This window comes from Myotis lucifugus, unplaced genomic scaffold (genome assembly GCF_000147115.1).
Source record: "Myotis lucifugus unplaced genomic scaffold, Myoluc2.0 scaffold_44, whole genome shotgun sequence".
Classification (NCBI taxonomy): domain Eukaryota; kingdom Metazoa; phylum Chordata; class Mammalia; order Chiroptera; family Vespertilionidae; genus Myotis; species Myotis lucifugus.
Window position 1 is genome coordinate 2,922,874 of NW_005871092.1, and position 72,089 is coordinate 2,994,962.

At 40.4% G+C, this 72,089-nt stretch overlaps 1 protein-coding gene across 3 annotated transcripts; it reads left to right on the forward strand.

The window, feature by feature from the left end:
- Positions 1-21,763: 21,763 nt before the first annotated feature.
- SMC3 (structural maintenance of chromosomes 3) lies at positions 21,764-50,515 on the forward strand. Of its 3 annotated transcripts, XM_006088119.3 has the most exons (29): positions 21,764-21,935; positions 22,886-22,961; positions 25,124-25,162; positions 27,160-27,227; positions 28,949-29,020; positions 29,383-29,462; positions 29,721-29,799; positions 31,720-31,837; positions 32,767-32,942; positions 33,446-33,526; positions 34,125-34,289; positions 34,808-34,929; positions 35,918-36,131; positions 36,379-36,482; positions 36,668-36,767; positions 37,121-37,281; positions 37,671-37,812; positions 39,003-39,153; positions 41,460-41,612; positions 42,994-43,145; positions 43,857-44,015; positions 44,983-45,090; positions 45,563-45,671; positions 46,220-46,467; positions 46,554-46,766; positions 47,801-47,992; positions 48,146-48,323; positions 49,388-49,494; positions 50,102-50,515. In XM_006088119.3, exons 1-29 carry the CDS (start codon positions 21,921-21,923, stop codon positions 50,171-50,173), a joined length of 3,654 nt encoding a protein of 1,217 aa, XP_006088181.1. In that variant the 5' UTR covers positions 21,764-21,920; the 3' UTR covers positions 50,174-50,515. The 3 variants fall into 3 exon arrangements, 2 of the variants coding, with proteins under 2 accessions (XP_006088181.1, XP_014310744.1); XR_002829085.1 differs by lacking the exon at positions 50,102-50,515 and having other exon boundaries at positions 48,159-48,323; XM_014455258.2 differs by lacking the exon at positions 28,949-29,020.
- Positions 50,516-72,089: the final 21,574 nt, after the last annotated feature.

Genomic DNA, 72,089 nt, shown 5'->3' on the forward strand with positions numbered 1-72,089 from the left:
GACAATGCCAGGTGATGGCATGCCTAGATGGAGACTGTTTCCCAGGACTTCTCTGCTTAGAAGGCTCCAGAGACTCCTAACTGACCTCCTTCCCCCACCCCTACCCTTTCCCAGAGGATGACTAAGAGTGAACCAGGCAGGAGTGGGAGCTTTTCCGGCCCCCACAGGCAGGCTGGGGCCAAACAACTAGTTAGTTGACTCAGCAGGAACCACATGGCTCCAAAAATACAAGTGCCTCTGCCCAATTCCACCTCGCACTCCCTTGGCCCTTTGGACACAGTCACCTGCTCCTTCTCCCCCCTCCCCATACCCCAGGGGAAGCCACTTGAAGCGATGTTTGCCTTATTTCTGATTATAGAAGAGCTACAAGCTTAGTATAAAACACTTTTAAAATATAGAAAAATAGAAAACAGAATTATTTTGTTAATCCCATAATTCCTCCACTCCCCAAATAACCACTGTTGAAATCTTATTGTATTTAATTTCTATTTGTTCTGCTTTTTGGGTTTTATTTAAAAATTAATACATGATCATGGCAAAAATTATATCTTATAATATTATATATCACATATTATAATATTATATATTGTTTATTATTTTATATACCTAAAATAGGAGAGTTTGTAAAGTGAAAAGTCAAAGTGCATCCCAACTTTCTATTCCTACCCAAGAGGAAAACATTGTTAGGAGTTTCTTGTGTATCTTCTCAGAATTGCCAATTACACATACAAGCTTGCGTATGCACACTCATTTTACATGGCTGAGGTCATGCTGTATGAATAATTTAGCCCCCCCCTTTTTTTTTTGCTTCACATGAATACATGAGTATTTTCCATTCAGTTAAAAATTACTAGTTAAACAACATTTTTATTGACTGCCTAATGCTTTGTCTTATTGATATGCCACAGTTCATTTAATCTTTCCCCTATTGTTTATATTTACTCAAGTGAGGGGCAGGGAGAAGGAAGTGAGTAAGAATGAAGTGTGGGGAGGAAGAGGCAAGCTAGAATGCGGTGAGGGCCTACTGTGTGCCACCATTGTTGCTATCTTTCCAATTGCCCAGGGTCCCCACACTGCAGATGTGGAAACTGAGATTCAGAGAGGTAAAGAAAGAATTTGCTTGTGAGTCAGGGAGCCAGGGTTTGAAGCAAGGTTTGTCAACTGCAGAGCCCATAGTTGTTCTATTTTGCCAGGATGCGTTAGAAAAGTCCCAGGGTTTAAGACTTTCCATTGCTTTGCATGGGGATGAGGAGAGCCCTTCATTCATTTATCCTCTCATTCATTCCAATAATCTCGATGTACCAGGCATGAGGAATTCAGGGGGAAATGACCAGCTCTGTCCTAGAAGTTCAGTTGCATGGGGGTGAATACGTCAACAAGGGACCATAACCTGGTGTGGGAGAGGGGAGTACAAGGTACCATGGGGGTCAAAGCAGGGGCTCTTCTCCCAGACGCCAAAGGTTAAAATAGGCTTCCAGGGGTGGAGACCCTGCTGAGTCAGTCTTCTGGCACCAGGCAGGAAGTGCCAGCAAGGCCTGAGCCGCCTCTGCTTCCTGTCCTCCCCAGATCCCATTGCACCGAAGTCACCGGAGGCGGGGGTTGGCTCCTCCCTGACCTGGCTCCTGCCCTTCACAAAATGGCTTGCCCGGCTCCCACGGTGGTAAGGTGGGTGGGGGATACCTAATTACTGAGAGAATTTTCAAGATACTGTTTCCTGTTATTTTCTAGAAGTTCAGGAAATGCTTCTCATTCTCTGGGGAAGAGTGGGTCGCACAGAGGATTGGCTCAATGCTTGGGCTCCGATGGACACATCTGGGTTGCAGTCCTGCTTCCCGTTTGCTCTGGGACTGCTGGAGAATCACCGATAGCAGTCAGAGCTCTGGGTGACAGTCCCGGCTGTCTTGAACCAAGAAGGGAATACAATGCAATAGGATTGGTAGAGGTTCAAGAGGGAACAGGCTTAGGAACAGGCTTAGGAAAGGAGCAGGTATGAAGGCAGCAGTCCTCAAGGCCAAGAGCAGCAGGAGGCACCAAACCGTCCCTTAGCTGGGAGGTGTCTAGTGAGGACACTGATGCTGTTGTGGCCAATAGCACAGCAAGTGGGGTTCTAACCTTCCCTGTGGGCGCCAACTGTCTGGGCCTTTATCATGTATCCACATCCGCCAGGGAGCTTGGACCGGGAGGATTTGCCCTTGGACCTCAGTGGTGGGAGGTCAGCAGCTCCCTTTCTCTAAGCCAGTGGTTCTCAACCTTCCTAATGCCACGACCCTTTAATACAGTTCCTCATGTTGTGGTGACCCCCAATTTCATTGTCACAAATTGAACATAATTAAAGCATAGTGATTAATCACAAAACAATATGTAATTACATATGTGTTTTCCGATGATCTCAGGCGACCCTTGTGAAAGGGTCGTTCGACCCCAAAGGGGTCGCAACCCACAGGTTGAGAACCGCTGCTCTAAGCAGACACACCAGGGCAAGTCCTGCACACTATTCAGGGAGCTTTGGATCCTGGACAGACAAAACCTCAATGTGCAGGACATGCCCTAACATCTCAGAGCCATTGTGAAATAGACATGTTAGTAATGTCCACCTCACAGGATTGCTATGAGGATTTAAAAAATAAAATAAAATAAAGCAAGCAAGATACTTAGCATAGTGCCAGACACCCAGTAAATGCTCATAGTTTACCATTCTTGTTGTTGTTATAATTATTATTACTGTTATTAGCCACTTTCTTCTAAAGTAAGCTACAAATAGTATTTTAAATATAAAACATTTTTATATATCGGCCATGTATGGCATATGAAGGAACATATGCCATAGAAAGAAAAATACTGAAAACTTGGAAGAAAAAGAAATCACCTACCACCCACTGAAAACCGCATCGACGTTTTGGTGCTTCCTGCCGATCTGTTTACTATACATTGGCTTGGGTTCTTTCGTTCTTCCTCTTTTTCCTTCCAAACAGCTATGACCATCCTGTGTGCCCAGTTGTGTATCCTACCGCACAGCATTTGCACTTCCTTGTGCTATTAAAGACTCTTTGTAGTTGTCATTCCTAAGAGCTGCAAAATGTCCTGTGGCCGGGAGAGAATCATCCCCCAAGTGTTGTTTCCACTGTCTGGGAGGGGGCAGGGGCGAGGGAGTGGTATGCATTGATAAAGTATGAGCGTTTTTCAAAAAACGCTTCTGATTCTGGAATGCTTCTTCAGAATCCCAACTGATGCTAAATCCACATCAATTAAGCACTTTGTTCCAAGGAACCGTGTTCAAGAGGCTGTTTCCTAAAATTCCCACAGGTCTGATGCAGGTTAGGGGCATAGCCCTCCAGATGCACACCACCTCACCGTGTTCTGTGGGACAATTTCACTGCCACCAAGAGTCTGAGAGTCCCGTGGTCCCACCATCACCTGACATGCTGGCCTGGCACGGCCTTCTCACCTGCCCAACATGCTCAGCCGCGGATCAGACTGGGTGGTTTATCCTGCCTGTGAAATCTCCTGCCATTAGTGTCGTGGAGAATGCCCCCCGGCCCTGCCTCGCTCCAGCTTGGGACTTGGGTGATTTTCTTATGCCTCTCAACCTCTTCTAGAAAATAAAAAGAATCACGTAAAAATTCTCTTAGACAGTAAGGTTTTCTTCTTCTTTTTTAAAAATATTTTTTTATTGATTTCCGAGAGGAAGGGAGAGGGAGAGAGAGATAGAAACATCAACGATGAAAGAGAATCATTGATGGGCTGCCTCCTGCACACCCCCTACTGGGGATCAAGCCTGCAACCTGAGCATGTGCCCTTGACTGGAATAGAACCGGGGACCCTTCAGTCCACAGGCTGACGCCCTATCCACTGAGTCAAACCAGCCAGGGCTTCTTTCTTTCTTCTTGGAGAGTTTCCTGTTCTCTCCCTCTCCCTTACTCTCCCCACCCTGGCTACCCCTGCCACTCAGGCACCCCCTCCACCCCCACCACCCCACTCCAGCCCCCACCAGCCTCTGGCACTTGCAGGTCCCAGGCTGGGTTCCAGGATGTGGCTCACGTGACCAAGCTCCCCACTGGGGTGACTAAAATGCCAGGGATGCTGATCATTTGGACTTCCTGGGCAGGCCAGGCACCTCCGGTGGTGGGGCTTTTGGAAGCAACAATAATTAATATTTTGCCGAGTGTGATTCTGATTGCCCAGCCAAGGAGAGGGTCCCACCCTGAGCTGGGAGCCCCGTGGGAACTGCCCTGGCTGCATTCCCCCGGCAGGGCAGCAGCAGTGATTGTGCAATGGGTACCCACGTGCTCCCAGGGAGGAGCGGGCGCGCAGAGGATGTGCCCCAGCCTGACCAGCTTGCATAGGCTGGAGGGGCGGGGTGCAACCTTTACCCTGCAGTGTCCGGGACGGGGATACCCACGTGCTCCTGAATCCATCGTGGGCCTGTCCAGGGTCCCCACTGGGTGGCCAGGCTCTGCCCCAGCCACAGTGTGCTAGTGAAGTAACCAGAGTATCTGAGGAGGGCAAAGGACAATGAAATCGTCCTTTCCCCTGTCCCCTACCCCCAACACCCCGTCCTTCCAAATCACCGTTAGACCCTGAAAGAAGCAGAGGGTTCAGAGGTCTTCTGGTCCCACTCTCTCCTTTCATGCAGGAGGAAACTGAGGCCCAAAGAAAAGTGAATTGCTCTACGTCAAGTTTCTGTAAGAAATGACCAAGTGAGGAGAGTGGCCGGAGCTTGTGAATCCATGATATTGCTTATTAGAGCCTCATTATAGCCCCAGGTAAATATCACCCCATTTTCCAGAGGAAAGGCCTAAGGCTCAGCGATTTACTTGATCCATTGAACGGTGAGCACCTCCAGGGCAAGGAACTGAGTCACGTCCATCTTTTCACGGTTGATTCATAACTTTATCTGTGAACGTTTGTTGAGTGTTTGCAGAAAGAATCCTGTGAGATTGTCCAATGTGCCCTGTGCCTTTCACAGATGAGGAAACGGAGGTCTGCAGGGTTAAGGAACATGCCTGGATCACATCGTGGCAGAGTCTGGCCCTCAGAGCTCTCCATGCCCAGTCTGGTGTCCTTTCCACTTCATTCATTCCTCCATTCACTTATTCAACTGTGAGAACTGAGCCCACACACCTCCAGGAAGTATGCTGGGCTCTGGAAATACAAACAAACAGGAAATAGTGTGAAAAGAGTGGGGCGCTTACTTTGAGTACAAAAACCTAAGGAGGGGGTGCCAGAAAACTCAGTGACCAAGATAAATAATATTTCAATGCAATATTTTTTTTAAAAAAAAAATCAAATCAGCAAATGATGGCCCATAGGTCTGCAGCCTGTTTTAGTAAATAAAGTTTTATTAAGACTAAATCCCAGTCCCTGTTTTGAGGAGCCCACAGTCTTATCGGAGCAGATAGTCCCCAATGGAGTATTTTTAAAATTCTCCATGAATGTCCTTAGTCAGCAAACAAGGGGTGAGGGGGCGTGTTGGAGACAGGGAAGGAAATGCACAGAAATCCAGCTGAACGACACCGCCAGTTTATTGGGGGAAATGGCAGCAAAGTTCATTGATGTAGGCAACTCAGGGGAAGGAGCCAGGTCTCAGAGATCGTGGTAGTAGGGGGTGGGGGTTGGGGAGAGGATGCAGAATCCACCAGCCTGAGAATGTCCCCTAAAGATTTTGGACTTTACACCAAGGACCTGGTAACCTACGCTCAGGCTGCCACTGAACTGAGGGAATCAGACACAAACCAGAGGGGACAGGTCTTCCCTCAGAAATATGTTTAAAATCACAATGAATGTGTTTGGCTGGTTGTCCCCAGATGTCCCTCAGGCCTTTGCCCGCCTCCAGTCCTTGACCACCTCCTGGTGCTCTGTGGCCTCATCTGTGACTGAAGCTGTCCACAGCTGCTCCTGCATTGGGTAGGCTGCTGGGAACCAGAGAAGAGTGAAAGCTACTGAGGAGCCCTAGCCGGTTTGGCTCAGTGGATAGAACGTCAGCCTACAAACTGAAGGGTCCCAGGTTTTTGGTTTTTAAAAAAAATATTTTTATTGATTTCAGAGAGGAAGGAATAGGGAGAGAATGAAACATCAATGATAAGAGAGAATCATTGATTGGCTGCCTCTTGCACGCCCCCTACTGGGGATCAAGCCCACAATCTGGGCATGTGCCCTTAACTGGAATTGAACCTAGGACCCTTCAGTCTGCAGGCTGACGCTCTATCCACTGAGCCAAACCAGCTAGGGCAAGGGTCCCAGGTTTGATTCCGATCAAGGGCACATGCCTGGGTTGCAGGCTTGATCCCCAGTAGGGGGCATGCAGGAGGCAGCCAACCAATAATTCCCTCTCATCATTGATATTACTACCTCTCTTTTTCTCTCTCCCTTCCTCTTGAAAATCAATAAAAATATATTTTTAAAAATTTGTGGCAAATAACACAAATGTCAACATTTTTAAAAAAGCTACTGAGGAATTCTAACTTGCTGAGGATATTATAAATGCATATTTAAAAATATTCCAGCTAAACAATTCAGAAGAGAACCTGGCATAAAATAAATGCTCAGATAAAGAGGACTGTTACTACTTTAAAAAAAAAATATTTTTAGTATTTTTTTTACAAGTTTAATGATTTGAAGATCCATGTTTGAAGGACATTGCCCCCTTCCCCATATGTTTGTGTTAGTTGCTGACAGTTGCTAGATCAGGATGTTGGCTAATAGCTGAGAGGGAGGGATTAGAGTCCTGGGGGAGGTTTAATCCAGGGGGACTTCCTGGAGTGGGAGAGGTTGAGGGCAGAATTTTAAAGGAATTAATGAGAAGATGGATGGAAGCATTCTGAATGACATGGCTTCTGAAAGATGGAACAGTTTTGCCAATGTTCTATGAGAATTAACTGCAATCACATGCATAAAATGGTTGTCACTTAACAAGGCCCCAGTGAAAAGTGGATGAAGAAGGAGGAGGGGACAGGAAAAGAAAGAGGGAAACGGACTGAAAAGCAGATCTTGGTTCTAGGCACAGCTGTGGCTCTGGTTAGTTATGTGAGACTTTGAGAACATCACTGCCTTTCTTGGCACTTTATAGATGATTCAGGCTAAGATTTCCACCTCTGAGAATCCCTGATCATAAAAAAAATACAGAATATTAATTAGTTGTTTATTTTTACCTTATAGCAATCTCCTACGTGATAAACATATGACATCTCATTTGATTTTCACAACTTTGTTAGTAGACTCTGTTATCATTCCCATTATATTGATAAGGAAATAGAGGCTCAGAGAAGTAGCCTGTAAGTAGTAAAGTAACTCCAGTAAGCATTTTCCCACATGGCCGGAAACGCTGCAGGAGGCTGCTCTCCTTCCCGGTTTCACTGCCCAGTTTCTGTGGTGACACTAGCCTGTAACTTGAACATCCCCCTGCCCACCCACGCCCTCACCTCAGCACAGTGACTTTCCCCCAAAGCTGTGTCACTCTTAACAGATGACACTCAGGGAAAAGCTCTGTGGTTGAATCACAGTGACCACTTCCTGTTCCATTCAAGGTCCCCTGTTCTCTGGGGCCCTCACTCTGCCATGCCCTGTTTAGCAATTAGAGCCATGATATCTATGACCCCCGGGCTGCTAGGAAGGCTTAGTCACCCCCTCCTGTGCCCTCATCTACCAGGCTGAGGGGCTCCAGCTCTGAGCTTCAGCCCCATCCCATAGCCCTGCTATGGAGAGCCTGGGGAAGATCTTGGATGTCCCAGGGTTGTGAAAGGAGACAAAGGGATAATCCCCATCCCTGGAGGCTGGTGATGTAAGGCTGATGGGGACAAGTAGGTGGATGTTCAAACATCAGCCATGAAGTCAAGGAGTAGTCACTGACCTTCTGGGCGCCTCGTGGGCACCCAGGCAGGCGGTATTGTGGGCTCCATGTACATGGGTCAGCACACCAAGTGGAAAGACAAACAAATACAGACAGGGCTCTGTGTCTTGGGGGAAACCCCCATTCTCTCCCAGGTGCTCAGAAAGGGCTTCCTGGAAGTTGACAAACTGAAACGAATGTTGAGTGTGAGAATGGAGGAAGTCATCAGATATTTGAGGGGCTGTCTGGAGGAGGAGACTTCCTCTGGGTAAATGCAGAGAGCAGAATCTGGGACCGTCTGGACCGCTTAAGGTCTTTAGAGGTCTTAAGCCTCTAAAGCAGCAGTTCTCAACCTGTAGGTCTCGACCCCTTTGGGGGTGGAGTGACCCTTTCACAGGGGTCACCTAAGACCATCGGAAAAAACGTATATAATTACATATTGTTTTTGTGATTAATCACTATGGTTTAATTATGTTCAATTTGTAACAATGAAATTGGGGGTCACCACGACATGAACTGTATTAAAGGGTCGCGGCATTAGGAAGGTTGAGAACCACTGCTCTAAAGATTATGGCATTTCTTGCCCACCCCCACCCCCATAGGTAATACAAAATAAAGCGATCTAAATCCTAAGAACAAGTATAAGAAGATCCAACATATTTCGGGTATTTTTTTCCCCACATTAACCACTTCAGTGCTTTCATTTATTTTTTTAGACTATCAGTTATCAGTGTCCTTTGAAAAACATTGTTATGCTTTCAAGTGCCTCCCCTTTGCTGATCCTACCAGCTCTGTTAGGTCAGCCTGTTGGGTAATCCTGCGCTGGGAACAGTGGATGGTGTCATCATAGGGAGGATCTTTCTGACCATTTGTGTTGTGTGGCCACTGAGTAGGCTGCCCCAGGGAGGGAGTTTCTGGTCACTGGTGTGTTCGCACCCCACCCTCCCCAAGGCCAGAAGTCCCTATGATGGGGATGTGATGTGTGGGAGGGGGAATCTGAAAAGGGGGTGGGCCACTCTCTAAAGGCCTTTCCAGTCCAGTGATGCTAGGGTGGGAATTTCAAGCAGTTTGGGAGGAAAGGGTTCATGAGGCATGCTCGAGGCTAGGGGTTCACCCGCTGTGAAGATGGCCTCTGGGGTCCTGTTAGAGACTTGTAGGAGAGAAATCTCCTTTTCCACCAGGAAGGCAAGCTTAGCCCTGCCGTGGAGGCCTTGGACCAGCCAGCAGCTACATCTAGAAAACCAGCCACTGTCACCAGATGGCGCCCGTGGTGGATGGGTCAGGACCAAATGGGTGGAAACCAGTGGCATGGGGCCACCAATCCCAGCATCCTATGTTCAGTCCTCTTTATTTTATTTTTTAATACTCTTTTAATTATTATTATTTTTTAATCCTCACCCAAGGATATTTTTCCATTGATTTTAGAGAGAAGGGAAAGACAGAGAGAAATATTGGTGTGAAAGAAACACATCAATTGGTTGCTTCCTGCACGTGTCCCAACCAGGGTCGGGGCCAGGAGGAGCCTGCAACCGAGGTACATGCCCTTGACCGGAATCGATCTGGGACCCTCTGGTCTGCAGGCCGACGCTCTATCCACTGAGCCAAACCGGCTAGGGCTCAGTCCTGTTTACATGTACTCCCTCCCTCTGCTCTAGTAGAAGCTCCTTGAAAGCCACAGCTACCTTATTGGTCCTTGTATCCCTGGTGCTGGCTCCCAGCTGAATTAATTGAATGGAGTCAGGGGAAATGCAATGGCATATTTCTTTTAGGCAGTGTATAATAAATGCACATTCTATAGACAATAAATAAATGCCTTCTGATTGTGACTTTCTGAAAGGGAACATGGGACCCGACCATGGTGTTTGCCTCTGAAAAGGGAGACTAAGGGACTCAGGTCTGGGGATGGAGGGAGAATTTTGGTCACTTGATGTCATTTTTATCATGTGCATTTATTAGTTATATCAACTAAAATGAAAAGGCTGTGTTAAAAAGGTTCCAAAGTGCTTTCAACCCCCACAGAAGGTGACTTAACAGGTGTAATTAAGTCCTGGTTGTTTGAGTGTGTGACACTCCTTTGAAGAGGCTCTTGACCTTTTATTCAACTTTATTGACTTCCAGTTTACAATTTTCACAATGCTGAAGTATTTATTTTCCAGTATAGAGCTGTAGGTTTTCCATTAAACATATCAGGTTAAACATGGGCTTGTGTCCTAGCGGGTTTGGCTCAGTGGATAGAGCATCAGCCTGCGGACCAAGGGTCCCAGGTTCAATTCTGGTCAAGGGCATGTACCTCAGTTGTGGCATATGCCCTGTTTGGGGCTCATGCAGGAGGCAACCAACCAATGTGTCTCTCTCACATTGATATTTCTCTCTGTCTTTCCCTCTCTCTTCCACTCTCTCTAAAAATTAATGGAAAAATATCCTCTGGTGAGTACTAAAACAAACAAAAAACAAAACAAAAGTGGGCTTGTGATAGGGCAGCAAACACACTTTCCCCAAGAGAGGAGTCAGAAAAACAAGTGTTTCATTTTGGGTTCTCACTTACAATCACCAAGGTGACCAGGAGTCACTGGCAAAAGATTACCTTGTATTCACATTTTTTTTAAAAAAAAGAAAGTGAGTCAAAATACTTCTTAGGTAAAACTGGTTATTCCAGACAAGCCTTACACCTAGAGAATAAACCGCTGGACCCAGCTGAATTCTAAATTCCCAGCAGGCTTTCTGAAGATCTACAGAGTAGCCATCACTGACACCAAGAAGTCTGCAATCATTCACAAAAGAGAGGGGATTTCCACTTCAAGGACCAATGTTGGGCCACAGAGCCTCTCCCTGACTCCACGGCAAACCCACATTTCCTCTGTCATCTGTGTTCACCTCAGGGGCATCGCTGAAGCTCGCTGGACCTCAGTTTCCTCAAGTCAATAGAAATTGAAATTCTACATTTTGTTCTGTATTCTGATTGTGATGCTAGTTATAGGAACCTATACATGTTAAAGTGCAAAGAGGAAAAAAGTCCATTTTACTGTATAATAATTTAAAAACAAATTTTATTTTAAATCCTATACTTTTTGGACATTTCTTTTTTTTTAAAAAAATATACATTTTTATTGATTTCAGAGAGGGAGAGGGGGAGAGAGATAGAAACATCAATGATGAGAATTATTGATTGGCTGCCTCCTGCACGCCCCCTACGGGGGATCCAGCTCACAACCCCGGCATGTGCCTTGACTGGAATCGAACTCGTGACCTTTCAGTCCACAGGTTGATGCTCTATCCACTGAGCCAAACCAGCTAGGGCTTGAACATTTCTGGTTGCAATATTTTTTCTGATATATCTTCTTGGGCAAGGGAAAAACAAACAAATATGACTACATCAAACTAAAAAGTTTTTGCACAGCAAAGGAAACCATCAACAAAATGAAAAGACAACCTAATGAATTAGAGAACATATTCGCCAATGATGCATCTGATAAGGGGTTAATATCCAATATTTATAGAGAATTTATAAAGCTCAACATCAGGACAAACAATCAAATTAAAAAATGGGCAAAAGACCTAAATAGACACTTCTCCAAAGAGAACATACAGATGGCCTAAAGCAGCGGTTCTCAACCTGTGGGTTGCGACCCCTTTGGGGGTTGAACAACCCTTTCTCAGGGGTCGCCTAAGACCATCAGAAAACACATATATAATTACATATTGTTTTTGTGATTAATCACTATGCTTTAATTATGTTCAATTTGTAACAATGAAAATACATCCTGCATATCAGAAACTTACATTATGATTCATAACAGTAGCAAAATTACAGTTATGAAGTAGCAATGAAAATAATTTTATGATTGGGGGTCACCACAACATGAGGAACTGTAGTAAAGGGTCTCAGCATTAGGAAGGTTGAGAATCACTGGCCTAAAGACATATGAAAAGATGCTCAACGTCACTAATCATCAGAGAAATGCAAATTGAAACCACAATGAGATATTACTTCACACCTGTCAGAATGGCTATCACCAATAAATCAACAGACAAGTGTTGGCAAGGATATGGAGAAAGGGAACCCTTGTGCACTGTTATTGGAATGCAGGTTGGTGCAGCCACTTTGGAAAGCAGTATGACTCTCGCTGGTTTGACTCGGTGGATAGAGCATGGGCCTGTGGACTGAAGGGTCCCAGGTTCGATTCCAGTCAAGGGCACATGCCCGGGTTGTGGGCTTGATCCCCGGTAGGGGGCATGCAGAAGGCAGCTGATCAATGATTCTCTCATCATTGATGTTTCTATCTCTTCCTCTCCCTTCCTCTCTGAAATCAATAAAAATATATATTAAAAAAAAAAGAAAAAGCAGTATGGAGTTTCCTCAAAAAATGATGCAGCGATTCCTCTTCTGGGAATGTATCAAAAGAAACCCAAAACACTGATTCAAAAGAATATATGTGCCCCTATGTTCATTGCAGCGTTATTTATAATAGCCAAGATTTGGAAGCAGTTCAAATGCCCATCAGTACATGAGTGAATTTAAAAAAAGCTGTGGTACATTTACACAATGGAATACTATTTGGTCGTAAAAAAGAAGGAAATCTTACCTTTTGTGTCAGCATGGATGGCCCTAGAGAATATTATGCTAAGAGAAATAAGCCAGTCAGAGACAGACAAGTACGGTACCATATGATTTCACTCATATGTGGAATCTAATGAACAAAATAAACTAACAAACAAAATAGAAACAGAGAACAGACTGAAAACTGTTAGGGGGTGGGTATAAAAGGTGAAGGGATTAAGGGGAGAAAAAATTTAATAGACACAGAAAAAAACCCCTATGTTTTCTTTTCATGGCATTCTTTTTACCTGTTTATTCTCTTCGGCATCCAATACAAGATTTAGCTCACAGCAGACATTCAACAAGTTGTATATTGGTTGAATGAATGAGTGAATGAATGAATGAATGAATATCAGAATGAGCAGAATACTGATCCCAGGGAGGCACTCAGTAGTTGTTCTTTCTGTCACCTTCCCGTTAGTCATTTCAGACAACAGGACATAGTGCAGGTCTTCAGAAAATACTAACAGTTTGCTCAGTTCTCTGCCACTCGGGCAATGTTTGAGCTAAGATGAGAGAAAAGGCAGCTGCTGGCAGTGAGAGTGACCTGGCTGATTTCCTGTAACCATGGATACATTCTATATGGACTGAATGTCTTCTCCAGTCATGCACCATGCTAACGAAGTGGTATGGAAACCAAGTCCATTTAGACACGTTCCTCTCCTTTCAACTTGCATGATGGAAACAGCATTTATCTCAGTGCCCTGCCTGGGTTAACACGTGCTGGAGGATCACCCAGCTTCTGGTATTTACAGAAGCCACAGCTTAATTTAAATGACCCACTGGGAGCTAGAGTGAAGGAGGCTGGGCAGGAAACCAGACAGGGTAGCCAGAGCGTGCCAGCATGGATCTTGGGCTTGATCCTCCAGTTCCCCCAGTCCTAATCATGTCTGGAGGGACCAATTTATTCTAAGTAATTAACAGGAGTGGGAATAATAAAACAGGAAATGAATGTATTGGTTTATAAGGCAATCCTTGAGTCCAGCAGCAGCAGCAGCAGTACTGTTCCCTCCTGAGGCTAAGACAAGCCAAGGCTACTACATAAGCAGAAGGTTGCTCAGAACATAGAAGGAGCACAGAGGGACCGGGGAATTCTTTAAAGGGAGATCAGTGATGTTGTAGAAAGAGGGTGACCTTAGAAACAGAAGGCTCTGTGGCTTGAAATTGTGATTCCAGCATTTATTAACCGTGTGACCTTGGGCAAGTTACTTAAACTCTGTCAGTTTCCCTGTAAGTGTAAGGGGCACATCACCTAACTCATACTGTTTTAAAATACAAATGAGATAATATATGGGAAGATCCAGGCACAAACTAGATATCACCAAGTACTCACTTCTTTTGAACAATTTTTTAAAAAATATATTTTTATTGATTTCAGAGAGGAAGGGAGAGGAAGAGAGAGATAGAAACATCAATGATGAGAGAGAATCACTGATCAGCTGCCTCTTGCATGCCCCACACTGGGGATTGAGCCTGCAATCCGGGCACATGCCCTGACTGAGAATCGAACTGTGACCTCCAGGTTCATAGGTCGATGTTCAACCACTGTGCCACTCCGGCCGGGCTGAACTATTTTTTTTACAGATAATTTCCATTTGCAAAGATAATGCATGTCAATTAGTGACTATGGAAAATATAAATACACCAAAAGGAAAAAATTAAAACCGCCTCTAATTCTATCATCCAAAGGGAATTGTTGGTAGTACTATAATTGTCCTGTCAGGTTTTTTATGTATTATTGTTATTATTAAAATATATTTTTATTGATTTTCAGAGAGGAAGGGAGTGGGAGAGAGAGAGAAAAACATCAAGATGAGAGAGAATCATTGATCGACTGCCTCCTGCACACCCCACACTGGGGATCAAGCCTGCAACCTGAGCATGTGCCCTTGACCGGAATGGAACCCGGGACCCTTCTATCTGCAGGCTGAGGTTCTTTCTATTGAGCCAAACCAGCTAGGGCATATGTATTATTATTTTTAAAGCAAAAATGGAATCCTACTACCATGTGGTCTTACACCTACTCTTTTCACTTATGAGTATTCATATCATCTCATGTCTTTAAATGGTCTTCTACAGCATCATTTTTTTAAAAATGTGTGGCATAGTGCCCTACCATATGGCCGTACCATCATTTATTTAACAAATCTCATATTGTTGGGCATTTTCACTGTTATAAACCATGCTGAAGCGAATGTCCTTTATTACTCCCCTATGTTGAATTTCCTGAAGGAGAATTGTTGGTCTGTACTGACAACCTTCCCAAACCTTCCTTACAGTTTATGTGCCCACCTGCCAAGTCCAACAATGCCGGTGATCTTAATGGCAGGTCAACCCTAGGTTTCGTCACTTCTTTTTCTCTCCAGCAGTTGTAACCTGATCGCTTTCTCTCCTCCACTCTAGAAATATTTCTGTCCAAATACATAAATTTGGCCTCCCAAGGCCTTTTCTTCCGTCTTGTTCTGGAAACACAAGCTCTATTATCTCCTGCCGATTTTTCATCCCAGCCACCGAATCTTGTCTCCCAGAGGAACCATGATAATTAGTTAGATGGCTGTTTATCTGCTATTGGTTACATGTCCCAAATCTCATCAGCCTTGTCCACAAATCTCATCTAGGGTTCTTTCCTGAGAAGATTGCCACAGGGAATGCCATTCATTTGCTGTTGACACTCCTGGCTTCCACTTCCGAGAGTGAGACTCCGGCTTTGTCTCTAAAGGCAGGGGTGGGGAGGAGGACATTTTATCAAAGCTGAAAGTAGCAAATTGGGTTCCAGGGACAAATAGCAGGAAATGCAGGTTCAGATCAAAGGAAGGGCACCCTTGCGGGGAGGGGGATGGAGAAAGCAGAGGCCCCTGTTCACATGTGCATTCCCTGGCTCTGGCCCCACATCACTCCCACCTCTGCTTCTATCATCAAATCTGCCTCTCTGCCTCCTTTGCCTTGCAAGGATCCCTGTGATTACATTAGGCCCACCCAAATAATTCAGGATAATCTCCCATCTCAAAATGCTTAGTTTAACCAAGCTGGCACCTTTTGCCAGGTAGGGTCACGTAATCATAGGTTCTGCGGATTAGGACTTGGACAGATTTGGGGTCATTATTCTGTCCACTTCACCTGGGCAAGCCACTTTCCCTCTCTGGCCTCATTTTCTCACCTGCAAATTGTGAGTCTTTGGCAAAACACTCTCCAGGGTCCCTTTGTGGTTTGGCTGGTGGAACCATTTTAAAATGTGAAAGGACTGAGGTGTAGGAACCGCACTGAAATTCTCCTGCGTTTCCCTCATTCTTCCTCTGGGACTCTGCCCTCTGCCCCAAGTGCTACTGATGTCATGTGTACTTATGTTTCTATTGTTTGGACAAGTCTACAGAGTGCTCACTGCGTGGAGGGGTAACCTCTACTTTATAGAGGCACAGAGAGGTTGAGTAACTTACACAAGGTCACAGAGCAGCAGGGCTGAGGTCAAACCTCGGCTGTCTGACTGTAAAGGTTGCACACTCTTAACCACTGGTAGCCCAGCCTCTCTTCAAAACCCTTTACCCAGTCATACAGCCATTGCTTAAATCTCCTCTAGACTGTGAGCAATTCTAGCGCAGGAGCCTTGTCTAATTCTATGAATCTTGGCTTTGATATCAGCCTGACACACAAATAAATGAAAAAATGAATGAATGGATGAATGAATCAGAGCCATGGTTGCAGGACATAATAATAAACATTTATGGGACACTTCAAACCAGTGTGAGCACTGTAAGGCAGGTACTATTACTCTCATTTTACAGACAAGTAAACTGCAGCAGAAAAAGGATTAGTGACTTGCCCAAGGTCAAGAACTGGATTTGAGCTGAGATCTGCTTGACTTTCACGTTTGTATCATGAAGGTCAGCATGAACTCCCTGAGGCCCGGGTGTTTGCAATTGGAACCGCCCTAGCTGGGTATCTCAGTTGGTTAGAGCACCGTTCCGGTGCGCCAGGGTTTCGGGTTCGATCCCTGTCAGGGCACATACAAGAATCAATAAATGAATGTATGAATAAGTGGAACAACAATTGATGTTTCTCTCTCTATCTCCCTTCCTCTCTCTCTAAAATCAATAAATAAAATTAAAAAATAGCAAATAAAGTTGGGACCATGTATGACTCTAGACAACCAAAGAGAAGGAAAAAAAAAACCAAAGAAACATTTTACTGAGCAACTACTACATGCCAGGGCCTTGGTGCCAGGTCCTCAGAACAACCTTAATGTCCTATTTCACAAATGAGGAAACTAAGGTTAAGAGAGATTACTGGTAGATCCAGGATGCACAACTAGGTCTGTCTAACTCCAAAATTCATGATCTTTCCACTATCGCTAGGCTGCTGGGCCTCAGTTCTGTCACCGTAGAATGAAGGAGTTAGGTGATCTCTGAGCTCCAATTCTGCTTAGTTTTTAAAAGCCAGCATTAACTGTGTGCTTATTGCATGCCAGGCACTGAGCTAACTTCACATACATTATGTAATTTCATCCTCACAGCACTCTCTGAGGTGCTCCTATTATTATTTCCACTTTAGAAATGGGGAAACTGGGGCTCAGGCATACAGATTTTGTCCAAGGTTATATATAGCTACCATGAGGCCCAGCCTGAGTTTTAACTGAGGCTTGTTTGATTCTTAAGCCAAACCCTTACCCAGACCCTACAGCGGTCTTGGACAGCCTTTGGAGTGAGAACATCCTGTGTTCCTACAGGATTAGAACAAGGCTGGAGTAGACGTGGGATGAGTTCCTCAGTGCGTGGGCCCCTCTTCCTTGGGATTTCAAAGACTCACTTCAGTGAAGTTCTGTTGGAGTCAAAAGGTGACATCCTTCCGTGGACCATTGGCCAAGGCTCAGAGTCCAGCCCTGGCACCTCCAGGGCTTGGCTGTTTTCTCTGATCTTGTTGTCAAGGCAACCCTGGCTGGCTCTATGGCTCTGTAGTGATTCTCCCTCTTGCTTCCTTGTCTTCCCCACTTTCCAAGACAACACATGAGAGATGGTAGGTCCAAGTGGCCCACTTGTCAATGTTCGAAGACAATGCTGACCTGAATTAAAAAGTTTCCAGGATCTTCAGGGCCTCAAACAGAAAGAATTATATTCTCTAACACTCTAGAGCAGAAGCTGTCTCATTCACAGCTGCGCCCTACGTATAGCCTTCCAAGGTGCCTGGAACAAAGCAGGTGCTCAGTAAATGTTGAATGGAGGAACGAATTATGAAAAGGGACTCCCTAACGTAATCAGCCGGAAAACGGGGGTAGAGTGATGGGCTCAGATTTGTAGTAGCCCGCAGAAAAAAGTACATGTGTGTGTATACGTGTGTGTGTCATGTGCCCCAAAGTAAAGGCTCAACAACCCTTGTGATGTGCTATCCATCTCCACTTCTTTCTACATCTGTGATCTGGAGCTGTCAATGTATACCATTCCTGCACAGCCCACCTGGGAGTTTTGGCCTGAAGAATTTCTTCTTTCCCTCCCCATCTCATTCTCTCTCTCTCTCTCTCTCTCTCTCTCTCTCTCTCTCTCATAATACAGAATTCACCATCTTAATCATTTTAAAATGTACAGTTCAGTAATGTTATGTATATTCACCCTGTCACGCAACCAATCTCCAGAACTCTTTTCATCTTGCAAAATTGACTCTGGCTTGTGTTGTCCCATTTTCATGGACTATCTTGGATTTTAGCTACAAATATATAGACAGTGGGTTTCAAACTCTTTAGTGAGTCTCAGTGTGGTCAGGACAGTATTGGTGCTCAGTAAATGTCCACTGGTTAGTTGATTTTGCTCTGTTTTATTTTTTTCCTACGTGCTACAATTTCTTGGTTTAAGGGCAAGTTTAGTTTTATGATGCACCTGACAATTATAAGTACTTCTCGACTGCCCTCTCATGGAAAGATGAAGAAGTGAAACTCGGAACAATGTTCATCATTTATGCTGGAATGAAGTGGCCCTTTTTTTCCTAACTCCCTGGACTTAACACCATGCAAAATTGTGATCGATCCAAAGTTGTCAATTTATCTTCACCTTATAGATGAAGTTGACATATAGAACAGTGGTGAATGACCAGTTTCAAACATTTTTTAATCTGTTGCAAACCAATCCATTTGTAAAATATAATAAAAATGAATCCATAGATATATTACATTTTAAAACAAAGACATACAAAACAGAAATCTAATTTTTATTATCAGATTCAACAGGCAAAATTACATTCCAATAAATATAATCAGAAAAAACATAATGGGGAAAAATAACATAATTGCAAAATCTGTATGTGTTGTTCATTGAATGTGCATATTATAGGTGGTTAATAGAGAATTGCTTCTATGCTAATAACTTTTGTTGTTCTGCAATCATAACTAAACAACAAATTCTAAGTAAAAGGTCGTGTTTCTTGACTTTGAATGAATACCATATTTATTAACATGAAGGCTTTTTTAATAGACAAATGCACATTTATGGCTTGTTAGCCTATCTAATCCAGACAGAATGAAATAGAATACTACTCAGAAGATACAATGTAATTTCATCTTTAAAGCCTGTAGAAACTGTTTCGATGTCTTGTTTTAATAAGAACTTACAGAGGCTTGTTGATGGAATAGAAGAAGAAATTTTATTTACTGTTTTAATAGAAATGGTTTTCTTTTCTTTTAAAATATATTTTTATTGATTTCAGAGAGGAAGGGAGAGGGGGAGAAACATCAGTGATGAGAGAAATTAATTAGCTGCCTCCTGCACGCCCCCTACTGGGGATCCTGAGCATGTGCCCTTGACTGAATCCTTCAGTCCACAGGCCACGCTCTGTCCACTGAGCCAAAATGGCTAGGGCGGAAGAAGAAATTTTAAAGCAATTTCAGGAAGCTCAGGATTTTCATGCTTTACTTGAATCCAAAATGAAGCAAATGATTCTAATTTTCAAAATTCATCTTCAGTTCTCTATCAATTTTGCCTGTTCCACCAACTTATCCTATTAGGGTATATAAATCAAATTATCTTTCAATTAAAACAATGATTTCTGGATCTGTGAATTTCCCATGCATAGATCCTCTTTTGATGGAAATAAATGTAAACAGTTCGGTCAAATCTGTAAGGCATTTGGCCATAACGTTTAACAGATGTGCAATATCAAGATGGTCAAGTACTTTATTGATAATTGTTGTTAAATTATGAAACATTATCACAATCTATGAAAACTCTGGTCTTCTAAGCTTCTAACTCCATTTTTGCTCTGCAATCTTACCTGCATTGAAAATCATGTTGCATTCTTTCCTTGCTTAAAAGTAGAAAGAACATAAAAAATGCCAAAAAAATGCCTGGCCAGTGTGGCTCAGTGGTTGAGCGTCGACCCATGAACTAAGAGGTCAGTCACTGGTTTGATTCCCGGTTAGGGCACATGCCCAGGTGGCAGGCTTGATCCCCAGTACGGGGTGTGCAGGAGGCCACAGATAGATGTTTCTATCTCTCTATCTATCTGTCCCTCTCCCTTCCTTTCTCTACAAAAATCTATAAAAACATATTTTAAAAAACCCCAGCCAACAAAATCCTGGACCTGATGGCTTCACAAGGGAGTTTACAAGAATTTTTTTAAATGCCAAAAATATCACACAAATAAACAAGTCCTTTGTCCAAACCACATCCTTAAAAGGTTGGGATCTTGAAAAGGTGGGTGCTTTTTCTGTCTTTGTTTTTACTTTCTAGGAACGCTAAAAATTCCTTTCAGATTCAAACATTCCTAATAGAACTGTGTCCTGCATTAAGCATCTTATCTCAGTGTGCAACAACAGTTACCATCAGCTTTCATGCTATCACATAATAAAGAGAATCTTCTCAAATTTAATACATTACCGCTTGCATAATTCACCATTTTTTACTATGTAACTAGACACTGTTTCGTTCAGCTAAAGTCATTTGTTTTTTCATTTGTTTTCTTAAAAAGGAAGCAGTGTGTTGATTTACATTCTCATGCAACATCTTTAGATGGGAACTAACTTCGGAATGGTTTTCTGTCCGCGCAGCTGCCCCATTAGAGCACGTTGCTACACCAAACTTAAACTCAAACCATAGTCCTTGGCAGCGTGATCTCTCATAGTTTTACACAGTTCAGAGCTAGTTGTGCTTTCATCAATGAAACTGAAAAATTTCCTCTTATCTCCAGCATGTTCAAATTGCATATTGTACCGAAGTAATTGTCATGTGAGCAGTATGTGTGCGTTCAACAAACCCCCGAGGCTGCGATGAAATTGCAGCCTGGCCTTCACTTACCTCTCTAACTACAACTCTACATTTATTTATGTTCTTTCTTTTGATGTAAAATCCACATATGACATGTAAAAATCTTAAGCGAATAGTCACAGATTTTTGATAAATGCATAAACCTTGGAACTCAAATCCCTATAAAGATAAAGAACATTACCATCAGCTCCCAGAAAATTCCTTTGTGTTCCTTCCCAGTTCCCTCCTAACCTCCCCGAAGCAATCACTTTTCTGATTTTTTCCCATCATAAATCTGTTTCACTTGTCCTAGAACTTCATATACATAGAAATATGTATTCATTTGGAATATATATATGAGTATGTCTCTAAGATTCATCAGTATATCTTTGAGCTTCACTCAGTATATCTTTGAGATTCATCTATGTCATGGCATCTATCAGTAGTTCATTTCTTTTTATTGTCAATAAAAAGATATACCTCAATTTACTGATTGAGTCATCAGTTGATAGATATTTGGGTTGTTTCCAGTTTGGGACCATTGTAAATAAAAATCATTGAGGACAAGTATGTCCTCATATGTTTATCTTAGGCTTAGATCATAGGATAGATGTATATTTAGTTTTATAAGAAAGTAAAGTGGTTGTATCACATTACATTTCTATCCTAAATGTGAAAGAGTTTCAGTTCGCTGAGAGAGAGAGAGAGAGAGAAAGCAAAGATTCCGCAGGCTGTACCAGAGACCAGCCGCATTCTGTGGATCCAGGGACGACGCAGCCCGCTCCGGTCCGCATTTTTAAACAGCCCGAGACCACGTGACCACCGGCCCGCACAGCTATTGGCTCTCCGACTCCCATACTCGGCTTTGGCGCCCAAGGTTCCCCCTTCTGGACGCAACCATTGGCTCCACGCTCGGAGGGAATACGAGCCAACCTCACGTTCAAGACTTTACTGAATGAAGCTTCCGACTAACCCTCAGCAAAGTTGCAGCTACAGATAGAAATTTAATAATCAAATCCACCTAAGGACGCCGGAGAAGCCTCCTTTTCTACGACAGATAAAGCAGACCTGGCCCGGACTCCCCCTACGCTTTGTTGGGAAAACGAGGGTGGTTCCGTCCGAGGCGCGGACTCCGCCTCCCGGGGCGACGCCATTTTGTTTGGCTGGCAGGACGGACTGGCGCTTAGGGGGAGGGGTCCCGTAGGTGCCTCACCTGACCCCGCGGCCGCGCTCTGTTTCTTCACGGGCGGCCCTTCTCCCCGGTTGGGGTCCCGGAACCATGTACATAAAGCAGGTAAGGCCTGTGCGTCCCTCACACCCCTCACGGGCCCGTGAGGACCGCTCCTGGAGGCGGGGATGTCGCGGCACGACCTGCGGCCTCACCTCTCCCTGCTGAGGGGGACCTGGGTTGGACGGGGTCTGGGGGGCGGAGAGAGGCCCCGCCCCCGGAGCGCGGGGGCCGCTGAGAATCGGGGCGTCCCTGTGCAGCCCGGGCCTCTGTGCGGGGCGCTTGTTGGAAGGAGAAAGGACTTGGGGGAGGCGTGGAGGGGCCGGCGGGGCGGGCCTTGTGGAGAGATCGGGCCTTCCCGGGGGTTGGGGGGTGCGGGAGCGGAGACGGCCGGGGAGCTGCGGGGAGAACTGCGCGCGGGTCATTCGCTGGCGTGTGTGGACATGTGTCTCCCGTCCCGGGGGCGCCCCTGGGGGCACGGGCTGGGTGGGGTGTCAGCTTACCCAGGGGCCTTGCTCCTCCGGGTCTGACAGGAGGAGTCGGAGGGACCTCGTTCTGGCGGGAGGTGTGGCGCCGCCTCATTGTTGACTCCTGTCAAAACGCCTTCCCGCGCCGGAGCCCGCGCGGAGCAGAGCCCGTCCGCGGTCCATGGAGAGCGTCCCTGTTGGCGGCGCTGGGCTCTCAGCACCCCCTTCCCGCGACGTCCCCCTTTGGGGGGCTGTCCCGTGTTCCCCGCGGACTCAGGAGAGCGGGGGCCAGCCTGCCTCCTTGACGCATATTTACCTGAGTGAGCCCTTCAGGTTGGGGCTCCGGCGCCCGTTTACGGGGTGCGTGGTGTCCAGACGCCCCGAGGCGGTTACGAATGAAACCTGAACTCTTCTGAGGAGAAACCGACAGTTTCCTGTCTTAGAGGAGACACCAGAGAGGGCAAGAAGTGCAAAAGAAAACGTTTTTAGAAGTTTGCATTTCTTTGTGTGTGTGTTCTGAAAAAAAAATCCCTTTTATTTATTTACTAGGTTATCATCCAGGGTTTTCGAAGTTACAGAGATCAGACAATTGTAGATCCCTTCAGTTCAAAACATAATGTGATTGGTAAGTGTTCGTGTTTAAATTCTGCCTGTGCCTGGGCTGACGGAGACGAAATTCTCTCTGCGTATACATAACTATGTATTTTTTTTTCCGTGTGAAATAACTTATTTGTCTTCTGTCTGCACCGATGAATTGTTTATTTTACACATTTAAAGAGTTTGAATAAGGCAGTCATACATTATTTGGGTATACTCCCGTGTGTATGTTTGCATAGCTTTAAGTTTATAGTGAACGGCACTAACTTTAGCGTCATTTTGCAGTTAAAATGCTCACTATGGCTTCTTTCAAAGATGACCATGCTTTATTCACAAATGACATTGTTCTCAGATTTCTTGCCTCCCTGTCATAACGTCTGAGGATAGACCACAGAGCTTGGTGGGAAGGTCGTAACTTTGGAGCAAAATTGAATGGGATTCGAATCCCAGTTCTGGCGCGTGTTCTCGGTCGCTCTTGACTCCCCAGGGGCTTGGGTTTTCTCGTTTGTAAAGTGGAGGTAATGACCGATTCATGGGCTGTTGGGGGGATTGAATGAAAGAGCAGCTCTGCAGGAGGATGGAGGGCCATTGGTGATGGCCCTGCAGTCGTCAGTCTCCAGGGCCTTCTGGTGGTGATGCTCATGTGCTCAGAGCCAGCACAAGTGACTTTTGATGTTCTGAGTTTTTAGATGTAAGTTACGTATATCATGGAACTTTACCTCAGACTTCAATGCAAACTTCCTAAGAAAAGGGATATTCTCTTGCATAATCATAGTATACTTAATCCACTCAGTAAACGTAACATCAGTGCAGTCATTTGCTGTTCATTTTCCAGTTAATTGATTGACCCAGAAATGCTCTTTTTGGCATCCCCCCCCCCCCACCACCACCCCCGCCACCCCAGTAAAGGATCTATTTAGGATCAGGCATTGCTTTTAGTTTTCATGTCTCTTTAGGTTCCTTTAAGGTGGATCCTTTCCACAGTGTTTCTTTGTCTTTTATAACATTGTTTTATTAAAATATTGTGTCATCTTCCTTTTACTGATGTTACTTTTGATCACTCAGTCAAGGTAGTGTCTAATTTTTCTACTGTATAGTTAATGTTTTTCCCTTGCAACTAATAAATACTATGGGACTGGGGAGATGCTTTTGTAACATGCAAAGATGGTGATCTTTATAAAAATTTTCCTCTGCATTTTGTGTCCGTTAATAATTCTTTATTCTGATGGTTTCAAATGATTTTTTTCCATTTCCAGCATTCCTTTCACATTTACCATGATCAACTAAGAGTCATTCCTTCTTGGTTGCTTATCTTTTTATTGTCAGTATGAACTCATGGATTATTCCCCCCAGCACTAATGTCTAGTTCTTCTAATTATTATGGTACTCATGTTGTCCTAGATTTAGCTGGTGGAAGCCGCTTCAAGCTGGCCTCTGTGTCTATTATATGCCTCTTTTTAAAAACACTTCATTACTTTCTGGCATAAATGATCCCTTTAGGATTTACTTTGTAGTAAAGTGATAACTTTGAGGCTAAATTGTTCAGCATATTTTGGTCAAGATTAAGAATCTTAATGAAAATGTTTCAAAACAAAACACTCAAATGCATTCATTAAACTTGAAACATTTGATACCCTTTTATGTATAGGATTGCTTATTTCTGAATTCAGATAGAAAAAACAATGCCTTACAGTTGTCTATACTTTTATGAGTATAAAACTACATTAATATATAGGGCTGATATAAATTGTTTAACATGTGAGTAGTTGGAGAATTTGAAATGATTCAAGTATTTTTTAAAATGTAGTAATATGTGAATCTTTACATTATTAAAAAATACTTTATATACAATTAAAATAGAATTACTGTGCATTGTAATGATTATAAATTATAAAAGCCAGGCAGTGTATTTAATTATTTTTATTCTAAACTATTGGGAAAGAGCAAAAATATCAATGATGAAATTATTTTCTTTAAAGAAAAAGATATCTGAAGTCTATATAAAAATTGTACTCATTTGGTGATTAAAGCTGTTTTGTTTATTGATTTCTTTTGTTCACTGTTCTGTTGTATTTAATATATATTAAGATGTTATGCTAGAAACTTGGATTTATAAATTTTCTAGTACCGTAAAGTTTTAATTTTATAGTTTCTTATATAAAATAACATACACTTTTTGAAATTTTATAGTGGGCAGAAATGGATCTGGAAAAAGTAACTTTTTTTATGGTAGGTATTGTTTTTTGCATTCTAAATATATTAAGACCTAGGTATCTTAAGGTAGTTCATTTTGAGATTATGTCTGCATGAAATCCTGGAAATACTTCTTCATACAGGGTTGTAGTTTAGAGAGTTAAGAGTGTAAGGACCTGAGTTCTACTCTATACCTAGTGATTAATGAGCTCTGTGAGACTGGGCAAAACACTTAGCCTCTCAAATTACTCCTTTCACTTTAGGAACAGAGATGTTCACCCTGTCTGCCTTGCATGAGTTGTGTGAATTACAAACTTGCAACCGAGATACCTGCCCTTGACCAGAAATCGAACCTGAGGTTCGACGCTCTAACCACTGAGCAAACCAGCCGGGGCTCTAAACCAATTATTATTATAAAGGATGGAGGGGTGTAAAAACTTTGTTAAATCAACAGATTATTATCAATTTGCAGATAGTAAATAGGACTTTGAAAATTATCTTTAAAGATAAAATGCATTTAAGTATACTAATGCCTCTGTCAGCAAATCCTCTGGGCAGAAAAAATCATGTTAACAGAATTAGACTATATAAGGAGTGGGAAAATTTTTGAACCTCTTAGTTGGGTAGTATTTGAGGAAAAGGGCAGTTTAGAAAAGCAAAAGTTCTGTCCTGTCTGCTTGTAAAGCTAAAAGGTATTACTCTATATCCTATCAGTGTAGTAATTTGGGGATGGTAAGAGAGTGGCTTGGAGTGGAAATGAGTATTTCATAATCTCCTCGGGAATGAGGGCAATTTAAATTCATTTTCCTTCCACCCCCCAACCCCCAAGGTGATTATAAAAGACAGCCAGTCCTCACCTTCACCCCCATTCATGCATACACACACACTGTCAAAGGTTTTTTGGGTGGACTTGGAACAGAACAACTGGGTAAAGAGTTCCATTTCTAGATCAGGGTGGTCCATTTAAGTGCTCTACATGGAAGTAGGAGTGACTCCTAGTCGAAGCAGTTGAGTAGAAGGTGGGAATCTGAAACATTTCCCTATATATATTTTTAAATTTTTATCTTATTTTTTTAAAATATTTTTTTATTGCTTTCAGAGAGGACGGGAGAAGAGAGAGAAATAGAAATGTCAGTGATGAGAGAGCATTATTGATGGGCTGCCTCCTACACGCCCCCTTCTAGGGATTGAGCCCACAACCCAGGCATGTGCTCTGACCGGGAATTGAACCGTGACCTCCTGGTTCATAGGTTCACCACGTTCAACCACTGAGCACACCAGCTAGGCAACCTTTTGGTGCACTGGACCACACCCAGCTAACTGAGCCACACCATCCAGGGCATTTCCCTATATTTTTACTTAGATCTATTTCTTTTGACAAAGTATCCAATTAAGGATATTGTAGGAATGTATTCTAATTTGTTAATAAATAATATGTAACATTTATATCTAGTGGCTAAAAGCAAATATAATGTTAACCTAACAAGTCAGTGAGTACTTTAAGAAGAAGTAGACCTTAGTTCTGCTTGTCTCTTCCGTTACCTTTGTATTTTCTTTTTACTTTATTGCCTTAAATGTTTCAGTGAACACTTTAAAAAATATATTTTATTGATGTCAGAGAAGGGAGAAGGAGAGAGAGATAGAAACATCAGTGATGAGAGAGAGAGTCATTGGTCGACTGCCTCCTGCACACCCCACACTGGGGTTTGAGTCCACAACCCTGGGCTTGTGTCCTGACCAGGAATCGAACTGTGACCCCCTGGTTCATAGGTCAACGCTCAACCACTGAGCCATGCCAACCAGGCTCAGTGAAAACTTAATAGTTTTCTTATATCATCATCTTCTAGCTATTAGTCTGAAATACAGGCAAATTATCTGCATTTTTTTTTGTTTTGTTTATATGAAGTAGGTAATCTACTTTATCTGCATTATTCATTACCTGCTACACTATATTCTATGAAGATAGGGGAAATTATTTGTAAGGCATAAATTCATTTTAGACTGTACTAATTGTTATGTTTTTGTTTTTCTAGCAATTCAATTTGTTCTCAGTGATGAGTTTAGTCATCTTCGTCCGGAACAGCGATTGGCTTTATTGCATGTGAGTGAGGCTGCTTTAAGACATTATTGATATTACAGTTAACCCTTGAACAACTCAAGGGGTAGTAACATCTACTGCCTTTAGTAGAAAATCTGCATGTAACTACAGCCAGCTCTCCAAATATGCAGAGTTCCAATCACAGAGTTCCAATCACCAGTGGATCCTTGAACAACATGTGCAGATCAGTTTAAAAAACCTGCATAGGTCAACAGTTCAAACCCACATTATTTAAGGGTCAGCTGTACATATATATTTTTTTATTTATTTACTTTAATTCTCCCCTGAGGATATGTTTCTACTGATTTTAGAGAGAGAGAAACATAGATTAGCTGCCTCTCAAATGAATATGCCCTGTCTAGGGATCGAACCTGCAACCTTTTGGTGCATGGGATGACGCTCCAACCAACTGAGCCCCAACAGCCAAGGCAACAGTATATATATTTTAAAATACATTGTCAATCCTGATAAATTACTTGTTCAAGTTTCAGATCCTTTGTGAATATGATATAGCCTCTTATTCTGCTGTAAAATTTAATCTGTTATGTTAATGTAGGATAAAGCTTTAATTTTTATCTAATGATAAGAAAATTGTAGGATTTGTCTATAGATGGATATGTCTTCCATATAAATATAAATTCTTTATTAAGGATGTTGTCTGGTAAAGCTGGAGAAGGTTTGCCGAGGAGAAAGAAGAGTTTGATATTGGGGATTAGGAACTTTGAGACTCAGAACCAAAAGTTAAATGGGAACATATAGAAGCAACCATTGCAAAATAAGCAGCATAAAGTTGCTACTGTTTTTAGCCATATAAATGTTAACATTTTCCAACATGAAAGAAGTATGTGTAAAGAAAATTATTAAAATTTTTCATTAGAGTTTTATGAATAATGAACTAAAGTAGTTTTAGGATAAAAATTATAAAAGACTATTATAAAATAATATAATTTATATTTCTAGTTTGAATAAGGCTTATAATTAATTTAAGGACCAGAAAGCAAGATTCCTCCATATATCTCAATAATGTCTGTCCCACCTAGGAAGTGTTTTTTTGTTTGTTTTTTGTTTTAAATATCTCTCTACCCTACTCCCCAAATTTGAATTTTTGGCTCAGTAATCAGGACTAATTCCTTATAGAAAAATCTCTGTTTAAGTTTCTCAGATTGGCATTAAAAGAATCATCTTTTTAGATATTCTCCATTGTGTTGAATCACTACATGATACCAGTGTCCAGAATCTGGAAATTACCTGGACTTGGTTATGTAAGTGGTTGGACCATAAATTGGTTTAAATGTGACACATGTTAAATGCGTTTTCTTAGCAGATTTAAAACATAGACTATCTCAAATGTTTAAAAAACAGAGTTTCAATAGTTCTATGATTTGTTAGGGTTCATTTCCAGCATTAAGATGAGTCTGTAAAAGAAAAGCCTCAGAAGTGTTTTAGATATTATCATGTAGGTAGAACTTAGTGTCTATGGGGTCTTGTGCTCTAATGAGGACCTAACTTTAACATCTTTTGTATTCTCATTCAGAATCAAAAGCCTTTGGTTAAAAAATATTACTATCCTAATCCAGTATCTTTGCTATTTTGGCAAGAGAGATATTTACTAGTCTGGTAGAAATTTTTCTCCATTGAATCAGGCTTGTTACCATGCACTAAACTTGAAATGTGTTTAAAGTATTTGAAAATACCACAAATTTAAAATTTATCTCATATTTTAGGAGGGTACAGGTCCTCGTGTTATTTCTGCTTTTGTGGAGATTATTTTTGACAATTCAGACAACCGGTTGCCAGTGAGTAACTGCTTTTTCTTTTTATTAATGTTGAGAATTTTATTGTTGCAGCTGATTTTTTAATGCTTTAAAACATTTATTTATAGCTTTATGTAAGCTATTATAATTTAGTTTATGCCGGAGTTACTATTCAGTTTACATACTAACTTTGTTTTAAAATTATAATGAACATTCTTGTAAATAAGTGGGAATGTTCAAGCTGTTATAAAAAAATGTCTTTATCGTAAGAATTGAGTATTCATAGCATACCTGTAGTGAGATTGAAATGTCAAAATAATTGTTAGGTTTAGGGACACTAAAATGACCTTTAAAATTTTTTACTTTTACTATTTAACTCTGGGCTTTCACTTTTTTCTTCTTAGATTGATAAAGAGGAAGTTTCACTTCGAAGAGTTATTGGTGCCAAAAAGGATCAATATTTCTTAGACAAGAAAATGGTCACGTAAGCATTTTTCTTCACATTTGTAATTTCTTTACAACAGAGTGAAAGTATTTTTTTACTTGTCTAATATAAGAGGTATATTTATTTATGTTCAACAAATCAGTATTTAGAGCATGAACATAAGAGTCTGAAGATGCTCTGAGGCTAATACAACAGATGGTTTAATAACTGTTCTGTACTCCCTCATGCCCCTTAACCTAAAAGTTAGTGTACTTATTTTTTGGTCATTTATCTGAAATTTTCAATCTTTATCAACAGGAAAAATGATGTGATGAATCTCCTTGAAAGTGCTGGTTTTTCTCGAAGTAATCCTTATTATATTGTTAAACAAGGAAAGGTAAAAAAATTGTATGTCCTTTTTAAATAGAACTTGGTTTTTGAGTATATTCAATGAATGATGATTTGGTTTATTGTAGTGGTTAAGTTGAAGCGAAAATATACCTTATGTCTTGTTTACATTGATTTATTTTGTATTGAAGTTAGTATTACCTTTTATGTGGCTATAAAATACAAAGTAGATCCATTGCATAATGGGATGGGAAGTATTTCAGTAGAGGTTAAATGGATCATCTTTCCTTAGTGACCTGTATTACTTTCTAAGGTACATTACACTGGAAGACATGTAGGTTTTTGGAAATCTTTTAAAATCATAAATTATGAATATTGTGGAAATTCTGTAAAAATCACATTTGAAAATATTACTTTCTAAAAGTATATCACAAAATTAAAATGCTAAAAAGCTTACATTGCTAGAATTCACCATAATGATACATATTATTTTCCTTATAGAGATTATATTCATTATAGTTTTTAGTTTCTATATACTTGAGCTGATTGTTCTATGATTTCCTAATATACTTTAAACTATATCTAAGATAATTAATTTTTCTTAGGACGTACCTGCAATGTCCTGAAGTTTTCTGTAATGTTTGCTTGGACTAGGGGGAAGTTCTTAACAAATGTCCACTGCTCGTATATTGAAGGCTTTTTTAGATTTGTGTTGGAAAGTTAGCATTCAGAAGTGATTAGGAAGGGTATGGTGTTTCCCTTTTGGGAAATGTGATACCAGAAGAACAGGTTTTTTAAAAGATGGTTTATAAGAAATTTTTTAAAAAGGAGGCTGGTTTGAAATAGCAATTATCTGAGTCTTCCCTTCACACATACAACATGGGTCTCTTTACATTATTTTAATTTCTGCTCATGTGTGATTTCATATGACCCATCTGTGACTACTTCATCTACAAAAGCATTGCCTTCACTCCTACTCTATATGCTTTATTTCTTTATTCTGTTTTGTTTTTCTTCATAGCAGTTGTGTTATACTGTGACGGTATGCTTATTTCCTCTTTTTCCACTAGAGTAAGTTTCATGAGGGCAAGACCTTTTCTGTTATGTTCACTGTTTTCTTTCCCAGTGCCCAGCAGAGTGGCATGTATGTTGTAATGATTCATTAAATATGTTTTAAGTGAGTAAATTTAGTGAATGAACAAGCTTAATTGGGGTACCTAAAGAGAAGGACTTGAAGGGTGATTTTTTTGTTGCATATACTTTTGTTGTGTATACTTTTGACAGACCATTTTTTCTTATCTCAGAGCTGATTCTCTTTTATGTAATAGTGTTAAAGTAACTGTCATTTGAATTTTTAATGCAGTGATAGCATTTTTTACCTTTAGCACTTAATTTTATTTTAAAGAATATGTGAAACTCATGCTTGTTATATAAAGTTTCATGGTAATTAGGTTTTATCACTCTTTGTCATGTATTTTCTTTGACATATATTTGTGAGATACTAAAGATGTTTTTACTTACTTTATTTAATACACCCTACCCCTGTGAGACAGTTATTTTAATCTATATTTTAAGAATACCATTTTTGTTATACTTTTAATAGTATCATTATAGCTTTAAAAAAATGCATAGTAAGTTATGGTTTCCCCTCTTAAAAATACTTTGTTCCTTTAGAATGAGTCTCATCTTTTATACCTTATCAAATTGACTAAGAAAAAGAGATGGTGGGATATTCCTCTGTCATTTGTAATTTGGAGGGTTTTATCATAAATTAGACTTATGAATATATATATCTTGGATTTTTTTTGGGTAAATTTCACTTAAGTAAAAGGAAATACAGGTATATAGGTATACTTATGTACTGTACAGATTATATTAGTGAACTCAACTTATGTGAATACCCATTCAACGTAGAGTTCTTAAAGAGCAGTCTGTAGTGCTGTAATAATTATTTTTCCAAAATTTTTAGATCAACCAAATGGCAACAGCACCAGATTCTCAGAGACTAAAACTATTAAGAGAAGTAGCTGGTACTAGAGTATATGATGAACGAAAAGAAGAAAGTATTTCTTTAATGAAAGAAACAGGTAAAAGAAATGTGATTGTACCTTATTTCTATTTGTTGTGAATTACTTTTCATTGTATTGTAATGGAAAGGAGTTCTGTCTAGCTCAGGAGTATATTGTATGTTACTTTGCCTATATGTTGAATGGAGAGAATATTAGTTTTAAGCAATTTAAGGTTTGAGATTTCCAATTGATTTCTTTGAATAAAGAATTGTTACTGTGAAATAGTAATGCCCTTTTAGATCAACTACTTTGTGCCTCTAATGTCCTCATCATTCTGTGTGAGATAACAAATTTGGATGTATTCCTTTAAAAAAAAAAAAGGGTTCAGGAGCAAGTAAATGTAAAACTTCGAATTTAGACTCATCATTAGTGCATTTATTGTGGAAACCCACTTTGCTCTTCAAGTGCTCTGTCCTGTCATAGCTTAGAGTCAGACAGTCCTGGATTCAAAATCTAACTAATAATTAACTGACACTGTAACTTTAGACTTGATCTCTCTAGTTCAAAGCTTCCCTATCTGTAAAATCCTTTTTCATGTTTTATAGTGGTGACTAGAGGAACAAAGTAGCACAGTTGGAATATAATAGGCATACAGTATGTAGCAGTTAATAGGTAATGCTATAATTGTAAAATTGGGAATCAGTGACACCAATGATATTAGTAGGGTTTTGTGTTTTTTAATGTTAAGCTTTTAAAGGAAGCTTAAACTGAGATCCTTACCACATGTATATGAGAATCAGTGTCACCATGTGGAAGTTTGTTCTCTGTTGCTTTTCATAATAAAGCATCATAATTGCCATTTTATTATCTTAGATTTGGTTATCCCATAATAGCAAAGAAATAATGCTGTAGTTCTTAAGATTAAGTTTAACTCATGGTATATTTGAGAAGAGATATTACATAAAAATGTATTGAACTCCTTCATCCCCCCCCCTTTTTTTTTGAAGAGGGCAAGCGGGAGAAAATCAATGAGTTGTTAAAATACATTGAAGAGAGATTACATACCTTAGAGGAAGAAAAGGAAGAACTAGCTCAGTATCAGAAGTGGGATAAAATGAGACGAGCCCTGGAATATACCATTTACAATCAGGAACTTAATGAGACTCGTGCTAAACTTGATGAGGTAAAATATTTACCTTTGCCACTTAAATTCAGATTAATTTTTATTACTATGAATGTGTTAAACTCATGCTATATTTATACTTTTCAATGATTTTTAAATAGAAAATTAAATTTGAAAACCCCTTAATTTATTAGTTAGCAAATTTGTTCTTTCGGTCTATTCTAAGAAAAATGTGTAGGCCCATGTTGGCCTTGCTGTATATCTGAAATATAATCAGGTGGGGTCTCAGACTAAGATGAGAGGGAGCCACCTTTTAAAGTTTTATGAATTTTTTTTCTTAGCTTTTAAAAATGTATTTTGTAATTACTATTGCTGACATTTTGTACAAAAATTTGTTTTAGGGAATTTTCTATTTAAAGAAAACCACTAAGTTTTCTGATAAAATTTTTTTAATGTAAATGATAATTTTAGCAGGTATCTAAAAATTTAACTAGGTATTTTAAAAAATTAAACAAATACAAGATGAGTTAGAAATAATAGCTTGGTTTTGTTGTTGTTTTTAGCTTTCTGCTAAGCGAGAAACTAGTGGAGAAAAATCCAGACAATTAAGAGATGCCCAGCAGGATGCAAGAGATAAAATGGAGGTAAGATTACAAACTACACCTAGGCTATTTTTTTTTTTTTTTTTTACCACAGTAGGACCTTTGTACCAGAATTGGGAATGATAACTTTAAGTGGGGTGTCACTGGGATTGAGTATTGGAAACACAGAGTACTGGAAGGGTAAATGAAAGGGAAAAAAAACGGACAAAACTAATCGTATTAATAAAAGGCTAATATGCAAATTGACCGAATGGTGGAACCACCAGTCGCTATGATGCGCACTGACCACCAGGGGGCAGGTGCTCAACAAAGGAGCTGCCCCCTGGTGGTCAGTGCACTCCACAGGGGGAGCACCGCTGAGCCCAGCTCACGGCTGGTGAGCACAGTGGCAGTGGCGGGAGCCTCTCCCACCTCTGTGGTAGCGCTGAGGATGTCCGACTGATGGCTTAGGCCTGCTCTCCTTGGGCCAAAGCCGTCAGTTGGACATCCCCCCTAGGGCTCCTAGACTGCGAGGGGGTGCAGGCGGAGCTGAGAGACACCCCCCCCCCCCATGTATGTCGTGCACCAGGCCTCTAGTGGTGTAATTCTGCTGTTGTACTTTTAATTGCCTGACTCATTTCTATTTGAAACTTTTGAATAGGACATTGAACGCCAAGTTAGAGAACTGAAAACAAAAATTTCAGCTATGAAAGAAGAAAAGGAGCAGCTCAGTGCTGAAAGACAAGAACAAATTAAGCAGAGGACTAAGTTGGAGCTTAAAGCAAAGGATTTACAAGATGAATTGGCAGGCAATAGTGAACAAAGGGTAAGTCAAAATGCTAAAAATGAAAGACATAAATATTCAGATGAGGAGGACTAAGAGTCCTTTCTGTGATGGGTGCATGCTTGAAATTTTGTAAAAGATTTGGCACATTAAAATAATTTGCACTCAACATAGCAACTCATTACTATTTCTTTGTTTCTTACATTTAAAAATTAGTTTTGTGCCCTAGCTGGTTTGGCTCAGCGGATAGAGCGTCGGCCTGCGGACTCAAGGGTCCGAGGTTCGATTCCGGCCAAGGGCATGTACCTGGGTTGCGGGCACATCCCCAGTAGGGGGCGTGCAGGAGGCAGCTGAATCAATGTTTCTCTCTCATCGATGTTTCTAACTCTCTATTCTTCTCCCTCTCTCTTCCTCTCTGTAAAAAATCAATAAAATACATTAAAAAAAATTAGTTTTGTGTTGCAGGATCAGTTTTCTCATGAGAAAACATTTTATGTTAGACATATAAGTTAAAGATTTTTAAGCAGATTGCATTTTTACTTATCTTACTTTATTTACAGAAACGCTTGTTAAAGGAGAGGCAAAAGCTGCTTGAAAAAATAGAAGAAAAACAGAAAGAACTGGCAGAAACAGAACCCAAATTCAACAGTGTAAAAGAAAAAGAAGAGCGAGGAATTGCTAGGTTTGGGATTTTTTTCACCACCACTTTTAACTTTCTGCATAGGTTTTCTATAGAACCTAAATAGTCATGGGTTTAGAAGGCACAGAATTAAAGGCAAAAGTTAAATGCCCATTACAGAGTAATAGCCAATGTTAAACAAATACTGTGGGCCAAGCATTATTGTGCATATATTGTCTACATTCTTTCTACTCAAAGGCCCTAAGAGAACCACATTATCCCCACTTCATATGAGACAAACTTGAATCTCGAGTAGGTTAAGTAACATGTCTAAAATAACATAGCTAGATGTTGGATCTTTTTAAATAATTTGTGTTTGTTTTTTTCACCAAATGACATGTTACTTCACGTTTTATTCTGCCACTTTTTTTTTAGTCAATGCTGTTTTAACAGCTAGACATTTTAGTATGTATTTGTAGATTGGACTTGCCAGTGTTTGCTGATTTTATGATTTAGTGCATTATCATGTTTATATGCCATTTATATTTCATTTTAGTGAATTGCACTTTTAAAAAATTTTCTTTTGTATCGGATTGCTTTATGTAATATAGGCATTAATATTTATTTTATGTGGTTTGAATGTTTTCTCTTGCCTTTTAACCTTTATAGTATCTTTAGTTGTAAGGAGTTTAACTGTTTATATAATTAAATATAGTTGGAGCATTTTTGAAAATTCCTGAGAATGGGTTACTAGAATTCTAGATTTACCGACTATCGCAAACCTAGAGTGAAGACATTTTCTATCTGAAATTCTTAAAGTATGGACTGTTTTACCTGACTTAAAATGTGATTTTGAAGTAAATTTATTATTTTATAGTACTAGCCCAAGGAGCTCTCTCTATCAGGTAACAGTTGCTTTTTATACTTAATACCTTTTTTAATGGAATTTTTAGATGGCTATTTTCTCTATGTACTCTTGATGTATTGATTGCAATTAAACTTGTTTATTTCCTGTTCTGTTTTTCAATCCATTCTCTTTTGTCTTGTGTAGATTGGCCCAAGCTACCCAGGAAAGAACGGATCTTTATGCAAAGCAGGGTCGAGGAAGCCAGTTTACATCAAAAGAAGAAAGAGATAAGTGGATTAAAAAGGAACTCAAGTCTTTAGATCAAGCTATTAATGATAAGAAAAGACAGATTGCTGCTATACATAAGGATTTGGAGGACACTGAGGCAAATAAAGAGAAAAATTTGGAGCAGTATAATGTAAGAACTTCTACAGTTATTTTGTAAAAATCTTTCCAAAGAGATAAATGTATAGTTTTACCTATTTAAGTTTTATTTTTAACAGTTGCCATGTTACTTTTAAAATACATAAGACAGGCACTAATTTTAAAAAGACCAGCACAATTTAATATTATACATATGGTAGTTTTTTGTTTTTATTGATTTTTTTAGAGAGGAAGGGAGAAATAAATTGGATTTTAAATTTGAATTATTTTTATTTCCATAGAAACTGGATCAGGACCTTAATGAAGTCAAAGCTCGAGTAGAAGAACTGGACAGAAAATACTATGAAGTAAAAAATAAGAAAGATGAATTACAAAGTGAAAGAAAGTTAGTATAGACTAAAATATGTCAATTTTTTGGAGGAATGCTAACTAGCTGACTATTAAATGGTCTTTAAATTACAAATTATTCAAATACGTTTGATTTCATTATTTTACTCTAAATTTTGTATACTGTTAGTGCGCCTTATTAATGCTTTTGAAATTAAAGACAGTCTAATTTTTATTGGTTAGTTACTTGTGGAGAGAGGAGAATGCAGAACAGCAAGCACTTGCTGCTAAAAGAGAAGATCTTGAAAAGAAACAGCAACTTCTTAGAGCGGCAACAGGAAAGGTGAGCGGATTCTTTTCATTTCCTCAGTTTACATTGAGTCAGTTGCTATCACACGAAAATTAGCTTTCAAGCTGTAGGTCATTGGTTCCAGGCAATAAATAAGAGTAGAGTGCAAATCACTTGTCTTATAAATATGAAATTATGGGTATTGTTTAAGCATGCTATTAATGATAGTACTTTTAATAATATAAGATAGTGCATGTAGTTGCCATATTTCCAAGGGGCATGTGTTGTTGGAGAGGGTGTTTTTACTTGAATCTCTGGCATATTTTTTAATATGGAGATATGGGTTTATTTTTTACCAGCAAGAGTGCCATTGGTAAATTATTTTAATATTTTTCACTTCTAAACAGGCCATTTTAAATGGAATAGACAGCATAAACAAAGTGCTAGACCACTTTCGTCGAAAAGGAATAAATCAGCATGTTCAAAATGGCTATCATGGCATAGTGATGAATAACTTTGAGTGTGAGCCTGCTTTCTACACATGTGTGGAAGTCACTGCTGGAAACAGGTGAGATTATTTGCTTGATATCTTGAGTTTTTAAAGGAAAGAGGAAATAAAGAGTAAGAAACAACTTTTTGTAGTTTTAGTACAAAATGTCTCCCATTATCTTTTTCCCCCCCATTATCTTCTTGTATCCTCACTTACTTACTTAATTTTCTAATTAAATGTGTAGGTGCCAAGTGTTTGTTTCTATTTATAGAAGCTAGAACTTTCCCCTTTTGGGGCTTTTCCTTAAAGTGGTAACAATTTGATTTTTCTTAGTAGTTCTTCTCTCCACCCACATATAAATTGGATTGCATAGAAAGGAAGTGAATAGTTTAAATGTTTATAACACTTTAAAGTCTAGTGATTAAAAAATGTCTAACAATAAAAATGTGTTTTCTGTTTACATGTAGGTTATTTTATCATATTGTTGATTCAGATGAAGTCAGCACGAAGATTTTGATGGAGTTTAATAAAATGAATCTTCCTGGGGAGGTCACTTTTCTGCCTCTTAATAAGTTAGATGTAAGGGATACTGCCTATCCTGAAACCAATGTGAGTTGGCCTGTTAAGGTCTTTCTTTCTTTCAATAAATTACTTTTCCTCATGTTCAATCCATGCTTAGTGCACAGGCACTTTACATTAGAATCCACATGGTCTGTGAAATAAATACGCCTTTTTCCCCATAGAGCACAGTCACAACATGAAACAAATCGTTGGAAACGGTGCAAAGTATTAAAATACAGAAATGGAGGATACTTTGAGAATGTATTCTAGGGAAACAAAATTAAGGTTAGGTAGTTGGAGAATTCCCTGAGGAACTGTCATTTAAAATGAGTAATAAGTTTTTCAAATACACTGTTTAAAATGACTTATAAATTAAATTTAAAACATCTAGCAAGATGATAGGCCTGAAAGTGTAATGTTGCTTTTGTTACTAGCTGGTATATTTTTGGAAAGTTCTTTGAGGTATTTGCTTTCAGAATGTTCATGGTAGTAGCAACTATTTTATTATCCTCTAAGGTTAGAGCTGAAACCTTATGAGAAAGATCAACAATTTCAGAGGAACAGTGAGAATCTTATAAGCTACTCAAAGGGCCCAGCTTTTTCTTTTAAATCTATAAATTATATTTGAATTTTGGGGAGGAGAAATTGAGTCACAAATGTTACCTGTGAATGAAGCAAGACAAGAATGCATGTAGTGTGCTTCCCTTTACATTACCTAAACAAAACAGCTGTCACTGTTCTGTAAAGAAGGCCCTCTCCTTTTATTCTTATTTTATCCAAAAACAATATTTTTCTGACTAAAATAGATATAAAATAAAATTAAAACATTTTGAGGAAACACTATTAGTTTACATTTATTTTGCCTTTTTATGTGACAGATGCTATCCTGTTTCACATATATTAATTTGTCTAGTTTTAGTAACTTTATGAGAAAGATACTGTTATTGCAATTGTTTAAATGAAAAAACTGTTATATAGAGAAGTTAGGCAGCTTGTTTACTAAGCTCTTTATCACTGCTCTACTATTGAAAACCTAGATGATTAAATGGGCACTATTTCCAGGATATTTTAGCAGAATGATTTTTCTAACTTCTTCAGTATAAAAACCTATAGTTTTGAAATATAAAGGCATTTGTGTTTATTTCTGTTTCATAAAGATGTAATTAATAATTCTGCTAACATGTTTTAATTAACTGTGTTGTGATCTCTCTGTTTTCTAACAAAATATTCATTTTTAGGATGCTATTCCTATGATAAGTAAATTGAGGTACAATCCCAGATTTGACAAAGCCTTCAAACATGTGTTTGGAAAAACACTGATTTGTCGTAGCATGGAAGTTTCAACCCAGTTGGCCCGTGCCTTCACTATGGACTGCATTACCCTGGAAGGTTTGTAATGGGATTTATTTCCCATTTAAGTTTTAAGAGTATTTAAAAATTTATGTCCAATTCTTATTTTTTAAATAGTTTGTTTATTTAAGTCAGAATCCAAACAGGATCCACACTTTATATTTAGTTGATGTCTGTTAAGTATAATCATTTGGTCTATAATAGAGGTTCTTAACCTTTTTTGCACCATGGATTCTTTTGGCTCTTTGATGAATGAAGCCTAAGGATCCTTTTTCAATGTTTTTAAACATTGATCATAAAAAAACATAAATTATATTGGCACATTGGCATGGTTATCACAACATTTAAAAAAATATGACATAGTAATTCTTAAGTATTCATAAACAAGATTTAGCAGTGGGTCTAATCTATATATATGTAAAAGCCTAAGCAACCATTACAATGGAACGACCAGTCGCTGTGACTTGCACTAACCACCAGGGGGCAGACGCTCATCGCAGGAGCTGCCCCCTGGTGGTCAGTGCATTCCCACAGCAAACCTCCTGCACTTGGCCTGTGGCATTGGCGTCTGGCGTTCATCCCTTCTGCCCGGCCTGGTGACTGTTGCCTCCTCTCCCAACCCTGCAGGGGCCTTCAGGCCCCGGGCTGGGACGGGAACTGGGGGTGGGTGGCAGCAGATGTGGCCCCTCTCCCAGAGGGTCCAAGGGCTGGTGGCCAGCCTCCCAGGCCCTGTCCCCCTCCCTCATCCTACCCCCACCCCTATCCCCAGCCGGCAGGCCCTGCTGATTGCTGGCCAGGCCTAGGGACCCCACCCGTGCATGAATTTGTGCACCAGGCCTCTAGTAAGTCATAATTTTGAATCACTGCTGCATGTAAACAATATTTTGAGATTTGTGACAAGTGTTATCTGATAGAAAATATCTTATTTTTCTTGATAACAGTCACAAGTACTGATAATAGTACTGTGGTTCTTGTCTCATTCATTATAGAAGGAATTACTAAATTTCATTTGAGATTAACATAAAAATAAAGTTATAAATTTTTTCCCACTCAAGTCAAGGATCTCCTAAATTTTATCTGTGGAATCCAGGTTAAGAACCTCTTATACATAGGTTCACTTGCCTTCATTTTTTTCCCCTTCTCTTTATAATACTTATCTGTTGATGAAAGAAGGTAAACCACCCTCCAGCTTTGTCTCTATAGATGTAAAAATGTTGTTTTGAACCATCTGAGAATAAGTTTTAAAATAATGACACTTGATCTCTAAAAATTAAAGTATGTATCTCCTAAGAATAGGAGATTCTCCTTTATAACTATAATATCATTGCTACACCTAAGAAATTTAATATTAACTTTATAAAATCTAAAAAGGGTCTACATTCAAATTTTCTCAATTGCCTCAAAATAAAAAAATTCTTTTAAAATTAAAGTATAGTTGACATGCAATATTATATTAGTTTCAGGTATACAACATAGTGATTTGACATTTATATATCTTATGAAGTGATTACCACATTCAAATTATTTTTCTATCCAGGATGCAGGCAATGTCTTCTCTTTAGTTTCTTTTAATGTAGGACAGTTTCTCCTGTTTCTTCCTACCCACAGAAATAGACTTTCTCAAAAAATGTCCATTCTCTGGATTTGTCTTCTTGCTTCCTTATCATTAGATTCGGGTTAAAAATTCTTGGCATAGTGATATGTACATATAGTATCACATAATGTGTCCCACTGTTGGTGATGCTAAGTTTGACCACTAGCAAAGTACCTTTTCCCTTTTTAAATCAATAAATGATATGTGGGATTGTCCTTTAAGAATACTGACTATCATGTTCCCCCACAACTTTTTTAGCATCCTTTGCTGATCCTTGTCTGACTCATTTAATATACTAGGGGTTTCAGAATGGTTATTCTTTTATTGCTTCTATATTTATTAGCTGTCACTGTTCTGTAAAGAAAGCCCTCTCCTTTTATTCTTATTTTTAAAGTATCACTATGATTAATGGATTCTTTTCTTATTCCATGTGTTACTACATTGTCACTTATTTTTTATCAAATTTTCCCAAATATGGCCAGTGGGAATTCCAAGCTAGTTCTATGTCCTGTTCACATGTCTCCATTAGTCTTTAGCACTTCTTTTCTAGCAGAGGTTTGGGCTCACCTAAAAGGCACATTTTTTAAAATGCATATTTTAATATTGGAAAGCAAATTTTTTTCAGAGTAACTTAAATTCTTTTTAATTCTCATTAAATAGATAAAATCTTTAGTTGTTTGATTGTAAGTCAGTATATCATTGAGTAAACTTGTTATAAAGAATTACTACCTTTCTTATGTTTTATTTATAGGTGACCAAGTTAGTCATCGGGGTGCTCTAACTGGAGGTTATTATGACACAAGGAAATCTAGACTTGAATTACAAAAAGATGTTAGAAAAGCGGAAGAAGAACTAGGTGAGCTTGAAGCAAAACTCAATGAAAACCTGCGCAGAAATATTGAAAATATCTTTTTGTCTTGTGCTACTGTAGAGAAAGAACTGCATTTTGGTTAGACTATATAATCTTTTGCATGTTAGGTGTGTCTTCTCATATATACAGTGGGAAAAAATTCCATGTGTTTTACTTTGACTTTTATTTAAGCACAGAAGCTTATATTTATCTAACTTCTGAAAGCAGTAAAAACTATTTTAGCATTGATCCTTTACTTTGCTGATAAATAGCTAATAGTGAGTCTACTTCTGAGTGAAAGAACTCAAGAAACACTAAAATTTAAGGTTATAAGGTAACTGAAGAGGATTAGTCAGAAAATTGTAGAAGGAAAACCAGGATAGTGTTTCATGGAAGAAGGAGGGGAGGTAATTAGAAATACTACATTCTTCATAGAAATTAAATATATAAGGTTGAAAAACGTCCATTAGATTTTATCATCTTGTGGTCATTTGACTGAGATTTAGTAGGGTGGAGGAAATGGCTGTCAAAATCCATAAAAATGGTGTTCCATTAAGAGTGGCTAATTCAGCCCTTGTTTCACTGTCCTCAGCTTTAATAAAGGTACTCTCAAAATCACACACACATAAAAAAGAATGGCTAGTATAGCTTACAACTGAAATAGTGTGCCTGTTCATTTTCTTAAAACAGCCATGGTTTAAGGCAAAAGTGCTTTATGTGCACTTCACATTATGTCACACAATACTAAAAATACAGATACTCGAGCAGCAAAAATAATCATTTTTACTGCTTCATTAAAATATTCTTAATTGAAACTGGCATTTTTAAAAAATAGGAGTTTATAGCTTCTGTGCCATCAGTGAAAGCAACAGCACTGAGAAAAAGGTAAACATCCTAGTTTTGACTTTGCAGAGGTCTACATAGCATACTTTGAGAACTGCCTAAATTTGGCAACTTTTTACCACTAAGAAAGCATAGTGAAATACTAGGAAAAAGGAGATTGACACCAATTACCTTTCCATATTTGATAATCCAGTGAGGTAGAATTATTCTTCCACATTGAGGAAGGCCTCTTTATACATAACTTCCATATATAATTGATGCTTTAAGCATAATAGACTACACAATAAGTATTTGTTTAATGAAAACATGTTAAAAAATACTGTTATATTCCATTTAGCTTCTTCTAGGGTTTTCCAAGAATATTGATTGGTTGATTGGTATAGCTATTAGCAAAATAACATGTTATTTTGAAAGAGAAATGGTGGGGTGAGCACCATTTAATTCAACATTCATATGGTCCATAAATTTGAGGAAACCTATTTAAGGGTAAAGAAAAGGAAGGGGATACAAAATATGTTTATAAGAACTGAAGAGAGTTTAAAACATAAGATGTATTTACAACTTGGAGAGAATTTTCCTTAGCCTTGCATATGGATTAATAATGAAATTGACCAGTTGATGAACCAAATGCAGCAGATAGAGACCCAGCAAAGGAAATTTAAAGCATCTCGAGATAGCATATTATCAGAAATGAAGATGCTAAAAGAGAAGAGGCAGCAGTCAGAAAAAACTTTTATGCCAAAGGTTCGTAAGTATGCCTTTTATTATAGATGTTTTCATTATATAGAATTGGGTGGACCATGTTAAATAGGTTATCCACACTTATTACCCAAGGGTACCCGAAGTCTCTTTTCCTAGCCCACATTCAGATTTTCCAAATTCATTCAACAAATCGGCATTTTGAACTATGGCATAATAGTACTGTCTGATAGTAATTAATTTGTAATTTACCATTTTTGTCTGTAAAGTACTATTTATGGAGTTATTTGAATATTTGATTGCATTTTGTTTTGAGTATTAAAATGAGTAGAAAGCAAATTGTAACTGCTGTTACAGTGAAAATATATGTTGAACTTATAAACGTGAAGCTGTTTGACAAAACTATTAATTTGGTACATCAGTACTAATACAAATTTTTTTTTCTAAAAATTACCCACAATTATTCTACCCTAATATATTCTAGCAACTATTTTTGATTCTTATGAATATATGTGAAGATTTTTATATAGTCTGATATGGGATATGGTATTCCACACAGCCCCATGGTATTGCATCATGAATATTATTGCTACATAGTTCTAATTAGCAAATGTAATGGATACCTAATAGTTAATTTGAGTTGATATGATTCTTAGCTCACTTTAATATCAAATGTAGATTGTTACCAACTTTTTACTATTATAAGTTATACAGTAACTAATACCTTTGTTAATAAATGAATTATCTGTCTTATAGCAACGTAGCTTACAAAGTTTGGAGGCAAGTTTGCATGCTATGGAGTCCACCAGAGAATCATTAAAAGCAGAGCTGGGAACTGATTTGCTTTCCCAACTTAGTCTGGAAGATCAGAAGAGAGTAGATGCACTGAATGATGAAATTCGTCAACTTCAGCAGGCAAGTACAATTGACAGGAAAAATAATTGTTGATAACTGTTACTGTGGAAAGTATCTTTCTTGCTAATAAAGAAATGCGAAAGATTATTGAAAAAATGTAAAAATGACACTTGGACTTACTCATAAAAGTAAATAAAATAAGATTTTAATAAGTTTTCCTAAACCATTCTGTATATGTTAGGATTATACAAGAAATCTTCATTTTATTCTATCTTATTTAGTGCATATTTATCACTAGTAAGGTTTGACTTGTTACCTTTGCCATATTTATTGATATGACCATCTTTACCTATTCAATATTATTTGAATTAAACATTTTAGTAACATTTTATTATTGAAACAGAGATTTAAACAATATTAAGTCCAAAAATTTAAAAGCAGGAAAAGAAAAACATTTTTGGTAGCATGCTTACAAAAAGAACCAGGCACAAAAACCTAGCATTTGAAGACAGAAAATGAAGAAAACATCTTTGGAATGATATAAGGTGTCCCAAAATTCATGCAAGAATTTTGATAGAAAACACAGGTTTATAATTAAAAATTGTAAATTTTTTTATTGATTGATAAAGTATACAGTATAGGGTTATGTATGGAATAGCACATCGGGTAAATGGCCTCCACGGCTTTGCTGGCACATACGCAAAGCCGTGGTCTTCATTGGTCTTCCTTGTCCCTGCTCCTGGGCCATAATTGGTACTTGGTAATGCTTATCAAATTGAAGGGATTGAAATCAAAGGGCAACAGATATTAGAATCTGATTCAATAAACCAAGTAAAATTAGGCTTTTATTTTTTGTTGTTGTTAATGCTCACGCAAAATTCAAATCTTGCGTGAATTTTGGGACACCCTATATAAAACTCCATAATGCTCATTTGAACACAAGTAATGGCGATGACAGCAAATTAATGGCATTCCTGTGTGTGAAATGTACATGCCTATGTAGACAAATAATTTTCTTTTCTTTTAGGAAAACAGACAGTTGCTGAATGAAAGAATTAAATTAGAAGGTATTATTACTCGAGTAGAGACTTACCTCAATGAGAATTTGAGAAAACGCTTGGACCAAGTAGAACAGGTATGTTCTTTTTTGGGAGTTCCTTGATGACCACAACTATTTGAAGGTGCATATAAAAGGTTCTGTTTGAGAACTTGGACTTTGGGGACCAAAAACTAGCAGTGTGACCACCTGCCTAGCATTGCCACTTGGTGTATGATCTTGGATAAATCATTTAATATTTCTAAGCTTCAGTTTCAGTCCTGTCTAATACTGTTTTGTATTTGTATTCTGGCACAATCTAGGTACTCAATAAAAGTTACTAATATTTAATCAGTAGAAGGTAGATGTGGAGAAATTTTTTAGTAATTATATCATTACTTTTCCCCCCTTATAATGGTACTTTAAGTCTTTGCAATTGTATAAAGTATGTTTTTTTGTTTTCTGAATATTTATTCAAACATATCAATAGAAACTGTTGATAGTCATAATATTTTGAAACTAACATTCATATTTTGTGGATGAATGCTCATAAGTTCCTTTTGTGTTGCAGGAACTGAATGAACTGAGAGAGACAGAGGGGGGTACTGTTCTCACTGCTACAACCTCAGAACTTGAAGCCATCAATAAAAGAGTAAAAGATACTATGGCACGATCAGAAGGTAGATTATTGTTTAGTAAAATTTTTTTAGGTATTTTAGTTAAATTTAGCTTACTCATTTTATAACATTGTTTACTACAAAATGAAACATTCAAAAAGGCAAAATTATCTAGTAATGGTTTTTTGTTTTCCGTCATCATAAACAGTCTATAGTGAACAGAGTTCAGGGTGTTGATTATAGATAGTAATCTTTGTTTTATTGAAATATTTATGACTATTTTGAGATCGTAAATTGTTAATTTTATTGAGAAAAGTATGAAATAACTGAATCAATTTTCTTATCGCCTACTTCATAAGTATAAAATTATTTTTTAGTTTTTTCTAAAGGTAAACACTAAATAATAATAAAAACTATACTTTGATTCTCAGTAAACTTTTAATTTATCCTGACTTCAATGTTTTATGAATTTTTCACAGTAAAATTTAAACAAACATGAAAAAGCCTATTTATTTTGATAGATTTGACCATTAAAATAAAACCTTTGATCAAATAACATTCTGTCTGTAAAATAGGTATTATGGCTTAATTTGTTTTTCCCCCCATTTCAGATTTGGACAATTCCATTGATAAAACAGAAGCTGGAATTAAGGAACTTCAGAAGAATATGGAGCGCTGGAAAAATATGGAAAAAGAACACATGGATGCTATAAATCATGATACTAAAGAACTAGAAAAGATGACAAATCGACAAGGCATGCTACTGAAGAAGAAAGAAGAATGTATGAAGAAAATTCGAGAACTTGGATCACTTCCCCAGGAAGCATTTGAAAAATACCAAACACTGAGTCTCAAGCAGGTAAATCTAGTTGGTTTTAAATTTGAAATCTTATTGCAAATTTTCCTATATATGAATTTACGTATACATTTTTTTCCTCCTTATAGTTGTTTCGAAAACTTGAACAGTGCAACACAGAATTGAAGAAGTACAGTCATGTTAACAAAAAAGCTTTAGACCAGTTTGTAAATTTCTCTGAGCAAAAGGAAAAGTTAATAAAGCGACAAGAAGAATTGGATAGGGGGTACAAATCAATCATGGAATTGATGAACGTACTCGAACTTCGAAAATATGAAGCTATTCAGTTAACTTTCAAACAGGTATGTTTCCTTTTTTTTCCTCCCCCAGAGAGAGGGGACAGGAGGGAGAGAGACAGAGAGAAACATGTATGTGAGAGAGACACATTGATTGCCTCTCGCATGCACCCTGACTGGGGCCAGGAATTGAGCCTGCAACCGAGGTATTGTGCCCTTGACTGGAATAGAACCCGAGACCCTTCAGTCCAAGGGCTGACTGCTCTATCCACTGAGACAAGCCGGCTAGGGTGGTGTTTCTTTTAGTAGTAAATAAACATACATGACAAAAGCTCCAGCTATCATTCAGTTTATTTTTCAGTTTATAAGAATTTTTTCCCCACTGATAGTTGGATCTAATACATGTGAATAAATTCAGCATATAAGTTGCTAACATATTAACTAGAATGTTTTACACAGCTGTTTTATTTTTTTTAAAGATTACAGTTCTTTTAAAAAATATTTTCATTGTATTTTTTAGAGAGATAGGAGGGGAGAGAGAGAAACATTAATATGAGAATGAAACATCTCTCAGCTGCCTCCTGCACACCTCTCACCTGGGATTGAGTCCACAATCAGGGCACATACCCTGACCGAGAATTAAACTGTCAACCTTTTGGTGCACAGGATGACAACCAGCCAAATGAGCCACACCACTGGCCAAGGCTACACAGTTCTTAAAAGGATTACATCTGTTATTCTTCAAAAAAAAAAAAACAACTTCTGGCCCTGACTGGGTAGCATAGAGCATTGTTCCCACTCACCAAGGTTTTGGTTCATCCCCAGTCAGGGGATGTACAAGAATCAACCAATGAATGCATAAATAAGTGGAACAACAAATAGATATCTCTCTCTCTCTCTCTCTCTATCTCTCTCTCTCTTTCTCTCTTTCTCTCCCTCTCCCCTTCTCTCCCTCCCTCTAAAAAAAGTCAATTAAAAAAATGATTGCTTTTACATGCTTGTCTTTGTTTTAAGCAGTAATATGTATAGTTCCATATAAGCAAAATTTATATTTGAATTGACACGCAACCTTATATATCTATCTATTTATTTATTTTAAGGTATCCAAGAACTTCAGTGAAGTATTTCAGAAGCTGGTACCTGGTGGCAAAGCTACTTTGGTGATGAAGAAAGGAGATGTTGAGGGCAGCCAGTCTCAGGATGAAGGAGAAGGGAGTGGTGAAAGTGAGAGGGGTTCTGGGTCACAAAGTAGTGTCCCATCAGTTGACCAGTTCACTGGAGTTGGAATCAGGGTAAATGCTTTTACATCCAGTTTTCCTCAGTAATTATCATAGTGTAATTTGTAAATATTTTGCAAATCTAAGTAGATGCATTGTATGCAATTTAATTTGAATAGGTGATTGTATTCATACCCCTTTAGGATATTGACTCAAATGTTTTCTTAGGTGTCATTTACAGGAAAACAAGGTGAAATGAGGGAAATGCAACAGCTTTCAGGTGGACAGAAATCCTTGGTAGCTCTTGCTCTCATTTTTGCCATTCAGAAATGTGACCCAGCTCCTTTTTACTTGTTTGATGAGATTGACCAGGCTCTGGATGCTCAGCACAGAAAGGCTGTGTCAGGTACAGTTTTGGTTTTACACTTAGCAATGAGAACATGCTCTAAATGATAGCTTAACTTTTTTATAGTGATTTCTTGTTGCCTGAGAGATTTGGGGTTACTAGATAGGATATGTACTAGTAAATAAAATTTAATAGGTTTTTAAAATTTAACATTATACTTCTTTGCAAAGTTCTGTGAGAAAGATGTAATATTTTGAATCAATTGAAAATCCTACTGCCCTGGCTAGTGTGGCTCAATTTGTTGGAGCATTGTCCCAAACACCAAAAGGTTTTGGGTTTGGTTCCCAGTCAGGGCACATACCTACGTTGCAGTTCAATGCCCAGTCTGAGGGCGCATGTAGGAGGCAACCAGTCAATCTCTCTCTTTTTCTCTCCCTCTCTCCCTTCTTTACTCAAAAAATCAATAAAAAAAGAAAATTCTACTTGAGTCAAACTTTTTAATGTAGAAGTTGCTCATTTTAAAACTTGTATTTCAATGTTTATTTCAATGTAGTTTCAACCACATGGTTGATTATGTGGTTAAAGAATCTGTATTTGATCTTTAATAAGTTCAGAAGATCTTTGGGAAAGCCCTGACAGGCTAGCTCAGTTGGTTAGAAGCTCATGTGCCAGGATTATGGGCTTGATTCCTGGTCAGAGCATATACAAGAGATAACTAGTGAGTGCATGAATGAGTGGAACAACGAAGTAATGTTTCTTTCTGTCTTACTCACTCTAAAAAAACAAAATCAATAAATTAAAATAAAAACACCAGTAAGGTCAATTTAAAAAAAATATATCTTTGGGAGTGGTAGCAGGGGAAAGGCGTTTTGCTCTCACATTATTTCTAATGCTGTGTTAGAAGTTACTGCGACTTTATATCCTGGAACTAAAATATTGGGCTTAAAGATTTATTTCTAATTTAAGAAATTAAGGTGGTAATTTTTGTAGGTATATGCATAAAAATAGAGTCACAGGCTGTTTTGAATATTAAGTAAGAGTAAAGATAGTTGCATTTTAAATTTTAAGATCTACTAAGAAAAGGGTCTTATTAAATTACTTTTTTTTTTTTTTTTTTTTTACAGATATGATTATGGAACTTGCTGTACATGCTCAATTTATTACAACTACTTTTAGGCCTGAACTGCTTGAGTCAGCTGACAAATTCTATGGTGTAAAATTCAGAAATAAGGTAATTTGTTTTTACATGAAGTTTAAGTTTATGTAGTATTTAATCCATTATATTTGTAGAATTCTTATTTTGTGTTACTTAAGTCATGAAAGAAATCTTAGAAAGTTTTGCTTATCTGATGATGTCTTTGTAAAGAAAAAACGTTACTTAAAGTGCCCAGGAGATTTAGCAGTTTTTTTGTGGCATTCACTGCACTGATTTTTTTTCCATTGGCATTAAGAGACAATATCTTCCTATCTAGTCATTCAGTGCTTCTTAGTGAAGTCTTTAACTGTTATGTACATTGATTTATATTTGGCTGGACCGTTTTCCTTGGTGTTTTAATAAGCCTTTATGTTCTCTAAAACAGCAAAAGAATACTTAGGCATAAGTTCTTGTCCATATCTTCAGAGCATTAAAAGGCAGAATATTTTTAAACTCACACATTGAACAAACACCATTATAAATAAAGGTTTTATCAGTCTTTGTTTTAGAATCAATCATTTGACTTGATATGTAAAACTTACAGGTAATAGGCTGTATATTTTAACTATTACCCTGTACAGTGGGAACACTGACATATTTCTTTAAGATTTAACAGATTTAATTTTTGGCATTTATTCTTCAGGTTAGTCATATCGATGTGATCACAGCAGAGATGGCCAAAGACTTTGTAGAAGATGATACCACTCATGGTTAATTGGAAACTTGCCCACTGGTTTGGAAGATATGTATAGTATTATGATTCTCATTCCCAGGAACTGTAAATTTAAACTTAAATATCTGGTCGTCATTAATAGTTTTCAGATTTAGAGCACACACTGTCCTTTTATATTTCTGTCATTGTATTTTATAAGATACTCTGTAATGTTACATTTCTATGTATAGTTTAAGAATTTTATTTCCCACACAACTTTTTGTAAAGTGTCCTGTTACTGTTTTAAATCTTTGAAACATGCTAAATATCTTTTCCTAATTATTTTATCAATTATATTGCCTCTTTTTTTATAGCTTCAATTAAATAATTGGTTTTATGACTTAATTTTGCTTTTTAAAATTTTGTGTTTTATGTGGCTTCATTTATAGTTGTACAATTAGAAACAAATTTTTCTTAAATATCTATGTTTTATTGTGCGTAAGAAAAGGTCTGTTTTCACCTAAAAGAAGATTTTAAAAATAGTTTCATATTCTGTTGAATTATATCAGTGGTTCCTAATCTAAGCTGCATGTTTAAATTCATGGAGGAAGCTTTTAAAAATGTAACACTGTGGGAGTCTGTCCCTATACCAGTTGGATCAAAATCCTAACGGGATGGTGTCCTGGTCACTTCAATTCTGAATTCCCCCAGGTGATTCTGACTCTCAGTGAGGGTTAGAACCCCTGCTATATTTATTATTATTATTGATTTTTTTTGTTAATCCTCACCATAGGATATTTTTCCACTGATTTTTAGAGAGAGGGAAAGACAGAAAGAAATATCAATGTAAGAGAAACACATTGATGATTGCCTCCTGCACAAGCCCCGACCAGAGCCCAGGCTGGGGAGGAGCCTGCAGCCAAGGTACGGGCCCTTGACCGGAACCGAACCTGGTACTCTTTGGTCTGCAGGCCAACACTCTATGCACTAAGCCAAACCAGGCAGAACCCCTGCTTTAAAGTCATAACAGTCCTTTAAAAATTATTTTTAATTTAAGATGGCAATCTATTTAATAGAACTTGGGAATGTGGTTTTAAGAGTAACATTTATAAAGCTTTTTGAAACTTTTAAAAAAAAATATGGCCTAGTTGGCGTGGCTCAGTGGTTGAGTGTCAACCTATGAACCAGGAGGTCACAGTTCTATTCCCTGTCAGGGCACATGCCCGGCTTGTGGGCTCAATCCCCAGTGTGGGGTGTGCAGGAGGCAGCCAGTCATTGATTTTCTGTATCATTGATGTTTCTATCTCCCTCTCTCTTCCTCTCTGAAATCAATAAAAATATATTTAAAAAATAAATAAAATATGGGATGATTAGCAAAAATGGGTTAAGCATTTTGTCAAAATAAGTAAAGTACTAATTTTAAAGAAAACGATGCAATTTAGAGAAACATGACTAGTGGTATAATAGTCATATAATAGAAGTATAGAAAAGGTATAAGATGAATTTTGGAGAATTTCTTTTTTAAGTATTTAAGCAATAGCAACCCTGACTTCAAAAACATTTAGTTCATTCTTAAATGGAGTTGCTCTCATAACAACTCTCAGGGTAGAGGACTAGCACTTTTGTTCAGTTCCCAAAAGAGAGAATCCAGTGCTGAGGAAAAGCAAACATTAAGATTTCTGTCACCCAGCAAATGGTCACCTTACCCTGGGAGTGGCATCATGCTGCCGGGACGCTTGCCAGAGTGGAGCAGAAAGTGTTCACTGTCAAGGAATTTTTATAGTAGCAATGACATTCTTTATCTTTCTTCACCTTTACTCAGGCATATATCCTCTTATCCTAGAACATGAATAAGTAATTTGAATTTGCATATTCAACAGGGGAAGAGCAAATGGAAAACAGAGGCACACTAATGCAGTTAAAACTGTGACACCTACTACCAAGAAACTAGGAATGTCTTTCCTTCTTTATTTGAGGATTTCTTTTGAAATTATATGTCATTAGGTAGAAATTACCCTCTGCTTTTCTGTAAAGATGAAGCAATAGAGATACCCTTGTTCCGTAGGTTTCATACTTTTGGGAGAAGCAGGTAGCTCTTTTCCTCTGTAAAAATGACAGAATCTATTTCAGTGATCTGCTTAGAGGTGTGGTGTGGCCTTTCTTTTGGCCTCATTAAGTAATTCTTGATAAAGTGGTTTGATTCAGATACCTCTCTAGAAGGAATCTTAGTTTGGCAGGAACTCGGATTTTGTAAGGCATTTCCTCTTCTTAAATAAAGCTTTTTTGGTCAACATGCTCTAAGCTAAAAGTTTCAAGCCCTTACACATAGGATCCAGAGATACAGGATTTTTTTTTTTTTTTTAGTTTAAGACTTTTATTTTATAGTTAAGGAAATTTGCCCAGGTAATGACAAAGTGAGCACGCACAGCTTAACCCCTAGAGTGCCGGGGAGCGCGATCACGCTCCTCCTGTCTTTCACCAAAAGTGCTGGGAACGCTATCAAAGCTTTGAAATGGCATCCAGTTCTAAGTCTGCTTTTATTAATGATGATGATATTGCTAAATATGTCAATGTAGTAAAGGTTTCCTTAAGTTTTTGAATATGTAACTTCATTTACTTGGGATTCATAATTTTTTTCCTAAACTGCTGTTAAATCAGCAAAAATGTCTTGGCAATTTTAGCATAGTTCCTAGGATATTGGTTGGCACTCAAAGGGTTAATAACTGGTAGAGCCAGAATGAAGCCCAGGCTTTCCTGCCTTGAGTAGAGGGGACTCCTTGACGGGTTAGGTCTTTGTTCTCCCTGGTGAACTATGAAAATGGGGGAGATGTAGTGTTGTGTTTGTACCGTGTTGGTTGATCCTCTGTGTTAGAGTAACAGTTTATGAGTGAGTCACCATCGTTCGTTTTCTTTACCTCTTCACTCTCCCCACCCTCCCCCTTTTTCTTCAGACCTCACCTATTTTGGTGCAGGTCACTTGTCTCAATGTCCTAGGGGGACTGGCTGCCAGTCTTCCGCCTGGAAGATGCCAGAGTTGCTCCATAAATCTGCCACCGTGTGGCACTCAGTCTCCCCTTCCTAGAGACAGAGAGTCTCCTGGGTGTAACAGCCCTTGTGGCAGCCAGTAGCTGCAGGAAGATGAGGCAGCACAGAGATTAGGTTTGCAGGGAGAGCATGGATATATTTACTCTCAAGTCATTGCATCAGTGGGTAGAAGTCCACTGCAAAGAGAACATTAGCATTTGAATGTCATTTTTTATGGATTCTGTGTGGGTCAGACCAATGCCTGGCGTGCTGATTATATAAAACATTCAAGTGTACAGTGATACCAAGTCCTGCTCTAGCCTCATCAGTTAAGTCTACAATTATTCAGCCATTAAAAATAATGGTTATTGTCCTGGCTGGTGTGGCTCAGTTAATGGGAGCGTCATCCCGTATTCTGAAAGGTTGTGGGTTTGATTTCTAGTCAGGGCACACCCTGACTCACCCATAACTAAGTTTCGGGTTTGATCCTCGATTGGGCTGTGTACAGGAGGCAACCAATTGATGATCTCTTACATCAGTGTTTCTCTCTCTCCTTGTTCCCCTCTCTCTAAGCATATCCTTAGGGGAGGATTAAAAAAAATGGTTTACAAAGACTGGAAACATGGAAGTATATATTTATATAGTGAGATAAAAACCACAACAGAAAATTTAACTTGAAGGACATGGTGTAAAGCCAAATCATTTGGGACTCAGGTCTGAGAGGCAGTTAACATGTCACCTAGTAAAGAATTGTGTCACCTCTAAGGCACCCGCTTTTGCTAGAAGAGGTTTTCAAACAGGAATCTATCATAGCATCTCAGAATTAGAAATGATGACTGCAAAGGTTAGTAAGGTTGATGCTTTCTTCAGCTTTGTCTGTGCCGCTATTTTTTCTCCCAATATCCTATATCTCAATTATTTCCAGCACCGCTAGAGGGGGCCCTTGACACATGCCAGCCCTTCCTCCTTTTTTTTCAGTCTAGTTTTCAAACCAGTTTCCTCTCTAATTCCTCCTTTATTAGAGTTTCAGCAGCATTCAACGTGTGATATTCCTGAGGTTTCTCTGTTGCAGGAGTTTATGAGCTACGTGTTAACTGCTTGCAGCTCAGTCATAAACTGGCTGCTTTCAGCCAAGGCACCTAGTAGTTGCAACAGGTTGAACTGTGATGTAGAAAGTGGTGCAGCAGCTGTTGAATGGAATCTTGTTAATAAAATGGCAGCCCTTTCCTGCAAAGGCACTGCTAGTTTCTCTTCAGAGCAGCAGTTTTTTCTGCCTGTGCCTGATTTAAACAGGTTATTACTTACCTAATAAGTACCAAACAGGCCTTTTATCATTTCACTTCAGGGCAACAAGTTGGCAGTGGGTGGTGTTAACCCCAGTCTGCAGAATAGAGCTTCCACGAGGGTGAAGTAACTTGCCTAAAGCTTTCTATTAGAAAGCGGTGGAGCCCTAGCCAGTTTACTCAGTGGTTACAGCCTCAGCCCACGGACTGAAGGATCGCAGGTTCAGTTCTGGTCAAGGGCACATATCTCGTTTCTCTCATATCCATGTGTCTCTTCCCCCTCCCACTCTCTCTAAAAAAACAAAAACGTCAATGGAAAAATATCCGTCGCCAGTGGGCCATCCCCTGGGCTCCCCAGGCTGCCTCTCGCCTTAGTGACTCTTCCCACAGACTCTTGGTGCCTTGGCCCTGGTTGTCTTTGACTTGGTTCTCCCCAAAGAGAAGGAGGAGTGGGTGCTAGAGAGAAGCTGCACTCTGTGGGACTCCCTAGGGATGAATCTGGAATAATTTAGCCAGAACTTTATCTAGAAATGGATGCAGGACCCCATACTATCTCGTTAGCAAACCAGAGGGGTTCTAATCTACACCTACGTTACCCAGGCCTTGCCTCATCATTGAATTCACCTGGAGTGGTTGTTGAAGATGCAATTTCTCCAGCCTTTCCCCCTGAAGATTGGAAATCGGGGCAGGGCCCAGGTGGGCCACGTGTAATACCTATCAACCAGGAAAATCTACTGGCCTCACGAGCGGTCAGGCCTGCTGAACGCTTTGACCTTCGGAAGAAGTTGAATCTGCGGCATCTGTACGAAGGAAAGCACCAGACTTTAGGATTTTGCTTTTATTCGAAGAGAAAGTAAAACTTGCATCTGAACTGAGGTAAACAGTGGGCAGCAGCTGGGCGCGGGGCTCAGGGGCCTGGGGGGCGTGACTGGCAGAACTTAGAAAGGGCTTGGAGCTGGAGGGCTGGGTTCCCAGAAATGACCTACCAGAGTGCCTCCATTCAGGCCAGCCACGGGAGTGCGCCACTGCCCCCGTTTTTGTATTTGTTTTCTTTTGTGGGGGCTTTCAGCGAATTCCTATCTTGAGGGGAGAGTCGTTTTAAACCTCCCAGTTTGACTCACAGGCCTCCTTAATAGAAAGAACCTGGAGGCTCCCGCTGAGGGCCTTGCCTGCCCGCAGTTCTGACAGTGGGGTTCAGGGGGTGATTGTAGCCCTCATGTTACAGTGTGTGCAGCTCAGGGGCCTGGCGGCTGCTCCCTGTACCCCCTGTACATCAGTGGTTTCTACAGGGCTTTTGTTGGAAGCCAAGAGTCTAAATGGGTGTGACCAACTCAGTGGCCGTCTCCTCCGGCCACCAGGAAAACAGACTTGAGGCTACCCTGACTTGAGGCTACCCTGACTCTGATTCCGCACAAGACCCTGTTCTGGCAGGAAGCCTGGGCCTGCCTCGCCTGTCACAGGCTCACGCCTCAGCTTCCCTTCCAGAGGCTTCCTGCCTCCTGCTGCCCTCCCCTCCTCCCCCAAACCTCTCATATCTCTAAGCCTCAATCTTAACACCTGAAACCTTCCCTTAATCCCTTCCTTAATCCCTTAAGGATTTCCTGTGAAATCTCTCATTCCTGAGACCGTTTTGATGGAGACCATGCTTTCTCATCTGCTTCCTCTCAGGTCTAGGAGAGGGACCACTGAGCTCCTGGCTCTCTGTTGCCACTTGGTTTCACCACTGTTGTTCGGCAGTCAGTCCTCTGTGGTTCTGTCCACCTGCCAAGCCCCCACAGCATTACCATTAGCATCCTAAGATCACCATCTTCTCAGGATACAGGTGCACATCCCCACCTTAAGCTCAGCCTCCCTCTGCATCCTGTCATCATCAGCAGTGGCTTCAGCGTTCTTCTTGCCGATTCTCACCCTCAGGGGTCCTTCCACCCAGCTCTGGCCTCCTTCCGGGACGTGAGATCAGGTTGAAGCATACTTTCTGAAAAGTTGAAAATACGATTCTCATCCACAATATAGTGATCATGTCCCAGAGATTGTTTATCTCATTAACGAGGGAGCTAGCAGGATGACAAACATGCTATAGGTCCATAAGACCATAACCTTTGGGTTATCTTTCTAGCCTCTAAGAATCATGTCCAACTTCCCAATCCTCCATTTCTTTGAAGTTAACATCTAATTTTCCAGGACCTGGGCCCTAATCCCTAAAAAAGAGTGCATCAAACAAAGTGACCTTTCTTTAGGGCAGTGGTTCTCAACCTTCCTAATGCCGCGACCCTTTAATACAGTTCCTCATGTTGTGGTGACCCCCAACCATAAAATTATTTTCGTTACTTCATAACTGTAATGTTGCTACTGTTATGAATCGTAATGTAAATATCTGATATGCAGGATGTATTTTCATTGTTACTAATGGAACATAATTAAAGCATAGTGATTAATCACAAAAACAATATGTAATTATATATGTGTTTTCCGATGGTTTAGGCGACCCCTGTGAAAGGGTCATTCGACTCCCAAAGGGGTCGCGACCCACAGGTTGAGAACCACTGCTTTAGGGACTCAGGTGACCCATAGGCATCTGTTGGAAAGTGCTCTATTGTGGCTTTGAAAGAGCATCCAGTAGGCTTGTTGCCTTATTTCCAAGTATTGGATTCATTTTCTAAACACCCAAAGCTTGCCTGACCACCCACTCCAGCCCTCAGAATCATGGGGGAAAGTAGCATTCAGGGATGGATGGGGAAGGCCTAATAAAATAATAAAGAGCAACTGAAGACAAGCCCAGCTGGGTAGGGGTGGGGTTAGAGGGAAGGAAGGGAGGTATGGAGGACTGTGGGGGTAGGGACCTGCACCATAGAGGATGAATGGATAGATTGAGGGGTGGGCAATTCTGGGTTTATTCAACAAGCATTTGGTGAGGACCTGGGATATAAAAACCCATAAGTCAGGTGCTGTGATGAACCCGTTTTACAGATGAGGAAACAGAAAGTTAGATTAGAAGCAGGTCCAGAGTCACCAAATGAATAAACGGTGAAGCCCAGAGTTAATCCAGGCCTGGGTATCTTGAGCCAATAGTGTATTGGGAAGCCACTGGGTGGGAGGTAGAGGTGACTTCCACTGGTGTGTGTGCATGTTTGTATGCATATGCATGTGTGCTTGTGCACATGAACGTGCTCTGGATGGAGGAGGAGGTGACGTTCTCTGGTGTGTGTGTGTGTGTGTGTGTGTGTGTGTACATGTGTGCGTGTGCACATGAACGTGCTCTGGGTAGAGGAGGAGATGACTTCCTCCAGCAGCAGGTGCAGAGCCCAGGCCTGGGGTATTCCATGTCTAAACAAAGCCAACTGCAGGATTCCATACATCCCCACCGCAGGGCCCTCATTCCTGTCCCTCTTCAGCACCAGCCGCCTGAAACCCCAGGGAATGAGCTCAGAGGGTGGGGGCCACAGGGATGGTGGCAGCTGGCAGTGCCTTTGATAGATTCGTCCTCCAGCTTCAGCATTGTTCCCAGGCAGGATGGGTCTCTGCCTTCCTGTGCCCTGGAAGGAGGAGGAGGAGAAGGAGGAGGCCGTCGGGGGCTCTGGGGTCTGTAATTGGATCAGAGGCTGTGATGGTGACAGCTGTGGCAGGGGCCTGAGTAGGGGGCTCAGGCAGGTGGGGAAAGGCTGGGCCTGGGGTTTGTGCTCATTCATCATCCTAGAGGCAGCTCTCCTGGGGCACTGGACCTTCACCCCAGCATCTACCTCAGAGACCCTAGTGATACCAACATAGCCTGTCCCTTGTGGTGTCTCATGTGGGGAGGGCCCCAGGGAAGCCCCACCCATTGAGGGAGGTGGTACATGGAGAGAAAAGCAGAGGTTTGGAATCCCAGTTCTGACTTTTGCTAGCTGTGTGGTCTTGGGCAAGTTTGTTAACCTCTATTTCCATTTCTTCTGTTAAATGGAGACACCACATGAAACTATCTTTTTTAATTATTATTAAATATATTTTTAATTGATTTCAGAGAGGAAGGGAGAGGGAGACAGAGATAAGACCATCAATGATGAGAGAGAATCATTGATTGGCTGCCTCCCGCATGCCCACCACTGGGGATCGAGCCCACAAACCCAGGCATGTGCCCTTGACTGGAATCGAACCTGGGACCCTTCAGTCCACAGGTGATGTTCTATCCACTGAACCAAACCAGCTAGGGTGAAAGTATCTTAAAAGGTGGTTCTAGAATAAAATGAGAACAGAGTGGTTTGCATACAGTGGTTGCTCAATAAGACTTAGGTTTAATATTTTGTGCCAGTTGGCATCCAAGTCACATTTGTAATATTTGGAGTCAGGAATAGATTTAAGAGGAGCTTGAGCCCGGCTGGTGTGGCTCAGTGGTTGAGCGTCAGTTGACCTATGAACCAGGAGATTATGGTTTGATTCTGTTCAGGGCACATGCCCGGGTTGCAGGCTCATCCCCCAGTAGGGGGCATGCAGGAGGCAGCCGATCAATAATTCTCATCATTGATGTTTCTCTCTTTCTCTCCCTTCTCTGAAATGAATAAAAATATATTTAAAATACGAACAAACAAAAACATTAAAAAAAAAGAGAGAAGCTTGAAAGAAAGCCATGCATACAAAGTGTATAAAATTCAGAGGTGTGTGTACTTGAGTTAGAAAGGACTCAGCAGCCAGCTGCTCTGTTCTCTGGTATGTTCAAGATGAACAGTTCTTGCCGTTATCTAAGACCGTGTAACAGCACCAATGCTCAGTAGATTAAGGCAACTACCAGTGTATTATAGCTCATGATTTTGTGGGTCAAGAATTTGTGCAGGGCTCAGTGAGGTGATTCTTTGCTCCACGCGGCATCCATGGTGGTCACCTAAGTGGGGTTCCAGCAGAGAGGCTGACCTGGAGCGTCCAAGGCTTCCCTCCCATAGCTGGTATGATGTTAGGGGAAACTAGCTGTGAGAGTCCCAGACATCAGTTCCACATCATTCAATTTGTCAAGCAAGTCACAAAGCCCAGCTCAGTTCCAAAGTGAGGGAATGAGGCCCCTCCTCTCAGTGGGAGGAAGAGCCCAGATTTTACAGTCATATTTCATCTAGGACAGTCACCCTCAAGTAGGATCTTACAAAGTACTTCTTTTAAAAACAAAAAAATCTATCCATTGATTTTAGAGAGAGAGGAATGGGGGCTGGGGAGGGGAAGAGAAAGAGAGAGATCGTATGTTCCCCGAGTGGGGATCAAACCCACAACCTTGGCACTTTGGGACAGTGCTCCAACCATCTGAGCTACCCAGCCAGGGCCAAAGTATTTCTTTGTTTAGAACGTTTTCAGTGGCATCTTGGGGGAGTAGAGAGAGACGTGATTTTGAGTCCAGCTCAGCATCACTTTGAGCCTCTGTTAAGGCATCACTCGAGGCCTTAGTTCTGATATTGGGGACACAGAGGTAGGCAAGAGAGTGTTCCTGGATTCCTGACCTCAGCCTGGACCTGCTTCAATCTGGGTGACTTCAAGAAAGTCCCATCCCTTGTCAGCGCCCCACTTTCCTGGTCAGTGGAATGAGCAGGAGGATGGACTTGCTGCCCAGGGAATCTTGCCCCAGGATCACCACCCGCCCCCCAACCCCGTGGAGCTAACTGGAACCTCTGGGGAAACTGAGAGGCCTGCCTGGCTTCTTGCTGACTTTCTAGAGGTGTCTGTGTGCCTCTCACCTTTAGCAAAGTCGCAGGAAACAGCTTTCCAAAGCCCAGCAGGGAGGAGGTGGTTGGTTGGTTTAGAAATAGATTCACAGCAGGAGTCCTTTAAATTGCCAGGCCTCCCAAAGCTCAACAGGAAAGGGTGTACAGAAATGGGAATTCCAGCCCCTTCTCAGAAAAGCTGAGGCCTAAAGTGCACCCACCTGCTCTACCCACCTGTTCTGTGAGCTCCAGTGTGTGGGGGGATTTGGGATTTGCACCTCTCACTCAGACAGGCTGTGCATCTCTCTACTTAACTGGTTCTGGACTGATCAGTCTTACCTAGAGAGGTCCTCAGAGCAGGCAAACAGTCCAGAGGGGGGTCTCCAAAGAGCCCAGCAGACCTCTGGGGCCTGGCCTGTGCTCGGGACCCTTCAGGACCACCCTGGAGCCTCTGATGCTCTGTGGCCTCCCAGGACCTGGGCATCCATGGGCCAGGCCATCCAGGGAGAGAGTAAGGCAGCAGGGCTCTGGCCTCCAGCGGGGAAGGTGGGGGAGGGTGGGCAAGGAGTGGTCTGGCCTGGGGCCAGGGCTGTGGGATTTATAATCATCCTGGGGGCTGTAAATGCTTGGAGCAACTTTTTTATTTTGTGGCCATGAGTAATTGAGCCAAGTGTGTGCTGTATTCACAGCCAGCCCTGCTTCCTCCCACTCACAAACACATACACACATGTTCACACCTGTTACACGCACACCTGTGCACAACATCACGTGGAAAGGTAGGAGTAATACCTTGTGTGGAGGATCTGAGCTAGGCATGTACCAATGCAGAGGGCTTTTCCTTCGCTATCTCACTTAATTCTCCCCCCCCCCCCCCGGAATATTTTTATTGGTTTTAGAGATGAAGGAAGAGGGAGAGAGAGATAGAAACATCAATGATGAGAGATAATCATGGATCGGCTGCCTCCTGCACACCCCTCACTGGGGATTGAGCTTGCAACCTGGGCATGTACCCTGACCAGGAATCAAAGCATGACCTCCTGGTTCATAGGTCGATACTCAACCACTGAGCCATACAGGTTGGGCCAATGGATTATTTAGAAGTATGTTGTTTAATTTCCAAATAAAATATTATGTATATTTTTAATATTGTCATACCGCACGAATATGTTACCTATTTTAATATTACATTGCAAATAAATTCAAAGTAAAAGTAATGACTCTTGGTTTAGGAGTGAGAACCTACCCACAGACTGAACTTCCCATCTTCTCCGGGCTCGCTCTCCTGTGTGCCATAGCTCCCCTCCATCCACCAGAATATTTAACACCAGCATTAGCTTCTCCTCCCATCTCATTCCTCATCTTCAAACAACTACCCTAGCTTGTGGCTCTTATTTCCAGAGTTTTATGAAATATACCCCCTCCTTTGCCATTATCTCAGTTGAATACACTGTTGACTATAGTTTGCACAAATGCAATAGCGTTCTCATGGCCTCCCCACAAAATTCTTCTTAGTTACAAAGGGTGAAAGAGTCACAGTAGAGAAGCCTGGCAGGTGCTATCTTAGTGAAGTGATCAAAATGAACTTCATTGTTAATAGGACAAATTGAAACTGTGGCTGTTTGATAAGATGCATTGAGAACAATGCAATCTAAACATATTACTTAAATTTTTTCCAGACAATTCTATTATTTTAACTTAATGTATATTAAATTTCCCTTCGAACTGTTTGATGTGATTAGCTTTCTTTCTTAGAAAGCGTTAGATTTCTTCGTGTGCTTAAGAATTTTGGTTTTCCAGCTCATTCTGATAGTCCATGGAGATGTTCATGGTGGCTTTTGAGCCAAGATTAATTTGTTTAAAATATATATTTTTTTTATTGATTTCAGAGAGGAAGGGAGAGGGTAAGAGAGATAGAAACATCAATGATGAGAGAGAATCATTGATTGGCTGCCTCCTGCATGTCCCACACTGGAGATAGAGCCCGCAACCCAGGCATGTGCCCTGACCGGGAATCGAGCCATGAACTCCGGGTTCATAGGTTGACACTCAACCACTGAGCCACGATGGCCTGGCCGAGATTAATTTTTAAAGTATTTTATCTCTTGTTCTTATGTGCTTGGAGCGCCGGTAGTGCCTTAAAGCATGAACTAACTGAGAATCTTTCAAGCCCAGCACTGTCTGTGCTAGAAAGAACAGCCTCTCCGCAGGCCAGAGGCCTCGCCTGGAATCTTCACTCTGCTGTGTGACCTTGTCCAGGTTTTTGAACTTCTTTGAGACGAATTTCTCTCGTCCAAAAAATTGGGCATAATGACACCTACCTTGCAGAGTTTTCATGAGGATTAAGTGAAAGTGCCTGGCGGGGCTTCCCAAATGTTGTTGACTTTGTAATTGAAACTATAATTGAGTCCCCCACACAGCATGAATGAAACGGAGAAAGTTGATATTCCGCCAACAGGTGCAAAGGAGGCTGCTGGGCTTTTAAAAGAAAAGGACTCCAAATACATGTGCCTGTTTACATTAATGTGAGTGGTCCCTTAATCCAATTTCTGCCCGTGTGTTCTCAGAGGGAGCGAGCAGAACACACAGAGGCTGGAATGGGTGGTATTTCTGGAGTCGGAAAGTGACAAATCCAGTAGCAGGACTAACCTTCCTGGTGCCATCAGCTGCTGGGGCTCTCTAACGTGCAACAACTGACTATTGACTAGGCAAGACCTTTGTCTTTCTCAGCCTGGAACGGGGGCTGGGAGGGTAGGAGACAAAGTCAAAGGCTCCTGACACTCAGATCCAAACAGCCAGTAGTAATAACAGAGGGGTGTGTGTGGGGGGGTGGAGGGTGGGGGCAGGGGGGCATTGGAGGCTCAGGTACTGGAGGTGGGAAGCTGAAGCCTCAGACTTGTCTCCACTTCCCAGTCTTTCCAGGGGTCCCTCTCCTTGGATTTGCTCACCAGCTCCCCCTGCCCCCTCCTCCCCCAGCTCTGCTGCTCCACCTCCTGAAGTCACCACACTAGACCCACATGGATTTTCACTTGAGTTACAGACCCTCCCTCTTTGTTCAGGGTCTTCCTCATGGCCGTACACCCTTCACAAGGACGCCAGATGGGAAATGAAGGCAAGAGAGAAAGAACTGAGAAAGGTAGGTGACTACACTCAAGACACTGTCACATTTGGAAATTCATTTAATTCACTGAAACCCTATAAAGCAACAGGACATAGTCCTTTTTTTCAACTGTATCAATGAGGCCCAGAGAGCCGGTAATAAAACCAGGTCAGTTAATCACACAATTTTTGAAATTATAGATACAGGAACATTATTTAGCTATATTAAAGAAATGGTTAAAATCTATTGTTTTATTAGTCACAATCAGCCTAAAGGAATTATTTTCATTCTGTTTTTTCTTTCATTTACTATTACTGTAAATAATAATAACAACAAAATGACTACTATTTACCAAACACTTGTTTGTAGTAGACACTACGTTAATATTTTTGCACTGTGTGCCCACCACCCAAAGTCAAACCATCTTCCATATAGTAGGCCCCCTCCACCCCTGCCCTCCCATCCCTCTGGTAACCACCACACTGTTGTCTGAGTCCATGAGTTTCAGTTTTATTTCCCAAATATGAATGAAATCTTATGGTTCTTAGCTTGTTCTGACTTATTTCACTTAGCATAATATTCTCAAGGTCCATCCATGCTGTCACAAATGGCAGTATTTCGTCTTTCTTACCGCCGAGTAGTATTCCATTGTGTATGTGTACCACATCATCTTTATCCAGTCCTTTATCAGAGGGCTCTTTTGGTTGTCTCCATGTCTTGGCCACTGTGAATAATGCTGCGATAAATAATGCTTTAGTTCCATAGGTCCATCCACATACCTCTACCCTAGACTTCCTTGCACATGATATTGCAATCTTTCTCTTCCCAGGACCCTGTCCAAACAGCTACATCACTGTGCCCATGAGTCCATGCATATTCTTATCTTGGGCTCCTGTTTCCATACAAAGTGATGACCAAGTGTAGCCCTTGAAGCGCTCCCACCAGGAGGATTTCCTGTCACCACTCTTAGTGCTACACCAGCAGTGCATTCTGGCTCCATGTACCAAATGACCCATCTATGAGGCCTTTTCCACCTCCGTCAGCTGGTCATAAAAGACCTGCCCTTGTGACCAGGGGCTCTCAGCCATCTGCTAGTGCAGCTTACTTGTGTACTCTGGCCTTGCTCATGCCTAAACCCAATATACAACTTCCATCTTGCAATGGATTGCTGATAGACCTTCCTGAGCTTATGACTTAGTGGGTCTAAGATAACCCAGTTCATGATGAGCAGCTGTGGTAGGGACCATTTCTAAAGTGGCCCCCAAAATGTTCTATCCTAATTCCCAGAACCTATGATTATAATGAGATGGCCTCCCTTATCCATCCTGTGATTCTGTTATGTTATATGGCGCATTTGACCTTAAGATGATCTCTGGTTGTTAGCAAAAGAGGAATTCAGAGAGATTTGAAGTATGAGGGGAATTGGATACACTGTTGTTGGCTTGATGATGGTGGGGGCCACCTGAGAAGGAATGCACTGGCTTTAAGTTGCTAAGAGAGGCCCTGAGGATAACATAGTTCACCATAATCATAAATTGATGAACAAATTATGATGATGTCTATAGATATAGTAAATGCTTTTAACAAAATTAAATACCTATTCATGATCAAAACATTAAATAGAAAAAGGAATTAATGAGTTTTGAAAAATAAAATACATGTATATGTAACTGTATATATAATATATACTTTATTCCTAAAGTCAGGATTTTACTTAATGGATAAACACATGAGAACAGGAGCAAGGCAAGGATATCCACTACTATTTAACATAACATTGACAGGAGAAAACTATTAGACATAAGAATTGAAAATGACAAAATAAAACTCTATTTATAGGTGATATGACTTATAGTTGGAAACTCAAAAGTTTTAACACAGTAAAGTAATTCTGTAGAATATATATATATATACATGCACAATTTTACATAGACAAATAATATAAAATATGCAAATAGATTTATATTGATACAAATAATAGCCAGTTAAAGGAGACAATGAAAGAGAAACCCCTGTTTATTATAGAAACAGAAAAGCATAAAACATTTAGAGATAAACTAACAAATATGTGAACTATATAGAAATTCTAACAATATCTGTTCGGGAGTTACCTAATATTGTGGCACTTGGCATCTAGAAAAGGAGTCACATAGTCCTAAGAAAACACAGTATGTAAGAGGCCAGCTTGGCTCTGAACTTAGTCACCCAGCAAGGTATTTGGAGTCTCTAGGGCACCAGAAGGGTGGTGTCGACTCCCAGGAGAGGTGCTATGGGTACCTCATCTGCCTCCAGGTCTCCTGTCCCTCTGGGCTGTGAGACTGGCAGCTGGTTTTAGTGTGATGACTTGTGAGGCTCTGTCCTCTCCTCTAGGATCACATTTTCTGTAATAAAATTATTGCTTTGATCTGCTGGAGTGCCCAATGTTTTATTTGCTACCACTAATATCATCAAAACCTTTCTGAGAGACACTCTAAAATGCTCCCAAAGGTATGAAAGGAGACTTGGGCCAAGCAAAAGATACCCCATGTTCTTTGATGGACAACTCAAGATCATAAAGATCTAATTCTCCTCAAGTTAATATATAATTGTAACATGATCCCAATGAAAATACCACATTTTTTTTCTAGAGGAGTTGAGTCTAGAACTCATAGAAAATAAGCATGCAAGAATAGTTATTAAAAATATCTCGAAGAGCTGTGAGAAGAGAGTAGGCTTGTTAAATCTATTATAATAAAAGCATAATATGCTAATTAGACTAGACAGCCGAATGACCTTCCGGATGTCCTTCTGGACGATCTTCCGGACGAATACAAGGGCCGAGGCAAGTCACTGCGGCTGTGAGGGCCAAGCCCCTTGCACGAATTTCATGTATCAGGCCTCTAGTAATAATATTATAAAGGATCTATAATTAAAACTGAATTTAAATGAATAGAGGCTATGAGAATAAAATAGCCCAGAAATAGACCTGAGTGGATATGGAAATTTAGCATATGATAAAGATAATATCTGAAATCACTGAGGAAAAGCTGGTTCTTTTAATAAGTGGTGTTGGGGCAACTGGATGGCCATTTGGAGAAAGATAAATTTGGACCCATGCCTCACACTGTACACCAGAATAAACTCCAAATGGATCAGAGGTCTATGTGTAAAAATAAAATCATACGGATACTAGAAAAAAAACAGATAATTTAAAAAATAATCTCAGTGTGGAGGAACTTTACTGACTAAAAGTCTATATGCAACAAAAGAGAAGATTAATGAATTGCTCTAATAGCATGGCAAAAAATATAGCAAACATCATTAAAAAAAAATAATGTACTAGATGGAAATATTTGCCACCTATATCAGAGAAAAAGCTCTAACTTCCCTAGTATATAAAGAAGGCTAGCACATGAAGAGAGAATATAGTTTTATCCTCTGTGCTTTAGACCGTGTGAGATTTCTTTTTTCTTTCTTTTACTTTTTAGGAAACTTTTTATTAAAGTACTAGAGGCCTGGTTCATGAATTCGTGCACTGGTGGCGTCTGGCCGGCCCACCCCGATCAGGGCCCATTGGGCCAGGCCAGCTAGGGGGAGGGGCCGAGGGCAGTTGGTGGGCCAGCCCCGCCTCCTGATCGAATTCCTGGTGAACTCCCAGTGGAACTCCCTGTCAAGGGGAAAATTTGCATATTAGCCTTTTATTATATAGGATAAAATATAAGCAGGAAGAGACACAAATCTTATATGTATAGCTTGTTACATTTCTACAAAGTGAATAAATACATGCAACCAGCACCCAGCTCAAGAAACAGAACAATCCAACAGCTCAGAAGCCTCCCTAGGGCTAAGATTTAAGACTCAGCTTGAGGATCTATTTTTGATAGAACTTGTATGCATATAAGCATAACCAATAGACATAGATAGTAGGAGGGGTGAGGGCCTGGTCTGGGGAGTGGGGGCAGGCTAGGAGAGGTCATTGGGGGAACAAGGGGATATATGTAATACTTTCAACAACAAAGAATTAGCAACAACAACAACAAAAAACCCAGCTTGAGGATCACCTCATAGATGCTTGTTTTCTGTTTATTTATTTAATTATTTTCAACAAACATTTCTGAATACCTCCTCTGTGTCAGACACCCAAAGGCATACTGCATTCCACATTATTGTGTTTTTCATGCACCTGCCATACCAGAGGCTGTTTGTGTGCTAACATCCTTTTGGTTAAGAATAAACATTGTCAGGGTTTTACTGTCCTGCATCCACTCATTCTTGGCACCCTTAGATTTTCCACGAGGGGAATCACAGACTGTCCAATTTTCAATGTGCATGCTTCAGGTGGAGTTAATGCCACATCTGGCACCAGGGGTGAGGATCTGACTCTGGCTCAGCCAATGAGATTATCACATTTTACGGCCATAGATTGGTTCATGAATAGGTACATGGCCCAGTCAGAGCCAGAAGAATGGAATAAGGCTTTTGTTAGCACCATTGGGAGAGGCATGCTCACTTTTCTATTAGACTTGAGCCTGGGAGGATGTAAATGAGGAAATGCTAAGCGCCACTTTTACCATTTCTGAAGGGTCACCCCAGCTTCAGAATTTCCGTGGGGTTGGCTGAGGTCTCCATTGAGCCTTTATCATAGCCCAACTTCTCTTTCTGCTCAGTTCTGCTTCCTTCCCTTCTCCTCCCCACGTGTTGATCCTGGGAGCAGCTTCTAATAAACACTATCTCTGTTTCAGAGTCTGCTTCACAGGGAACCTAACTGGTAGGCATGGTGCTAAGCACTTACATTAATTATTCATTCCACAGCTGAAATCTGCAGACCTACTATGTGCCATACTTGTAGCATTGCAACTCTCACAACCTAGGAACATCATTTAACAGGTGAGGAAACAGAGGCACACAGCATTTAGGTTACTATTCAGTGTCATACAGCTGTTAAGCAAAAGAGTCAGGATTCACACTCAGGTCTGTCTGATTCTTATGATACTGCTATAAACCAACCAATGGCAGAACTAAAAACCATGCCAGATTTCCAAATCTTCATAGTGGGCATTCATGTGCTGGGTCAAATAAATAAATATACGCTCTACTATAGCCAGATCTCAGAGTTTGATGATGAAAGGGCTACTAAGAAAGGCATGTCTAGCCTCTGCAGCCCTGGTGTTCCTGATACAGTCAGGAGAACAGGCATGACACATGAAAAATTAAATTACAAGACAACAAAAAGAGATCACATTATCAAATTTAAAAAACACATTGTGAGCCCTGGCTGGGTGGCTCAGTTGGTCAGAGCATTGTCCTGATATGCCATGATTGTGGCTTCAATCCCTGGTCACGGCACATACAACAGTGAACCAATGAATGCATAATTAAGTGGAACAACAAATCGATGTTTCTCTCTCTCTCTCTCTCTCTCTCTCTCTCTCTCTCTCTCTCTCTCTCTCTCTCTCTGAAATAAATTTAAAAACAAATGTGATTTACTGCCGAGGACATGATTAGCCACCAGGTGGGTTGCACTGACCAGCAGTGAGCTCCTGGGATGGAAGTGGGCTCAGGCAGGCAGGGCCTGGAGAAAGAGGGACACTCACCAGGGGGCGATACGAGGAGACACAGAGAGGTGAATGCAGGAGGTGTTTTTCCAGGGAAAGAATTGACCAGCCTGACCAGGGGTTTTAGTGTGAAAGGAGGTGCTCCTGGAGACTGGACCAGGGGGAGGCTGAGCAGGTTTATGGGTGTCAGAGTCCTTCCCCCTTAGACCCTCCTTTCACTCTGGGGCTTTTATATGCAGAAGGTGACCGACACCCTGACCCAGAGCACCCCTCCCTCGTTCAAGAGGAGACTGTGTATTTTGATCACTGATTCTCCAGTGGGAAGTCCAGAAGTTGTAATATTAAACATAATATTAAAAATAGCTAATGACAGCTTGCTGAGCTCCGACCATATGCCAGGGGACACTGGCCTGAGTGGCTTACAAAAAGAAAAGAAAAGAAAAAAGAAAAAAACCCCCCAGCTTTATTGAGGTATAACTGACATAAAAGTGTAATATATTTAAAGTGTACACGGTGGCGATTTGATGTCACATACATTGTGAAAAGACCCCTCCCAGCTCATTAACACATTTGTGTGTGTGTGTGTGTGTGTGTGATGAAGGGACCAAAAGTTTTGCTTTTGGAATATTGACTTAAGCTGTTTATTAAGAAACAAAATACTCCTAAAGAACCTTTGATTCTCCCTCCTTTCCTGCCCAAGAGATTCAGACGGAAAAACCTGTGTCAGGAAGTCAATCTGAGGATGTTGTCTTAGCCTAATCTGAATTAATATGGCAAGTAGAGGGCTTCAGGTAGGGGCCTGTGAGCTAGACTCCTCCTGTGCCCTATTGTAGAAGGTGGGAGGAAATGTATTCATGTTTTTTACCCCACAGTGAAAACATTTAAGTTCTACTCTCTTAGCAAATTTCACTTATACAATGCAGTATTCTGAACTAGAATCACCATGTTTTACATTAGATCCCCAGTTCTATGTATCTTACAGCTGAAAGTTTGTACCCTTTTACCAACCCCCTAAGTGCTTTACATCTAATCCTCACAATAACCTTATGATGTGGCCGCTACTATTCCCATTTTTCAGATGGGAACACTGAGGCTCAGAGAGGTAAAGTAACGTGCCTGCAGCCACGCAGCTGACAGGTCATGGGGCTGGGTTTCTCGTGCAGCTATTCTGACTCCAGTTGTTATGCTGAAAGGGGACTCCTGCATGGGGTGGCCCTCGATGACCAAAGATGCTGCATCAGGGAGTGGAAGCCCTCTATCAGCCCCAGGTCCAGGCCAGCTGCATGGGTGCCCCCTCAGTGAGGTCAGCACATCACAGGCTCTGACTGTGACTGGCGTCACGCTGGCATGCGCACGCCTCCGGTGTTGCCTTCCATAATGGTCACCTGATCCCCAAGCTGGTGGGCAAAGAGCCTGAGATGTTTATTCCCTGACAACCAACTGGCCTGACAGACAGATAGACAGCCCCGGTGATAAAAGAAGACGGAGGAGGTGGCTGGGGGGAGGGCTAGATAAAGGAATCCTCTGCCTCTGAGAAGTGCTATTTCACTTGGCTGGGGCTCGGAGTCACACTATCGGCCTCTGAATGACGGTGACATTCCCCAGGGATTAGGCATGCGGTGTAGACGCTGGGTCTCCACGGGGGTGCCGAGCCCCTTGGAACTTAAATCATGCCATTAGCCACTAGCTAATGTTTCTCCCACATTCATTTCATATCTCCACGACTTCCCATTCTCCCCTCCAGAAAAGTTCCGCTGCACCTTGTTGTATAAACCCCCCTGTCTTACCCCGCTGCTTTGCTGTCTCTTAGCAATAGCAAAGGAGATAAAGCCATTCTCTGGATCCTTCAAAGCACAGCTCAAAACTCTTCTTTTCCATGAAGCCGCAGCAGGAAACCCTGCCCTCCCCTGCTCTGAGCCCCTGGGATTCTGAACTCAACCCACAGCTGTTGGTTTGTCACCAGGCACAGAACTCGTGGCGGAAGGACAGCACACAGGCCACCTGGGCTTGGGGCAGTGATGCTTTGAGGGCAGGCAAAGATGCTGATGTCACTCCTGGTTTGGGATAACCACTTTTCTCTTCAGGGCTATTGGAAACACCTAGTGATCCAGGACCCAGATTCTCTGGCTCCCAGTCCACTGCTACTCTGATTCTAATGCAATCCCTGTGCGGCTCCCGAGAGGACAGAGGGCCTGGCTGATAAGTCCACAACCCGGGAGACGGAGGCTTCGCCTGTCCCTGCAGCCAATGAGGGACGAGTTGTTAGGCAGAAAAGAACCTCATGGGTCATGTCCTCAGTTTTCCTCAGCTAAAGTTCCCTGACTGTCTCCTTCAAATTCAAATGTGCATCCAGTTCCATGAGTAACCACATTATTTTTAAACAGCATCCTGTGGCCACTCTCTCTCCTGGGTTTTCAGGGAGGCAATCCTTTGTGAAGCCGATACAGGCCCTTATTTTATGATGGTTTTAAAACAGCTACAGGGGTTCCAGGGAGTGCATGTAAAATCCTGTGCAGTAGTCAAAGGAACCAGGAGTTAGCAGGGACGCTTCTGGTCTCCAGAGCCCCATGGCATCGAGGAGCACCATGCCCAGTAGTTTGAAACCTCCATCCACCATAATTGTAATCAGGACTGGGGTAACATCTGCAACTCCTCCACTCAGTCGTTGAACTCCGGCCAAGTGGCTGAACTTCTTGGAGCCCTAGTTTTCTGACCTGTAAAATGGGCATAAAATAATCACCTAAAAGAGGTGGCTGTGAGGGTGAAATAAGGAATGTTATGTACGCAAATAATATAAAAAGTCATAAAAGGGCCCGGCTGGCATGGTTCAGTGGTTGAGTGTCATCTATGAACCAGAAGGTCACGGTTCGATTCCTGGGTCAGGGCACATACCTGGTTGTAGGTTCAATCCCCAGTGTGGGGTGAGCAGGAGGCAGCTGATCAGTGATTCTCTCTCATCGTTGATATTTCTCTCTCTCTCTCCCTCTCCCTTCCTCTCTGAAATAAATAAAAAAATTTTTTAAAAAAGGTCATAAAACTAAAAGGTTCTTGCTCCATCCTAATTTCCAGAGGTAATTCATGTTAATAATGAATTACTTGTATAATGTTCCAGAAATGTTTTATGCTGTTTGATTTCATCGTACTGCAATCCTGTTGACAAACTTGCATTTCTCCTTAAGACTACATCCTGGAAGTCTATCTCTAGTAGTGTGTGTAGAAATACCTCCTTCTTTGTAAGAGCTACATTGCATTCCCTGGGTGTTGGGGCCCTTTTTTATGTAATCAGTTGTTTCTAGTTTTTGCTGCCAATTAACCCACAGGATACATTCAGAAGGGTGACTGCTGAGTCAGTTTCATTTGTTGCCATTTTATAGACAGTGCCGACTC

Excerpts from the sequence above, each read along its gene's own strand:
- SMC3 (XM_006088119.3), top strand. Across the intron at positions 31,838-32,766 it reads TTCTTTAATGAAAGAAACAG|AGGGCAAGCGGGAGAAAATC; the intron begins GTAAAAGAAATG and ends TTTTTTTTGAAG. Across the intron at positions 36,132-36,378 it reads AAAATTTGGAGCAGTATAAT|AAACTGGATCAGGACCTTAA; the intron begins GTAAGAACTTCT and ends TTATTTCCATAG.